The sequence below is a fragment of the Phyllostomus discolor genome, chromosome 9, assembly GCF_004126475.2.
Source record: "Phyllostomus discolor isolate MPI-MPIP mPhyDis1 chromosome 9, mPhyDis1.pri.v3, whole genome shotgun sequence".
NCBI lineage: Eukaryota > Metazoa > Chordata > Mammalia > Chiroptera > Phyllostomidae > Phyllostomus > Phyllostomus discolor.
Window position 1 is genome coordinate 27,539,491 of NC_040911.2, and position 66,697 is coordinate 27,606,187.

The 66,697-nt window shown below is 46.4% G+C and overlaps 1 protein-coding gene across 1 annotated transcript; it reads right to left on the reverse strand.

Moving 5' to 3' along the window:
• Window positions 1–3,457: 3,457 nt before the first annotated feature.
• On the reverse strand, window positions 3,458–56,739 carry MOCOS (molybdenum cofactor sulfurase). The gene is made up of 15 exons (XM_028524258.2): window positions 56,530–56,739; window positions 52,188–52,277; window positions 49,402–49,468; window positions 47,575–48,219; window positions 44,279–44,355; window positions 41,888–42,087; window positions 37,314–37,430; window positions 35,569–36,030; window positions 29,974–30,136; window positions 21,826–21,904; window positions 19,132–19,256; window positions 10,178–10,283; window positions 7,579–7,717; window positions 5,104–5,208; window positions 3,458–3,652 (listed from the first exon to the last, which is right to left on the reverse strand). The coding sequence occupies exons 1-15, from the start codon at window positions 56,669–56,671 to the stop codon at window positions 3,500–3,502; spliced, it is 2,670 nt and encodes an 889-aa protein (XP_028380059.1). The 5' UTR covers window positions 56,672–56,739; the 3' UTR covers window positions 3,458–3,499.
• Window positions 56,740–66,697: the final 9,958 nt, after the last annotated feature.

The following is a 66,697-nucleotide window of genomic DNA, read 5'->3' on the forward strand; positions in this document are numbered from 1 at the left end:
CTGTGCTTTCACCCCTGCTAAAAGCGCAGGGAGTCCACAGGACCAAGAGATCATGCTCACCTTGGACCCAAGCTGCTCTTTCTTGATTGTTCTCCCAACACCTGGACCACAGACTCCATTGCCCAAATGACCTGTATCTCCAAGGCCTGTGTGTGTGTTTTCCCCAGATGATCCTTTAAGAGTGGATCCCACTGCACCCTAGGCCTGAGGAGAAGCTAAGGAGTGGCTGTTTGCAGTGGAGTATAGATGGAGTAGGGAAAATTAGTTTCTAGCTGCAGGTAGAAGATAAAAGACCAGGTCAGGTCTTTGTGTGGCTGTTTATTTTAGAAAATGGAAAATAAACATGGTTTATTCTGAAAACTGCAAAAAGCAGGAACACGAAAGGAGAACAGCAAGTAAACCAGGCAAAAGTGGATTTCTGGCAAAAATAGCAAGGCTTAGGGTCAGAGCCTCTCACTTGCACAGACTTCCTCCAAAGCCCTTTCTTTCCTCATGCAAGTAAATGTTCATTTTTGTACCGAATTTTTATTTTATATTATTTTTCTTAAAGATGGTTTTAAAATTGCATAAGCTTCACAGCCACAAAACCTGGATGTGCAGCTGAGACCAGGGGCTATATATTAAAACGAGAGGGGGAGGGGGGAGAGAGACAGGGACAAAGATACATACCTGGCAAAACAGCTGACTCAAAGCAGCATACTTAAAAAAAAAAATATATATATATATATATATATATATATATATATATATATATATATATATCCTACGGGACTCCAAAAGAATGGTTCAAGCAATGTAGTGTGAAAATTAATCTGACCAAGAAATAATTCAGGAACTAACATTCACAGGGCTCCAACATCAATAACGAAAATTCCCCAACATCGGTCTATCAAGGAAGCAGGCAGAGAGATGTGGCCCGGTGTCCGCCATTCTTCAGGATGTGCCAACCCAGCCTGAACTCGTTTTCAGCCTCTTGGAGTGACAAAATCTGCACTTACCCAATGCTGCCACCAGGTGGTAGACGTGGCTTGCTCAAAAAATGATTTTGCCACACGGCCAAAACAAAAAATGTCTCATTTGGTTCTCAATTTTATGAGTTAGGTACTGTGGTTCTCATCACTTTTTAGATGAGCCTAAACGATGTTCAATAATTTGCTCAGATAGAATGATATTTGCCATGATTTCAACTTGGAGATTTGCGAGATACATTAAATTTTGTCAGCACAAGACAGGGGCATTGGAAAAGGCACACTAGAAAGTGTTTGTCTGTCTGCTTTCCTTCTCTTTCCAGCTGTGCCCTGAACTCCCCCAACTGCACATGGCATGGAGCATGCTTGGAACAGTCTGTTCACACCTATTTATTACTCTGTCTTTCCCCTCCTAGTGTCATCCCCAAGGTGAGATCTTGAAATGCAGGTGCTGTCTCTTTCACTTCTATAGCTCTGGAACCTGTTCGGCATGTACTGAAAGGAAAGGGAATGAATGGACATCTGAAAGTAGGAGGAAGGAATCAGCACCCGCCCTTCCCTATCCCCCACAGTGGAGCAGGGGCGATGTTGAGTCTCAGTGGGAAGAAGCACCACCACCCTCCCCAAAGGGGTCTTGGCACTCACCCTAAGGCATGCAAAAGAGACCCTCTCCCCCAGCTCCCAGGACCTGAGGGGAACACCCAGAAAGACATGGTGAGGTTGCCTATACTCGGGACTTGTGAAACACTACAATGTCATTCTCAGTGACTCTGTGGTTTGGCGTTAGAAGTAGTTCCAAGGGATGTGACAGTACCCTTGATTTTCCTATCCATTTAGAAGCACATGGGGCCGATCTTCAGGAGGTGGGAGCCCCTTGAAGGGACACAAACCCAAACGCACAGGAAGTCTGAATATGCAACCACCTACAGAATATAGAAAACACATTTTTAGCTGAAGCCTCTATGAGAAATAGTATTCTTCGGAAAGCTACTGGATGAGGACAGACACATATACAGGATGCAGTAGTGCTAGGTCTTGGAAGAGGCCAAATTTTTAATAAATAGTGTGAAACAATAAGACACCCACTGGCCCTCACTTGCCTCCTCCTTCACTGACCTCAAAAACCACCCTCCGAGTCCAGGGCCACCCCTCCCTCTAATTCTGCACGCCAGGTGACGGTGCAAGCACAGGTCTCCTCCTCGACCACCCTCCAGAACAGAGCCACCCCTCCTCTTGCAAACTGCACCAAGAGCTGGAAGCAATGCAACATCCTACAAATAAGATAACAAATCGACTCCTAATTCCCGGGGACTCTGATCAGATCGGACACAGATGCCTGGGCAAGATGCACTCAGCAGTCAAGCAGCAGAGAAATGCGAGCACACTGGCTTTAGGAAGAGGCTGCGGGCAGTGGTGGGCAGGGGTTGGAGGAAGGGAAGTGATGGACACGTGAACAATCCAGGTGGAAGGGGCTGAAGGCCTGGCCCGTGGCCTGGGGTTCTCACGTGGGCCCCGGGCTCCCGAGGGACTCGGGCAGAGAGGAGGTGGGAGTGCACAGGCTCGTTCCACGTTGCTCCAAGCGACAGGTTAAGTCCATGCTTGAAGGCACAGGGAGGCAGATACCAGCTCAGTCTAGGAGGAAGTTCTGAACAACTCAGTGGGACAGTAACTTCATCAGAGAGTGAGCTTCCTGTCACTGGACCTATACAACTGGAGACTGAAGAAACACTGGTCATAGATGGCACAGATGCCCTCAACCTCCATCGTTCCTCCTGATGGTGATTTGAAGGCGCTGGGGTGGATGGACCAACACAGGCCAGCAGACTCTGGAGGGGAACACAGTGATTCCAATACCACCACCTGCACTGAGCGTGACTGCAGGCCCACAAGGGGTCCTCGTGCATCACCTCCAAGGGGAGAGGAGTGGTGGGCAGGGACAGGAAGCAAGAGGAAGGGGGCTGATGGCCTGAGCCTTTGATCAACACATAAATGCCCTGGTCAAAGCCCTCCTAGGGAACTCAGCCACAGGTCACACCCTGGACCCACCTCCTCTATGTACATACACGGAAGGGAGCGGGCACATTCTCGTTCCTGCAAGATTAGACTCTCTTTCTCCATACGAGGGGGCTAAAGAGCACCTGACGTTCCTTTCTAAAGACAAAGTAACAGCGTGGGGAAGTAGCAAAACAGAGGAGGTTAAGTATTCCTGGTGAGCTTCAGCTTAAAGCTCATCTAATTTAAACTACCCTACGTCCAGTACACATGGAAGCCTTGCTGGTGTGGGTGCACCATTCATGCTGAATCTGCCTCGCAGAAAGCACCAGGGCCTCGGAACTGCCCTCCCAAGCGGCCAGTGCACAGGAGGAGAGGGAGGAGTCAGGGGAAGGAGGAGACCAACAGCACTCTCCACCTCCAAGAGGAAAAGAGCTCTCCTAGCTCAAAAGACCAAGCTCTGCTGAACTACATGCCAGTCTTAATAAGAGCAGAGATAGTTGTAAAAGACAAATTTTAATTTAAGCTGAAAAATAATTTTAGGAGGTGACATTCGGATGTTTCTCGGAGGCAGGCAAATTGGGGCATTCAATATTTTCTTTCGACACAGGGATCACCTGAGATCCCACAGACAGGAAACGCGGAGAAGATAAATCCAGAGACACATGCATCAGGTACACTCCGAAGTTCACCTGCGAACAAAACAGCAACAACGGCAGCAACCAGCCGGATTAGTCGGCAGCTGAAATCATTTTGCAAGCAGTAATGTTCAACTAAAACTAAGTCAGATCCTGTCCCGTAGTAAAGTGGAGTGGAAAGCAAGGAGGCCCTCTCATTCTAGGGTGTGCTTTCCCAGCAGTCGCCCCATCCCTGGTCACTGCTGGGCCCATTCTTTTTCCTCCTTTCCTGTCTACCTTGAGAAATGTGCTGCCAGTTAGGTTCCCCAAATCCTCCAGAATGAAGACAAAGCGTCCGAAATGAAGTCAACTCCAGGTCTGCCATCAGTGCAGTGAGCCAGTGAGAACGCCCTGGAGCCTGTGACATGTCCCAGACCTGTTCGTTCCTGTGATGACATCAGTTTCCATCCTCCCTCCCCATGTTCCAGGCACCAGGCCCGGGGCTGGGACCAAGGGAATGCCTAAAGATCTGCACACGTGTGCGTGAAGAGTACACGGGAACTCTCTGTGCTGTCTTTGTAATTCTTCTGTAAACCTAAAAATACTCAAAAAAAGTTTGAACATAATAAAGATGTGCACACATGAGAATCATAGTGATGCTCTAATGCATGACAGTGGGTGCACCCACCCCCGCCCTCTCCGGCATGGTGCAGGCTCCAGGTCCCCATGCCGCTGGGTGACACAGCCCACCTCAGCGAGCAGACAGACGTGTTGGCCCTTGAAGGCCGTGTCTATCCCATATGTGCAGGGAGACGATGTCAATCAAATTCTGTGAACCAAAGCTCTGGTTTGGGAGAAACATAGAAAACGGTGCAGAACATTTTACCCTGATTTAACCTGCCAATTTATTATTGGAGAGAAATTAAGTATTTGCACTAAATCAGTTAATTTTCAAGAACTGCTCCATGCAGCCTAACTGCTTACTTAACTGCCTAGAATTCTTTGCAAACAAAAACTCTTCCTAGACAGTGATCCCGAAAATAAATCTCCCTCAAGAATCGGTCTGTTAGAAGTTCAGCTTTTCTAATCTGGATGCCACATCGACAGCATCTCGTCATTTTAAACCTCAAGAAGATGACTTACAAGCTTACTAGAGTGACATTCATTGTGTTTCTATGCAGCCACTCTATTCACCATACGGTATTTCACCCTGCCTGAGAACTCTGCTGAGAAGAAAACAATGACTCAAAAACAGAGTTGCCTTACTTATCGATGCCTTATTTATATGCTCCCTGTGTCTTCAACAAGATTAGGGGGCATCAGAAGCACACATAATAAGAACCCCCAAAAAGTGAAAGTACGGATGAAAACCAAAGATAAGGTTGTACCACAGATGAAACTTAATGGTGCCCATCAGCCTGTCTCCCCGCTTCTAAAAATTACTCAGCACTATTAGGGATATTGTTCTGGGTAGATAACATGCCAGGATCTTAAAATGGGGTGTTGTACTCTGTATTCATGCTTACCTTTCGCTCTCGATACTCAGAAAGCTTCTGGAAAACATCTTGGTTTCGTTGCCCAGTTTGCTGGTCGATGCAAATCATCTGGCACCTGTGACAGGGCCCCAGAACCTGGGAGGTGAGGACGGAAAAGACAGCGTTGAATGAAAACGACCAGGCCCTCTGCCTCTGCAGGGAGGACTCCATGTCCAGCAGGGTTTGTGTTGTCCTAGGCTGTCCCCCTGCCAGTTTCAAACTTACACACAAATGCTCAATAATAGACCCTTAACTCTAAGGAGCCAGAAGGTGGCACCTCTTCACAGTGCCACTAGGGAATCATCCCTATTCGTTTATCAGCTGGAAAGGTTGTGCTTCAGGGCTTTGTAGAGAGACAGGAGTGGTTGTGAATCTCTGACAGTTACCGGGAGACAGTGAGGAGCCTCCAGGAAGACAAGAACTGACTGACGGAGGACAGACTGGGTGGGAGAAGATGAACAGCCACAGCCCCGGCATGGAGTCTCTGGGAGGAAGTCACCAGAAAGCCCCCAAGCGTGTCCCTGTCCTCTGACCCAGCAATTTCACTACCAGGATTCAACCCAAGAAAGGAATCAGAAGGGCAAACACAGACTCGAGTACAAGGGCATTTCTCACATTATTTATAGTAGGGAAAATCTGGTAGTATCTTAAATACCAAATAGCAGAGAACGGTTAAACCAACCTCGTTACATCCATATGGCATGTCATGCAGGTTTTAAAATTAATCTATAAAGGGCTTTAAGTAAAATGGAAAGTGTTTATTTTTACAACCAAAATAAGCAGGAAAAAAAATTACACGTGCATTATTGTATATGTGTGTACATATACATACACTTGTACACACAAGCACAGGACACAATACACAGCTTCTTACCAGGGGTCCTACTCGCACTTCTATTCTGGACGGTCCACCATGAGCATGACTTGCTTTTATAGAAAGAAAAGTCCCCCATAAATGTTAACATAAAAAAAGAAAGAATGCTGTTCAGCAGTGACAAGATTTTTTTTTATTGCACACAGAAAAGATGCAAAGGCACTTGACTTTCCCATGACCATTTTCTCCTCTGCTCACACACAGGCAGGCACAAAGCAAGTGCTGGAAGAGAAACACTCAACTAAATCTGGATAGCTCAGCCTCTATCACCAGTGTTCTGGCTGTGGGGCATCAAACCACAGGAAACACAACCTCACTGTGCCACCCAAGTTCAGATTCCAGACTTTTCACAAGCATCTGGCGTGCCGTACAGGAGCTCTGCCCGGTATTCACCGCGGGGCGCTCGGCAGACCTGTGACCTCTGCCGGCTTTGTTTTCCCGTCCAGCTCCTCGGCTGGACTTGATAAGGAATCCAGATACTATTTCTGAGAAGCCTGGCTCAGGCCTGGCCCTCAGTTGTGCTCACACATGGAAACTGTCATTTGGGGAGCATGAGATGGTTTATACAACTGGCGAATAACACAACTATTATTAGAGTGATTTCATGCCCCACTGAAGAACCAAGCACATTCTGTGCAGACGAGCATCCCTCTGCCTCTAGCTACTCCTTAGCTTTCCTGCCCACTCATTCCCACCACAGTGACTGAGCACGGACTCTGGGCCAGACTGTTCGAGGCCCCAGAGGTATGGAAGGGACACAACAGGCCTGGTCCCCGTCCTTGAGTGCCCTGAAGAAGCAAGCAGGTGCTGTGCAGACCCTGACCATGTGCTGGGTCAGGGACATCTTTTCTGAGGCATTAACACCCGAGCTGAGGCCATGAAGTAGCTGCCGAAAGGATGTGCCAGGCAGAAGGGGCAGCAAGGGCAAAGGCCCTGGGGCAGGAAGCCTGGCTCGATTAGGGAATGGAGAGAAGAAGGCTATGACAGGTGGAGGGGGCAGGGTGATGAGCCTGGAGATGCTGGTGAGTTAGGAGAGGATGCAGGCTTAGGTCTGGAGGATGCCTGAGGGGAGCCTTACGCTCCCAAGCCTGGGGAGAGGGGGCATCCAGTGGCTTTGCCTCTGACTGCAAGCTCCTCCCCAGCAAGGCAAGAAGCTGGAGCGTGGGGAGAAGGCGCAGCAGCCATTGCAGGCAAGGGCCACTAGGCATCTGAGGTCCTTCTCCATGAGCTTCAGACAGCCAGAAAGTCCAGCAACTCCAGCAGGACAAAATTCTTATAGACACAAGCACTCCCAGAAAACAGAATTAAGCCTAGACATAAGGACAAGGTGGAGGATGCACTGAGCCCTCCATCACCTGTATGGGCGCATTCTCTCTTCCTCATGTGAAACTCATGCTGCCACCCTTGTGGGGATCAGGGACGGGTCATTGCTAGGGGCGCTGCAGGATGCAGATGTCACACACCCTCCTGCTGAGGCTTCCTAGGTAAGAGTCAAAGACTAGGAGAGATTCCCACCTGCCACCATCCTGGGCTAGGCTTCCGTCTCCATTAGCAGCCCTTAAGGAAGGATAACAGAACGTCCCAGGACTCACCTGAAAATGCAAGGAACCAACTGAAATCTCATCCCATTTCTCTTCTTCAAAAGCTTTTGTTCCATTGGTGATAATATTGGCACGGAAACGCGAGATGAGATCTTTCATCGGGAATAATTCCTTCTTTCCATTCTCATCACTGTTTAAGACATATCAAAAAGGGAAAGGGGGAGAATAAGATAAGTATACTGTTGTAATAATTCAATGTTTCTGCTACTTAAAACCTGACGTCATGAACTGCACTCTGCCCTGAGGCCTGGGTGATCAGAACCAGGTTTTACCATGAGGCCAAGCAGCACCACGTGCTAGGCAGACCTCAGTGGTCTCCTTCGGGACGTGGGGCCAGGTCTGGGGAGAGGCCCTCAAGGAGCAGTGTAAAGGGTGAGTAGATCTTAGTTTAAGACATGAAGGATTTTGGAAACCAGGAGAAAAGAAGTCAAGTGAATAAACTGAGAAAATACCAGTTCTACGTGGTAAGTCAGAATAAGGCATTTAAAGAGTTTCTAGCTTAATTACCAAGACATCACATTCTTTGGGGGATACCAAAACATCATAAAACAATACAGAGTACATTTGGGAGGTGATCTTTTTCCTAACTCCCATTCTATTTGCAATTTGTGAGTGCATATGCTATTTTTATAGTTGTTTAAAGTTTGTGTTGACTGCCACAAGGTCCCGTGAGGTGGCTCTCTGCACCTCCACACACCTCTCCCCCAAGGGAAAGGGCATTAAAAAGCATCTGAAAACTTAGCAGAAGGGCACAGTGCTGTATCTCATTATATTGAGTGTAAGAACGGGTGAAACTCCCGTGGTGAAAGGAGGGGGAACAGTGGTGACCTGCTGCAGTGGGGTTCACAAGCGGGGTAGGGGGAGGCTTCTGAGGTGCCAGACATGTGCTCTACTTGAACTGGGTGGTGGTCACGTGGGTACATACATCTGTCAGGTTCGCTGAGCTGTGGACTTAATGACTTTTGGGCTTTGTTGTACTTCAACAAAAATACTTTAAAAATCGTCTAAGTTGGGAGAAAGCCTTGAGTGTGACAGGAGTTTTCCCTGCAGACAGAACTGAAGGGCTCTGGGGAGGAAGGGGCCCATCTGTGGCTGTGTCCGGTCCCCTTCCCAACAGTGAGCGGAGTGAGGGGCCCGGAGCAGGACGGCTGAGTCTAGCTTTGCCTCCGACTGCGCGACTCCCGTGACTTTGAGAACTATAGCTTCCTCGTCTAAAATGAGAGGGTTAGCACCTTCCAGGCCTAAAATCCTTTGATGATAGGTTTACCCTCCAGGTTATAACCCTTCCTTTTATGATTCATTTTTTAATGAAAAGTTTTGTGTCCAAAAGCTGTCATGGCCAAATGTATAGGACTGCGAGTCTGAATTTCAGATTCACTTGGTGAATCTGAAAACAACACAGATACACCAACTAGGGCCCCCAGGGACTGTCGCTATGTGCTAGCCGTGAGACTGTTCCTCCTACCTTTGAGCACCTGTCCCACCCATCCCGGGGTTGTGAGCCTTGCACCAACCGGTTGGAAATGCGCCACCTGCTGGTGGGAACCAGGCTTGCAGCAAGCCCGTGTGCACCTCCTACTTCGCAACACCACACCCAGAAAACCGCAGACCCGCTCTCCAGCGCTCTGGGTACCTGAGGAGGGGATCGCGCGTTGCGGCTCAAACTTAGTGACCACCCAGGGACCCAGCAGCCATGTCCACTTTGCTCCCAAGAAGACTGAGCTGGGCCAGGGCCAGGGAGCAATAGCGTATGTTCTTGCTAGTGACATAAACAGGAATCACTGCGAACAGTCTTTGTCACATTTATTAAGCTGTACTTGTGTATCTTTTCGAGTGTGCACACAAACACGCAGGACTCCGCGGCCGGTGGGAGTCACAGGATGCCCGCCCGGCTCACGGAGCTGACGGTGGAGACACACACCTCTCTCCATCCCCTGGACTAGGATCGAGCAGCCCAGCTCTTGCATACAGTGATTTTTTTTCCCTAACTGTCTGATGACCGTGAGGCAGCAACCTCCTCTAAAGAGCCATGAGGGAGACTGGACCAGCCACGGCCCTTTCCGAGCTGACCGCATCACTGTCCAGGCCCTTGGGAGAGCACTGGGTGGGAGCGAGCAGGCAGGGGTGCTGGTTCTGAAAAAGGATACAGACAAGTGATATCTGCAACTTTAAAACCGTTCATGACCCCTCTTCTTTCCCCTCAAGAGGACTGTGAAGTAGAGCAAGGCTCCTAGGGGACAGGAGACAGTGGGAGGGTGGGCAATGTGATTAGATCACATTGGTGGCAATTCCACTAAAGCAGATGTTCAGAAATGGAATAATTAAAAAATGAGAATCGGGGTTCTCTATGAGGCACCTCGAGGGCATCAGGAAGGTTGTTGGAAGATAAAAGAGAACCCTCAGAAAGATAAGTGGGAACTAACCTATGGGCTCTGTAATTTCTCTCGGTCTCTGTCTCTTCACACAGTCTGGACCCCATGACTCAGGAACTCTCCCCCCAGGTTGGTGCCAGGCTCACTTGCGGGGCAAGTGGATACACCTGCATGTCATCTGCGAGGTAAACAGCAAGTAGGAAAAGGATCTCTCTTACCTGGCGGTTAGTTGCTGCTGAAGTTCCAAAACACTGGATCTATTCACCAGCAGATACTGGGCCTCATTAACCAGGGAAAGGGTGGCTGTCACACCAGCACACTGACCTAAAAGTGATGGCGTATTTAAAGAGAGATGGAAACAACCTTACAGTCCATCGATGGATAACTAAATAAAGATGTGGCGCATACACACACACACACACACACACACATCTCTCGCTCTCTGAGGTCTGTCTGGAAGAAGTCCAGCCATTATTAATATAGCATTGGTTTTTGCAACATCAATGTAACCTGGAAGCCAAGGAGAATTGACTGGAATGCACATGCATGAACAATGACAACTTCACTGTACTAGTTGGTGAGGTGGGGGGTGGGCAGCAGTAGACACTATTGAGTGAGCAGCACATGTACTGTGTGGCTGTTGCATTCAAAATGACTGAGCAAGTAGAACAACAAATCTGCATAAAATTTTGCATTAAGCTTGAACATTCCTCTGTGGAAACCATTCAGATGATTCAGAAGCCACAGCTGTGGACAACTGGTGATTCTCAACTTTGTCATGACAATGCACCCACTCATGCATCATGTCTCATGCAGATTTTTTTGGCAAAACATTAAATCACCCAGGTGATTCAGCCCCCTTACAGCCCAGATTTGGTGCCCTAAGACTTCTGGCTTTTCCCAAAACTAAAATCACCTTTGAAAAGGAAGAGATTTCAAACCATCGATGAGATTCAGGAAAGTACAACAGGGCAGCTGATGGCGATTGGGAGAACTGTGTGAGCTCCCAAAGTGACTACTTTGAAGGGGACGGACATGTCACTGTCCTATGTACAATGTTTCTTGTAGCTTGTATCTTCTTCATTAAGTGTCTCTATTTTTCATATTATATGGCTGGATACCTTCTGAACAGACTATAATACTTTTCAGCCATAAAAAGAAGGAAATCTTGCCACTGGGACAGCACAGATGGATCTGGAGACTTTTATACTAAGTGAAATAACTCAGACAGAAAAAGACAAATACCGTATGATCTCACTTATATGTGGAATCCAAAGAACAAAAACTAAAGCAATCTCACAGATACAGAGAACAAACTGGTGGTTGCCAGAGGCAAAGGGGGTGGTGGGTAAGCAAAATGGGTGAAGGAGGTCAAAACTGACTATAATTAATAATACTGTATTTCATATTTGAAGTTGCTAGAAGAGTAAATCTTAAAACTACTCATTGTAAGAAAAAAATGTTATAACTGTGGTGATGGGTATAAACTAGATTTATTATGGTGGTAATTTCATAATATATACATATATCAAATCCATTATGTTGTACACCTGAAACTAACATAATGTTTTATGTCAATTACCCCTCCATAAAAAAATTTAATATACTTTATTTTTAAATTTTAAAAATAAAATAGAAGTTGCTTTCTTGGAAGGCAAATGAATCATGCTCCATTGACTTGCATGCTTTAAAAACAGAGACTATTTCTACAAGGGAAAAAATGGTGCCCTGGAAATAATAAGAATGTCTCAGGCATGGCTCAAACCTCTCAAAAACTAAAAAAAAAAATGCATGTCAGGAGCCGACCAATAGCCTACCCTTGACACAGTCGGGTCGGGTGAGACGCATCTGCACAGCATAGGTGACTGGTCGGATCTCCTGTCTATCTCCTCCTGTATGCCTGTCCCTACTAGCAATAGGTGGTGGGATTTTTGGATACCTGTGTGTTATAACAAAAAATCTGCACGATGCCTCTGATTCTGTGCGAAATGACTTGCTGACCACAGAACAGAAATCCCTAACAACCCTAATGCTGCCTACTTCCCCCACCTGGGAAGTTGGGGACAAAATTAAACTATGGGCAGACCAACTGCCAGAACGCTGAAGGAAGCTGTTGCTAGGAATGTTTCTTAAGGAGTCACCACTTAAAAGCTTAAGATTTATTAGAGCCACTACCCCTCCCATACCCTGGACAGGAATGTAAAGATACAAGGAGTTCTAGTTGAATATTATAACCTCAATACATGGAAACGAATACAAAACATGCCCCCCCCCCCAAGATGTATAAATCAAAAGACCTAGGTAGGAAACCAGTTACCTAACCTAGACAAATCTAACCTCAATGGACAATAGCTAATTTCTATATAACCTATAAATCACCCCTTGCACCCTTTTAATTTAGACCAATCCCTAGAATCTTAATAGACACCTAGTTACTAATTGGCACCTGAAAGTTTGTGCCCGTATAGCTTCATTGACTATCTGGTTAATAACCCTCTTGGTCAAAATAACCTTTGTTTAATATGGTTGATCTATGGGACCTCCTATACTTTTCGGTTATTTCTTTGTTTAACATGATTGATTCTTGTAAAACCTTCTGTACTTTTCAAAGTTATTTCTACAGTAACCATTTCTGTTTTAATAATCACACTATGCATTGAATGTTGTACAACCTCCCCTATAAAAATAAAGATTGATTTTTCTCAGTGAGTCAGGCCCAAAAAGCCTGGCTGTCCTTCGGCACCCTACTTGGTGTCTTGCTCCAGTCTCTTCACCTGTGCTGTGCATCCTTCGTGGACCCTGAGACCCCGCCGAGGCTGGACCCCGGCAAATGAGCTCCTAGAATACTCTGTTAGTGATCTGAAAATAATAGTACTAAAATGCTGAAGTGCAGCTGTTCCGGCAGAGAGGACTTGGAGGTGACTTTGATGAGAGGAGAAAGGGGTAGAGGTGTAGACTGGGGGTCCTTCCCCGGACAGCAGGGGAGAGGGGCCGGATGGGGGCCTCAGGCCCAGGAAGGCCTTCCGAATAGTTGGAAAGAAGCTGGATTTTGTCCTTGGGCAAGTGTGAAATACTGACTTTAAAAATAAATAATACACATTTTAAAACTACTGAAAGGGACCGAACAGTGAAAGAAAATATCAGATGTGTCCAGTACTGCTGGCAGCCTGTGGCCTGGCTTCCATCTCCCCTGTGTGGGGCCAGCCAGCATCGCTGTCTTTAACCACAACGTTGATGAAAAGGACTGGCTGGACCGGAACCTAGTGAGCCATCCCCAAACCAGGTTTGAGGACCCCAGGACACACGTGAATGGATACTTCTCAGAGAATCACTTCCCAGATCCTCCCCTTCCAAATGCCCTCTTTGCTGAAATGGCTCTGTCAGAGAAAGGGGTTGACATGGCTGTCAGGAAGCGGGCGCCATCCCAGCCCCTTCCACGAAGGGACTTTCTCCGGCGTCACAGAGGGAAGGCTGCACCTCTCCTCGGGCACATCATGCCCCTGTGGGCTAAAACTCTCCAGGGCAGAAAACAAAGGCCCCATTCAAAGCTGGGGTCTGTGCTGAGATAACAAAAGTCTCTACAGCTTGGTGAATGACCCCCCTGTAGGTCAGAGGGGTTCCAATTCTTCGCTCTCCACAAAACTGCCACACCTAATTAAGTTGTCAAGTGACATGATTAAAGTCATCTTAATGTTAGATCCCTGGGACTCAGAAGAAAGCTTTGAGTGACAGTAGGTTAACCATACTCCTTTCATCCCAAGCTTTTTATTGACTGAAATAAGATTTTTCAGAAGAGAACCAAGACTGAGCACCAGCTACTCTGATCATAAGTGACAGTTATTGGTGAATATGGGAATTAATGAAGGAAAGCCCAGCCATCTCACTAAGAGATTCATTTTCAAAAATGTTTTCACTGTCTTTTGAAATTTATAATAGACTTTTGTTGCTTTGATCAACCGTATATTATTAAAAATTATGATAACTCAACCTAGAAGACATTTCCTAACACTTAGGCTCTTAACGATGACAGTTAATTCTAAAAATGTTTATACTTTCCAACTTACATAGAATTTTAGTCTCAGATAAATATAATACAGTGCTCAAAGAAAGATTGTCAAGCATAAAATATAGAACACTAAGATAAAATCCCATTAAAGAAGTAGAATGGAAATGTAAGTTAAAGAAGGAAAAGGAAAAATATCTGATGATTAAAAGGCAGCTTGTGTATATATTTAATACATATTCATGGGAACCAAATCACTGAAATATTGAGATTCCACTGGCTAATGTTTAAAAGGATGATCTACAAGTTTTAATTTTAAATGACTATATTTATAATATGCTATACTATGGTGACATTGGTTAATAAAATCATATAGGTTTCAAGTGTACAGTTCTATAGTACATCATTTGTATATTGTATTGTGTGTTCGTCACCCAAAGTCAAGTCTCTTTCTGTCACTGTTTATCCCCCCTTTACCTTCTTCTACCTCCCTCCAACCCCTCTTTCCCTCTGGAAATCATCTTACTGTTCTCTGCATCTACGAGATTTTTCTTTGCTTAATCCCTTCACCTTTTTCACCCAGCCCCCAAACTCACATCCCCCATGGCAGCTGTCAGTCTGTTCTCCATATCTATGAGTCTGTTTCTCTTTGCTTGCTAGTTTATTTTGTTCATTAGATTCCACATATAACTGAAATCATATGGTACTTGTCTTTCTCTGACTGGCTTATTTCACTTAGCATAATACTTTCTAGGTCCAGCCATGCTGTCACAAAAAGTTAGATTTCCTTCATTTTTATGGACAAGTAGCAGTCCATTGTGTAGATGTACCACAATTTCTTTATCCACTCATCTATGGATGGGCACTTGGGCTGCTTCCATATTTTGGCCACTATAAATAACAGTGCAATGAACATAGGGGTACATATATTCTTTCAAATCAGTCTTTTGGGTTTCTTTGGGTATATTCCCAGAAGTAGAATCACTGGGTCACAAGATAGTTCCATGTTTAATTTCTTGAGGAAACTCCATACTGTTTTCCACAATGACTGCCTTAATCTGCATTCCCACCAACAGTGCACTGAGGGTCCCCCTTTCTCCACATCCTTGCCAGCACTTGTTTGTTGATTTATTGATGATAGCCATTCTGACAGGTATGAGATTTTAATTTGCATTTCTCTGATGATTACTGACATTGAGCATCTTTTCCTGTGTCTATTGGCCATCTATATGTCCTCTTTGCATAAGTGTTTTATTCATGTTCTTTGCCCATTTTTTAATTGGGTTGTTTGGCTTTTGGGTGTTGAATTGTATAAGTTCTTTAAAATTTTGATATTACCCCTATCAGATGTACCACTGGTGAATATGTCCTCCCATTCATTTTGTTGATGGTTTCCTTTGCTGTGCAGAAACTTTAGTTTGAGGTTGTCCCATTTGTTTATTTTTTGTTTGTTTCCCTTGCCTGAGGAGATTTGTCAGAAAATACATTGCTATGAGAAATTTTTGAGATTTTACTGACAATGTTGTCTTCTAGGATTTTCATGGTTTCAAGTATAACATTTAAGCCTTTAATCCATTTTGAGTTTATTCTTATGTATGGTATAAGAAGGTGGTCTTATACCTTCAATTTTTTGTGTATATGTGTCCAATTTTTTGTACATATGAGTCCAATTTTCCCAACACCAAATATTGAATAGACTGTCTTTACCCTATTGTATGATCTTGCCTCCTCTGTCAAATATTAACTGACCATAAAGGTATAGGTTTATTTCCAGGTTCTCTATTCTGTTCCATTGATCTATATGTCTGTCTTTATGCCAGTACCATGCTGTTTTTATTACTATGGCTTTGTAATACATTTTGATATCAGGTCACATGACTTCTCCAACTTTGTTCTTCTTTCTCAAGATTGCTGTGGCTATTATTTATTTTTTGTGTGTGGTTCCACATAAATTTTCGGAATATTTGTTCTAGTGACGTGAAATGTGCCATTGCTATCTTTATAGTAATTGTGTTTAATCTATAGATTGCTTTGGGTAGTATGGACATTTTAATATGAATTCTTCCTCTCCATGAACATGGTATATGCTTCCACTTATTTGTATATTCTTCAGTATCTTTCTTCAATGTCTTATAATTTTCTGAGTACAAGTGCTTTACCTCATTTGTTATATTTACCCCTAAGTATTTTTGATGCAATTGTTTTTTTTAAGCAACAGGATTATTTTCTTAGTCCATTTCTGATAGTTCATTATTGGTGTATAAAAATGCAAACAATTTGCCTTTATTGGTGTGACTCAGTTGGTTGGGCATCATTCTGCAAAGGAAAGGTCACTGGTTCGATTCCCAATCAGGGCACATGCCTGGGTTGTGGGTTCAGTCCCTGGGTCGGGGCATGTCCCAGGCAACCAATCAATGTTTCTCTCTCATGTCAATGCTTCCCTCCTTCTTTTTCTCCCTCTCTTCCCCTCCCTTTAAATAAAATATTTTTAATACAACTAATGTATGGATATTTATCTTGTATTCTGCTACTTTACTGAATTCATTTATTCTAGTAGTTTTTGGGTGGAATCATTAGGGTTCTCTATATATAGTATAATGTCATCTGCAAATAATGACAGCATCCATGTCTGTGTGTGTTTTCAGTTTTGTTCTCATGATTGATTTCTGGTTTCATACCATTGTCGTTAGTGATGCATGATATGATTTCAATCTTCTTAAAATTATTGAGATTTGTTTTCTCTCTAACATGTAGTCTATCCTAGACTATGTTCCAAGTGCAGTTGAAAAGAATGTATATTCTGTTGCTTTGGGGTGAAATGCTCTAAAGATATCAGTTAAATCCATCTGATCTAGTGTGTCATTTAAGGCTGCTATTTCCTTGTTGATTTTGTCTCAAATATTTATTCACTGATGTCAACATGGTGCTAAAACCCCACACTGTCACTGTATTACCACTGACCTCTCCCCTTATGCCCATCAAGATTTGCATTATATATTTAGGTGCTACTATGTCAGGCACATAAATGTTACAAGGGATATATTGTCTTGTTGGATTGCTCCCTTTATCATTACGTAGTGTCTTCTTTGTCTCTTCCTATACCCTTTGTTTTAAAGTCTTACTTGACCCTTTGTTTTAAGGCTACCCCAGTTTTTTTTTCATGTCCATTTGCATGAAATGTCTTTTTCCACCTTTTTATTTTTAGTCTGTGTGCACCTTTAATTCAGAGGTGGTTCTCTCATAGACAGCATATATATGGGTCTTGTTTTCTTTCCATTCCGCTACGCTATGTCTTTTGAATGGGGCATTTAAGCCATTTACATTTAAAGTGATTACTGATAAGTACATATTTGTTGCCACTTTATTCTTTATAACTATGTTCTTCTGGTTTTCTTCTTCTTCTTCTTCTTTTTATATAAGACCCTTAAAATTTCCTTAATACTGGCTTGGTGGCAATGAACTCCTGTTAAGATGCAGCTCCAAACTCACCTCTTCTCTAAAGCCCTTCATAACTCTGCAGGTGTAAAGGATGCTTGCCCCATGCTCATGCTCTTTGCACAGACCTTTACTATAGAGCTACTGTCTGCTGGTGAGTCGTGGCCTCTAACCTGAGATGCAGATGGAAGATGGTTCGACTTTAGGTGGTGGGTATACAGTGCGGTATACAGATCTAGTGTCATAGAGATGTACACGTGACACCTATGTGGTCCTGTTAACCAATGTCACCCAATAAACTTAATGAAAAGTATCTCAAAAATAAAGATAAAATTTGTTTCCAAAAAATAAACTACACTGAGATCCTGAAGGACCATGACTATTGCTTAACTACCTCAGCCGGCCTCCAGAGGACCCAGCTAAGCCCCAGGTAAGCAGAAGGCATTGTGAATAATTGGAACATATTCAATAAGATCATTTAAAGGGTGTCACTAGTCCTCAAGAATCCCACTCCTTGTCTGTCTCTACTCATGAAAATGTTCATTTCTCTCTCCCATCTAGTCATGTCGCTAAGCTAACCCACAGCCAAACACCACCAGCTTACCTCCTCACTAAAATGAGCAGAAATTTTTTACCCTTCCCCATCACATAGCAACTCAAGTTTTTAAACAGCTCATGACATGGAAAATTGTCAGAACTTGTAAAAGTCTAAGTAGATTACATCCTTTGATTCCTCCCTCTGTCACACATTTTCAGGGAGTCACAGGTTCACCTGTGCAGGTCCAAGACCCCATTCCTAGTCCCCATGTGATCAAAATGCTATTTGGATTCACAAACCAGTCTCTCTGAGAGCTGATCATGAGGACAGGTCATCCCTGCACCAACCTGTAATGGAGCAATGATCCATGCCCTCATTCATCTAGCATTTACTGAGCAACTACTATTTGCCAGTGCTGTTCTAAGCATGGGGCATACAGCACTGAACAAAGCAGACAAAAATCCCTGCCCTCCCAGAGCTCACGCTCTAGTAGAGGGAAGGCAGGGCATATGCAGGATAACAGTGACATGTGTGGCCCATAGGACATGAACAGTGCCATAGAGAAAGATGACACAGGACAGGGAGCTGGGGAAGCTCTGGTGAGGGCTTCGGTTCTGCAGAGAGAAGTCAGCCAAGGCTTCCCTGAGAAGACAACACTTGAACAGACACCTGAAAACAGTCTGTTCTTTCTCCATGGTACTGTTAACTTTCAAGTACTTCCTTCTCTGCTGCCTCACTTCATCCTACAAACAGCTCACAGCAGGAAAGTTGTCAAAATGTGTTAAAGTCTAAGTACCTGAGGTCTACACAAGCTGAGGCAGCAAGGACTTGCCAAGGTCTCACGCCATTTGGAGACAGAGCCAAGACAAGAAGACCAGATTTTCTTAGGACTTAGCAAACTATCAATGTTCTTATCTAACAAAACAAAATGGTGCTTCTAAGTATGCATGGCTGAGGCCGAGGGCTTGAGCAGAGGTGAGGCAGCTGTCTGGGAGCCCACCCCGCCTCTCACAGTTCTGCTGGAGGCCACGCATGGGTCCTGCTGACCTGGGCCACCAGGTGCCTTTTCACGGAAGGCAGACCACCACTCTCTGGACACGCGCACGTTGCCCTGGAACCCCACGCCACAGGCTCACTCTGGTGCGCCATGGTGAGCCCGAGCGCCTGTGCCTGAGAACCAGTCTGAAGTGGGATACCTTGGTGCTGTTTCTTCTTGGCGTTCCTTTGGAAGTTCGAACTTTGTTTGATCAAATGGCATGGACGGCCCAAAAACTTTGACAACCAGATTGAAATTTTTTCTCCACAATCATAAGTATTTACCCTGACAAAAGAAGAAAAAGGAGGGATGGTGAGCATTATACAGTATTTAAGTAACAATCTAAATGGCAGAAAGGAATTATAATATAATTAACATAATATAATAATATAATATAATATAATATAATATAATACAATTTAAATCATTGAGCCTCCAGCCAGAAGGAAGCCTAAAGTGACAGGTGTCTTAGGAAGCTGCAGGGAGATTTCCAAGGTGCAGCAAGACCTGAGATAAGGGGCTGTGCAAAGCTTTAAGAGCAGATAAAAGGATTTAAAAGTCCCTCTTGAAAGACCTTGTTTATATAAATTATAGCCACTGAGAAAACAAACCTTGGAATTTTAGACTTTCCAGGCCATTATTGTGCTTTAAGAGGCCCTTGTGCCCAGACGCGTGTCTTGGTTCTGTTACTGTGGGCCTGACTGCAATGTTTCCTCTCACAGCCACACCACGTGGACTGACAGGTTTGGTTCGTTAAACATCAAACAAACAACAAGAACAAAAAAAAAACAAAAAAAAACCTCTACACCTATATATTCCCAAGGGAAGAACATTTATTGATCTGCAGGTTTTAAAACTCTGCAATCTTCTAGAATTTTTAAATAGAATTTAAAATTTAAAATTTTTTAAAAGCTGTACATCACCAGAATTTATACGAAAAATTTCTAATATCTTGCACTGGAATTGTAAGACAGATATCATTGCACATCTATTTTGTCCTTAATTTATACTGGAAAAACAAAGTTGCCTTTCTTTTCTAGAAAGGGAAGAGAAGAACGAAACCTCACTTCCTGGCCCATTCTCTCCAGTGCTTTGAGAGATTGCACCAAATTCCGTTTTCACTGTATTCAGTACGCATGGCTCCGACCATGAGAAGCCTACCTACCCTCTAGCTATCTGAAAAGCTTTATTAACCAGAAAAATGGCAACCCTCTCAGGTGCACCCAAATGAGAAGTACAACCAGGAGGAGTCTGGTAGGTAACCACAGGAATTCCTAAATGGCTCTACTTCTCCCAGTGAGAAGATTTACAATGGTGACAAGCAAAAATGTTTACCCGAGATCCCTGCCCTGGTTTGGTGCACCACAGTGAGTGTGTACTGGCACATGTACCGGTGAAAAGGTGCACACCGTGCTCAGCTCCCGCCCAGCATGGCCCAGTGTCTGCGAGGCTCAGGCAGACCCAGCAGGACCTATCCCTTCACACCTTTCCTGAGGGGTAACCCTTCATCACCCCACTGAGACCCGGGGACCCCCAACATCTGAGCCCAGTTTAGATACAGCTTTAGCATCTAACATGTCATCTCACAACATGTATGACATCAGACAGAGCAGAAGTAATTGCACTCAGAACCCACACTGTGCAGAATCCCTTCTCCTGGGCACACACACACCTCCTAACGAGTTCACTGTGGTAACTAACAAGCAGTTAGTGTTTTAAAGCCTTCCATGTAGAAATCTGTAGTGAACTGTTACAGTGAACTGTTTCAGTTTTGGGGAGTAAATTGGTTAGGGTGCTAGATGGGCTGGTTCCCACAGTCAGAAAAGTGGCTGTTCCACATGTTTTGGGGTCCAGATTAGATTTAGATAAAAAGGGATGCAGGTGTTCAATATATTCAATAAATAGTTTTACATACATTCACGATCAGGAAATAAAATAGAAATGCTGTTATTATATTCAACCTCACTTTTTACAGTTCCTAGAATTTAGTAAATGTTCTATTATTAATAACTTAAATTAGGCAATAATCTACTTTATGAAATATAACTTATAGGTTGTTACCTGAAAACCATACAACCCAAGGGACGTGGCACCCCCTCACCCTCGGCCTCCACATCCATCCGTCAGCTGGTTCAGGAGAGTCTACCTCCAGAACACATACCTGACTCCCACCTGATTTTCTCCCTGACCCTGGCCCAAGCCTCCATCTTGTCTCAGCTGGCCTTCCCACTGCCACCCTGACCCCTCCCGCTATGTACACCCACAAGCCAGTCCTTTCAGCCAGGTCCCTACCCTCACCACTCTATGGCAGCCACCCACTGAGCCCCAGCAGGCCTCCTCCGAACTGCTCCTCTCTCACCCCACTGCCCCCACCACCCCCACCCCACATTGTTCCAGGCTCCGCAGGAGGCACATAGATGGAGTCCTGCTCTCCCGGCTGGCATTGTAGCAGGCATTCCAGTGGGAGGGACTAAAGATAAAGGTTGGGGAAACGTAAATGCACAGGAGAAGAATGTAGCAGAAAGGGAAGGGCTGACTCTGTGGGACATCAGGGGGCCTTCTGGGAAAGTGGCTTTTCAGCAGAGACCTGATGGAAGTGAGACTGATGGCGGTGAGGAAGCGAGCCCCGTGGAGGTATAAATGGGGAAGAGCAAGTGCAAAGTCCTGAGAAGGGAGCATGATGGCAGGTTGGAGAACAGCAAGGAGCCAGCGTGCTGAGAGCAGAGTGTGCAGGCGGGGGTGGAGAGAAGGAAAGGAGTGGCCACAGATGGGATGCAGGATTCGGGCAGAGGACTCTTCCCGCTCCTGCACCCCGCAGATGGGCCTGAGATTTTCACCAGCTGCAGACTCTCACCTGTCCGCACAGACCTTGCTTTGGCAAATCTGAGCTTGTTCACCATTCTCCTCAAGAGGCACTTCTATAGGCTCCATTCCTGATGGACAAAGGTCAGAGACAAACTTGTCATCACGCAAAAAGAACAACTGTGGAAGTCAAAGTCCATTGTTGTAAAATATACAAGAATCTTAACAACCCTGGAAATTGGTTGCATCAAGTAAGTGTCTGGGTCTTGGGAGTCTCTTCATAACACAGAGATTCTGTTCAGCGTGCCTGGTACCACCAACAGTGTGCACACCCAGACGCTTTGTCAGGGGACACCCTGCACTGGCCAGTCACATCCACAGTCCCTGGAGCACTACGAATCCCTTTGGAAGCTTTCTCCACCTCTGGATGGGTCCCATCCCGAGGTCATTGCTCTCTACGCTGCCTCCAATTCTTTAGAAATAGGCAGGCAGGTGTGAAGACTCACTCTGTAAAGATTATCAGCGTACAGTGTCAATTTTCAGTAGCCTCTAGGAGTCGGCATCGAAGTGGATTCCTGCACCAGTCATCATTATCTCCAATAATAGGGTTGGGAAGCTGTTTTTAAATTGTTATATAGATATAGATAGATAGATAGATAGATATCATATATCATACTCATAAGTATGACTATATCATACTCATACGTAATAGGTTAAAAAAATAATAATAACATTCACATACCCACTACTCAGCTAAAGTGGGATTCATTCTTTAAACAAAATTAGAGTGAAATATGTGGATAAAACTATAAGAAACTGAGCTGATGCCATTAAGGAGTGGAAGACCTCAGATAAAGGCTGGAACTGCTGAGTCCCTCTGCCACTCAACTCTCCCCCTCTGTGAGTCATTGACAGTACAGGGGAAAGGCATGCGGCCAAGACACCTGAGTAGAATTTGTGGAGGCCACTTACTCTGTGGACAAAGGAAGTGGGACCTGCCACCTGTGTCCCCCAGACCTCTCTGCGTGGCTGCCAGTCACACAGCTCAGCAGCATGACTCAAACCGTCCCTCAGGTAGGCTCATGGTAGGCACACCTGCATCCCTGCTTATCTTGGTCCTATTTCACCACACAGAGCACAGCCACTCCTACACCCTTGCACGCACACTTAAGGTCACACCTGCTGCCCATCAAAACAGGCTTCTCACCACCCCAAAGACAGTGAAGCGAAATCTGTGTAGCAGATACTCCATGAACTGTGTCCCCTGCTTACCTGCATCTTACACATGCACAGCCAGCTCCACACTCCTGTCCCTGCGTGGGGAAGGCCAGAGGTGGGACTAACCCGGAATTCTGAAGAAGCTTTGAGAAGGAAGAGCTGTGCTGAGTGATTATAGAGGCTGCCTGTGGAAAGGGTGTGCATGGAGGAATGATACCGTGCCAGGCATGCACCCACTGGGGGAGCAGCGAGGTGAGCCTGGAACAGCGGTCATGAGGAAGTAACCGCAGCAGAAGGGACAGCATGTGGACGAGTGCCATGACACAAACGCACCCTTGGGCAGCCAGCAGGAGGCCTCTGCTCAGTCTCTTTCTACCCTTACCCAGAACTCTGCATAATACATCACATAAGATCATAAATATGGCCCTCAGATGCCATATAAAGGTCATCACAGACATCTCCCTAAGGTGACAAAATCTGGGGTTCCTACATGCATTGAACTCAAGGAGCCCCCAAGAAGGTTCCAAGGCACCAAGTTCATTCCATACATACTAAGCCCTCAGAGATGCAGCTATGAAAGAGCCTGACCTCTGGTCTCAAGACACCTAAAATCTTTGAGGGAAGCAAATCCCACACATAGAACCATTATAACACCCGTTTTACTGTTTATTGTTTAGTTTGTCCTACATACATTGCCAAAGGATGCTGTTACCCCACCCACAGTGCCGGAAGCCCCTACACGTGAGCAGAACATCTGATGCGTGTGGGGGACACCACGCCACCTCACAAAGTGCTGCTGCTTGGGGTAGAAAACATTGGAGCGTTTGGGGTTTTCTTTCTCTCTTCCTTTTCTTACATTCCGGGAAAACCTCTACTTAGTTATGATGTCCATTTTTATGCTTTAGAGAATAGAAATGATCCACTCAACTGTTTTGTATGTTATTACCCTGGACACCTGAACTTGAACAAGAAAAATACAATAAAAGGTGACAAAAATAGTAACAAAATTAGCAAATATCAGCAAACCATATGTATCAACAACTCACAACCAAGTAGTGTTTTCTCTCCCCCAAGAGTGCAGGGATGGTTCAGTACTAGACAATCTGCTAATGTAAGACCTCACACTAATAGAAATAGGACAAAATATGATAACCAACAGATACAGAAAAAGCATTCAGTAAGAATTGACTGTTATTTCCAAGTGTTCATCAGTAAAGGAGTGGATCAAAAGACTATGATACATTTATACAATAGAATACTACACAGCAGAAAGAATGAAGGACTCGTACCTTTTCCCAACAGCATGGATGGAACTGGAGAGCACTATGCTAAGTGAAATAAGCCAGGCGGTAAAAGACAAATACCATATGATCTCACCTACAAGTGGAACCTAATCAACAAAACAAACAAACAAGCAAAATAGAACCAGAAGCATGGAAATGAGGAGCAGACTGACAGAAACCAGAGGGGAGGGGGAAGGGAATAAGGGAGGGAAAGAAGGGGAAAGGTCTGGTCAAGGAACAGGTGTACATGACCCATGGACACGCACGACAGGGTGGGAACTGACTGTGGGAGTGAAGGGGGGGAAAATAGGGGGGGATTGGGACAACTGTAATAGAACAATTAAAAAAAAAACTATTATTCATGGTAAAAATTTTCAGCTAAATAAGAAAAAGACTATTTAGCCTGGTAAATCAAATCCATCAAATACCTACAGTAAACATCATCCTCATTTTTGAGACTTTAGAACCATTCTAGTCAAATCAGTAATAAGGAAGGATATCTTCCATTACTGTTCCAACATTACACAAAAAAAGCCTAGCAAATGAAGTATGATTTTAAAAAGAGAGAGAGAAATAAAATTAGAGAGGAAGGTATGAAGCTATGATTATTAGATGATATGCCTATTTTACACAGAACATACAAGAAAATCTTTAGATCAACTAGTAAAACTAAGAGGACTTAAAAGAATTACTGGGTAAAACACCAATATACAAAAATCAAGTGTTTCTATATGGCATTAATAACCAACTAAAACATTTAATAGAAAAAAATAGTATTTGAAATACTCAAACTATTCTATAACCAAAAAATGTAAAAAAATTGTAGGGGACCAGTGTGTTTCATGTGGCAAATTTGACTCAGCTCTGCATGGAAAACCTACAGAAGCGAGGTGGTGGGTAGAAGCCAGACCTTCAAACCAAGTTTTCCCGTGGGAATCAGGCCTAGAAAATGCACACAGGTTGTTATGGCTTACTCTTGCTAAAACTCCATCATCCTGGTCTAAAACAACAAATATGTATCGTCTATCTTCAAGGTAATTTCCAAAGCCTTTGTGAATTCACTCAAGGACAGAGCTAATTAGCTCGCTGCCATTCCCCTCTACATGTTATTTTCATTTCCTTGATTGTACCTAAAATGTAGACAGCAATATTCTGTGTAATAGATAATAAATCTTTCTCTGATGTAAGCCCCGAGAAAAACAATAAAAGTCTGTCTAGGCGAGGGTCGGGATGCCCTCCTTTTGAGAGAGTGGCTGAGGCACTCATAGGCTCTCTCTCCCCTTGAGAGAGTAGCTGTGCCATCCCCTTTTTCTCCACAGATTGCTGTCACCTGTGCATTTATTTTCTCTTTCAGCCACAACAAGGCAGAACTCTGTTGGCTGGAGTCTGCCACAAAAATGTTCTGGAAACTATTATTAAAATTGAAGTAATTAAAGAAGTTTTAAATGAAGAGAAATACTATTTACATGTAAAAGATTTAATATTATACAACATTAATTCTCCTGAAATGAATATCTGGCATTACAATCAAAGTATAACTACAAATATATAATTTAAAAATACATGATTTTGCAATCAAAATCCCAACAGGACACACCAATGAAAACACAGAGACTGTCAGAATGGATAAAGGGTGCGAGCCAGCTATACACTGGATACAGCCACACACTTCAAATTTAACGGTACAGGCAGATTAAAAATAAAATGGAGCCATCAAGAAGAGGAAAAGACAACCTACAGAATAAGAGAAAATATTTGAAAATCTTAGATCTGAAAAGGGACTCATATTGGAATGTATAAAGAACTCTTACAAAAATTCAATAATTCAAAAGTAAATAAGCAAAGCATTTGAGCAGATATTTTTCTGAGAACTATGTATACAAGTGGCCAACGAACACATGAAAACATGGCCAACATCCTTATCATCAGGGAGATGCACATCGAAGATGCACATCGATGGGCCACCACACACCCACCAGGGTGGCTGCTCAAAACCAGCAACAGAAAATAACAAGTGTTGGGGAAAACATGGACAAATTAGAACCTTTACGCATTGCTAGTGGGAATGTAAAATGGTGATGCAGCCACTTTGGAAATACTAAAAATATTTACCATATGGCCCATCAGTTTCATGCCTAGGTATAGACCCCAAGATAATTTGTACACAGACATCCGTAACAGTATTATTCTTAATGGCCAAGAGTGTAAACTGTTTAAAATATCCACAAACTGATGAGTAGATTAAAATATGGCACACCCATACCATGGAATATCATTCAACAATATGAATGACCCTCGAAAACACATTGCTGAACAAAAGAATCCAGTTACACACTATATGATTCCATTTATGTGAAACATCCAGAATAGGCAGGTCCATAGAAACAGAAAGTTTCTATGCTAGTGGTTGCCAAGGGCTGGGCATAAGGTTGGAAGTGGGGAGTGACTATTAATGGGATGGGGCTTCCCTTTTAGGGTGACACAAATGTTCTAAGACTCATTGTGGTGATGGTTGAACAACCTTGTGAATACACAAAAAAAACCATTGAACTGTATACTCTAAATGGAAACATTTTATAATATGTTCAATAAATATCAATGATACTAAAAGAAACACAGGAAAGAGTGGAAAATAATACACCTTGCAAACACTAACAATAAAAAGAGAGCTGAATGGCTATATTAGTATTAAACAAAGAATTTCATACTTCTCAAAAAATAAGTACCATGTATAAAAAGGGACATTACTTAAAGAAAGAGCAATTCACCAAAAAGACATACTATTACTACTACTAATAATAATAATTGAAGCAAAAACTAACAGCACTAAAAGGGAAATTTAGACAAATCCACAATTACAGCTGAGAACTTCAACACTCTTCTCTCAGTAATAAACAGAACTAGTAGTCAGAAAAAATCAGCAAGTATATAGGAAAACAGCAAAATGGTCATCCTAGAAAATGGTTTGGCAGTTTCTTTTAAAGGTAAACATACACTTACCATAGGAGTCAGCAATCCACTCCTAAGTAATTATTCTAGAGAAATGAAAACTTCTATTTACCCAAAACCTTGCACGTGAATGCTTATAGCAGCTCTATTCATAATTACTCAAAACTGGAAACAATCCAAATGTCCATCGACAGATGAGTGGGTAAACACACTCTAATATACCCATATAGTGGAACACTACTCAGCCATGAACAATGAACTACTGATACATGCAGTAACTTAGATGGACCACAAAGTCATCGTGCTAAGTGAAAGAAGCCAATCTCAAACATCATATACTGCATGATTTTATTTATATAATATTCTCAAAAATAATAAAGACAGAGAACAGATATCTGACTTCCAGGTGTTAAGGGTGAAGAGAAGAGAGACCACTAATGGATGGCAGGACAGAATTTTCTGGGGTCATGGAACAGTTCTGTATCTTGATTGCGGGAGTGGCTACACAAGTCTATGCATGCATTAAAATTCACGCAGGAAAACAAAAGGCCAAGGAAGAGCCAAGACACTTTGGAAGGATGAAGTAGAAGACCATGCCCTACCAGATATCAAGTCTCCTTTTATAGCCCTAGTAATAACACTGACCTAGTGGTTCAAGGAAAAATAAACCACTGGAACAGAATACCTACAGCCAAGAAACACAATTGTGAATCTATGGAAATGTAATACATACAAAAGTTCAGGAGAGACATTGGAAGAGTCTACAAAGGGTAGGTGGGCTGTGGAAGGAGGAAGAGTAAGACCAGGGAGAACTACACAGGGAATTTCTGCTATATCTGTAATGTTTTAAAAAGATTTTATTTATTTATTTTTAGAGAGAAGGAAAGGGAAGAAGAAAGAGGGAGAGAAACATCAATGTGTGGTCACCTCCCGCATGCCCCCTAATGAGGACCTGGACTGCACCCCAGGCATGTACCCCAACTGGGTATCAAACCGGTGACCCTTTGGCCAATCCACTGAGCTACGCCAGCCAGGGCTGTAATGTTTTTTATTTCTTAAAAGAAAGAAGAAAGCCCTGGCTGGCGTAGCTCAGTGGATTGAGTGCAGGCCGCGAACCAAAGCATTACAGTTTCGACTCCCAGTCAGGGCACATTCTTGGGTTGCAGGCCATGGCCCCCAGCAACCGCACATTGATGTTTCTCTCTCTCTTTCTCTCTCCCTTCCCTCTCTAAAAATAAATAAGTAAAATCTTTAAAAAAAGAAAGAAAGAAGATGAAGAGGAGGAGAAGGAGAAAGTTGGATAGGAAGAGAGGGGAAGGAGGAATCTGAAGCAAATGTGGCCAAATATAAAGTTGTGTTAAAACTGAATGCTCTTCTATGTCCCCAGGACAGGAAGTTACTGGAAAGCGAGAACAGAACGAACTGTTCCCTACAGCCACAGGCAGGAGATAACACTGGAACTAACTGCAGCCTCCCGTTACAATGCGCCAACAGCCCAGGGGCCACACAATAGCACCCCCTCCACCCTTTCTTAATCATTATAATCCAATAAAAGTTCAAAGCCCTCACCCTTCAACACTGGTGTATCTCTCCACACCATGCCCTCTCCTTCTTGGAGAGTGAACAAAAACTTCATTCTCTACAAAAAAAAAAAAAATGGATGCTCTAATTGTATATCATGTTCTTCTCTATATCTGTACTGTCCAACACTATAGCCACTGGCTACATGTAATAATTTAAATTAATCAAAATTAAATAAAATTCAAAATTCAGTTCCGGAGTGCCACTAGCCACATTTCAAGTGCTCAGTAGCACCAAGTGACTGGTGGCTACCAAACTGGGCAAATAGATAGTGAGCATTTCCACCATCACAGAAAGTTCCATTGGACAAGGTTGGCCTGTACCCTCACATATGTTAGATTGTTTACAATAAAAGTCAGCATGGAAGAATTAAAGTTTGCAGTACATACAGGGGTGAACAAAAGTATGTTTGGACTCAACCACGTCAGGAGGCAGTGGGACTAACCCAAGCAGGTCACTAAAATTCAGGTTTGCTTACTGATGTTCAAAGACTACGAGGAATGTGTAAACAACAAAGGCCAGAAATTTAAGCACTTACGAGATTATACCTAAATGTACTGTGCCATTGTGACATTATTTTGAGTTAATAAAGGTATTGTAATAATTATAACCTGTCCCCAGACGGGTAGCTCAGCTGGCTGGAGTGTTATCTGGATACACCAAGGTTGCAGGTTTGATCCCCAGTCAGAGCACACACAGTCCCCCTGGTTCACAGAGCACCTGGTTCAGTCCCCATCAGGGCACATACAATGAATATGTGGAACAACAAAGTCACGTTTACTCTCTCCCATCTTCTCTCTCTTTCTAAAATCGATAAAATTTTAAAAAATCATAACCTGTACGTCTTTCCATATGAACAACTGTAAACCTACTTTTGCTCACCCCTGTATTATGATGACTGAAGGAAATAAAAGGAATGTAAGTGGAAAGCACATCATATAATCTCAAAAGTTATGCCTCTCTACTTTCTGATTGAATCATTAGATCTTTACCTTTCCCCAGAAAACTCCCATAACAAAACAGGAACAAGTTTTTTGTTGTCTCTTCTAGATATCATTTTACTTTTGGAATATTTTAATATTTGGTAGAGGAAAAGCATTATTACTTTCATGTGAGTATAAAAGCCGCTCTTGACAGGTGTGTTGTGAAAATGAGCCCAGTTTTCATACCTTTGGCTTTAATAACCATGATCCTTTGCTGCAGGTCAATGAAGGGCTGGATCAGGCAGAGCCGGGGCTCCTGCTTCTGACTCAGGCAAATGCCATTGTGATTTGCAACCATCCAGCTCCGGTCGTACAGCAGCCCTTGATTTCCTACGGGCCACTTGGTCACCTAAACAAAAAGGTAAGCACATTTTAGATCAGCGTGCCTCAGAAATGACCTTCACATTATTGCACAGTGGCTGCACAAACAGACTGACTTCAGGAATACAGCACATACTCCTGAAGGAAGAAAGGGTGGAAGAGAAGAAAGTAAAACAAAGAGGACACTGCAAAGGAGACAGTGCTGGACCTAGATACCTTTCATTCACCCTACAGATCCACTTTCCACTTCAACCTGTTTTTTAAGTAGAGAATGCATGTGCGTGGTACAACATTCAGAAGGAGCAAGGGGGAGCCCTGACTGGTGTAACTCAGTTGGTTGGGTGTCATCCCACAAAGCAAAAGGTCACCAGTTCAATTCCTGGGCACATGCCTGGGTTGTGGGTTCAGTCCCTGGTCAGGGTGCATACAAGAAGCAAGAATCTCTCACATTGATGCTTGTCTCCCTCTTTTTCTCCCTCCCTTCCCCTCTCTGTAAAAATAAATAAGAGGAAGGGAGGGAGGGAGGGAGGAAAGAGAAGGAAGGGAGGGAGGGAGGGAGGGAAGGAGGAAGGAAGGAAGGAAGGAAGGAAGGAAGGAAGGAAGGAAGGAAGGAAGGGAGGAAGGGAGGGAGGAAGGGAGAACACAGAGAAAGAGAGAGAGAGAAAGAGAAAGAGAGAAAGAGAAAGAGAGAACACATGAAAAGTTAAGTCTCCGCCCACCCAGCTTCCCAGGTCGCCTCCCCAGGGTCTCTGGTCTCTGTCACTCCTGCTTCCTGTATTCCTGCCACAGCAGTGGATGCCTGGGCAGGCAGATCCTGACTAGACACATATTTCTTGCACAACTTGTAGCTAAACCGGAATGGTCACTGATTTGATCCATGTAAGTGTGAAAGTGTGGGGGCATCCTTCAAATTTCTACAAAATTAAAATATAAATTATACCCAGTGCCCAGATCCTGCATTCTAATACCATTCTTCAATAAAAAGAACCAGAGTTCAAGCCAGAATAAAGTAGGAATAATAAAAATATATGCAACATTTTAAAATTGGAAAAAAATGAATAAGTAAAAATAATTAGGACTGCTGAGAAAAACAGGTGATTCTACGGGTGTGTCAGGGAATATACAAGATGAGTCAGGAGCATCTTGTAGTGCTGGAAAAGTAAGGTAGTGCTAAAAAAAAATGTCAAAGGGATAGAACAGTCAACCCAAAACACGCCCAATAATCAAAATGGAACAACCTAAAAAATAATAACAATGTAGTGTTGAATTATAACCCAAAGCATAAATATCCATGAGTCCACACTGTAAATAAATAATTGACTAAATAAATAAATGAAGGAGAAAAGTCTCATACCAAGACTCATATAGAAGAATCCCAAAATAATCGAGTAGATACTTCCCCCTCAAGAAGGTGAGGCATAACTCCCTACCCCTTAAGGGCGGGCTACACTTAGTGACTTGGTTCCACAGACTACAGTATGGAAGTGGGCGGAGGGGAAACTTTACAGCGAAGAAACCTGGCAAACACTCTCTCAACCATGTGATCCAGGTTGGCATCAGTAGTGAAAAGTCACATTGATAGTGTGCACCCTGATTTGATATGATGAGAATAGCAATTTATCTCTGCGGTCCTTCCCCCCAAAAACCCATAACCCCAGTCTAATCATGAGAAAGATACCAGACAAACCCAAATGGAGGAACATTCCAAAAATGCCTGATCAGTACTCCTTGAAACTACCAAGTACCGTGGATCTTTAGAGGGCCACCCCTGTACCACACAGGGGTGCCTGCTGCCTCGAGTGGGATGAGGGCCATGATACCCACAATTCTCCTCTCCTGGCCTGAGGGACACAGCTAGGACAAGTATTCATAGCTCCCTCTCTGATGTCTGTGAGTTAGCCAAAATCACGGGCCTCAGACCAAGATTCAGGCCCAGTCCAGGTCAACTCAGGCTGGCACCCACGTCTCAGCTCCTCTTCATCGATAGCACCCTGGTCCAGCTGTCAGGTGAAGCCAGAGACAATGGCCTCTTTTCATTCCTCCTCCTACTCAGCAGCATTTAGACAAGTAACCCTCTCCCTCACTTCCTGACGCCCTGACTCCTCTCCCTCCCAGGGCAGCACCTCACGGCTGCTCCTCTGTCTCTTCTGCCTGCTGCTCCTCTCCCCCGACCTGCAAATGTTAGGACGCCTCAGGGCTCAGTCGAGGCCCTTTCTGCTCTGCCTTCTTGTTTGTGTCAGATCATCCATTCCCCAGACCAGCCGCCCCAAATGCTGACGACTGCCCCGTTTCTAGCTCCAGCGCAGCCCTCCCTTCTGAGCATCAGACTCACACATCCACAGGCGCCATGGACGTTCCCTGTGCAGCACCAACTCCAGACTACCCCCAGGGGTACCCTGCCCTCCCCCAACCTTCCCCACTTCATCAGCAACATCACTGTGGACCCAGCAGCCCCAGCGCTCCTGCACCCCTTCTTCACCCTCACACCCCACATCCAACCCATCAACTCTGCTCTCAAGACACTTCTTAATGTTTTTCATTTCTTTTCACCTCTGCTGCCACCAAGTCATTCCAGGGATCAGCAAACTATGGCCCACAGACCACATTCAACCCGCTGCCTGTTTTATAAAGCTTTGTGAACCACAGATGTTCTCACTCATTAATGGATAGTCTACAACTGCTCTCATGCTACAACGGCAGAGCTCAGTAGTTACAGTAGAGACTGCATGGCCTGCAAAGTCTAGAATGGTCTCTGTGCCCCTTGCCCCTGTATAGTATCGGCTTTAATATGACCCACTATCATCTCTTGCCCGAGCTACCGGTAAGATCTTTCTGAAACAAAATGAGATCAAGTAACTCCCTTGCTAAAACCCCTTCAATAGCTTCCTATTCCACTTAGAATAAAATTACCAAATTACACAGGTCCGTGTAATCTAATCTCTGTCTACCACATATCACGATGTCCACCCTCCTCATCACTCCCCACTCTTTGGCCACATGTCTTTCTTTCAGTTCCTCCAACAGACCAGGCTCTTTCTCCCCTCAGGTCTCCTCACATGCTGTTCCCTCTGCCTGAAGCACCCTTCCCCCTCTCTGTACACCCGACTCCCAGGTCTCAAATTAAATGTCCCCACCTTGAGAAGCCTTTCCTGCCTCCTCCAAATACAATGCAAGTACCCCCAAGCAATGGACTACATGTTCGTGTCCCTAAATTTCATTTGTTAAAATCCTAACCCGCCATGTGAAATGATTAGAAGGAGATTAGGTCCTGAGGGTGGAGCCCTCGTGAATGGGATTAGTGCTCTTATATAAGAGACTCGGAGAGATCCCTTACACCTTCCACCACGTGAGGCCACAGCAAGAGACAGGCATCTGTGAACCAGGCAGTGAGCCCTCCCCGGACACCATATCTGCCAGTGCCTTGACGTAAGATTTGCAGCCTCCAGACTGTGAGAAATAATTTCTGTTGTCTATTAGTCGTCCAGTTGACAGGACTTTGCTACAGCAGCCTGAATGGACTAAGACACCACCCATCGGGGTTGTCTCTGGCATAGCCCACCTGTGCCCTCTTGACCTTTATCTGCAGTGTGGTTCCATTCCTTTGGGGGTGTTCGGTCTTGTGCCCGTTTCCCTTCTGGGACATCGCCCTCCCCAAGGAAAGAGCCATTTCCATTTTGCTCAGCATCGTACACCAGGCTCTGGCCCACAGCCTGGCAGGTAGCAGGTGTTTAGTACATAGTTTTTAAGTGGGCGGATGGATGGAATACCTTCAGTAATCAATGTATGAAACCCTGCTGAGACTCAGTGTCCTCATCCGTAAAACAGAACACTAGTTCCTGCCCGTGCTACCCGTGCAGTGTAGCTGTCCTATGGAACACGACCCGGCTGTGGAAATAGTCCTGATACACAAGGGAAACATGGATGCTTCGCCTGCCTGTCTTTGGAAGTAGAAGTGAACTTGCTTGTTTATGGCCTCAGACTGGAGGACAGGCTTCTGGGGAACCACTCTGAAATGCAGGTTACAAACAGCCCTGACCATGGTATGTCTGACCAAGAGCCAGAGAGCTTGTCATCCAAGAGGCTCAGGAGTCTAGGACCTTTGCCTGGGACACACATAGATTATAAAGACAGCCTCGCTTTGACCACAGCAGGGTGATGCCAAGACCGGCATTCCCGTCTCCCAGCTTGGGCGACCTCCAGGGCAGCACGTTTTAAAACATAACATAGTTCACCCTCACTGGTGTGGCTCAGTGGGTTAGATGTTGTCCCACAAACCAAAAGGTTGTGGGTTCAATTCCCAGTCAGAGCACATGCCCGGGTTGTGGGCCAGGTCCCCAGATGGGAGCATGCAAGAGGCAACTGATTGATATTGCTCACACATTAATGTTCCTCTCCTTTGTCTCCCTCCCTTCCTCTCTCTGATATCCTCTCCTCAGGCTGGCTATCTAAAGATAAATAAATAAAATCTTTTTTAAAAAATTAGAACAGCCCTGGCTGGTGTGGCTCAATGGATTGAGTGCCAGCTTGAGAACCAGAGTCATCAGTTTGATTCCCAGTCAGGGCACATGCCTGGGTTGTGGGCCAGGTCTCTAGTAGGGGGCGTAGGAGAGGCAACCACACATTGATATTTCTCTTTCACCCTCCTCCTCTCTAAAAATAAATAAGTTAAAGCTTTTTAAATGCTTTAAAACATAGTTCATTTCCACATGGAGGGCTGAGCAGAACAAATCACATAAGAGCATGGACCCAATGAGTCAGCAGACCTGGGTTCAAATCCCTACTCTGTCATTTATTAGCAGGTGATCTACATAAAGTGCTTAATCTCAGTAGCCCTCAGGCTCCGTATTTATAAAATGGGGATGTTATCACCATGCACCTCATATTATTGTTTCAAGAATCAAATAAAACGAAGCATATAAAATGCTTCAGTAGGGAGCCAGCCCATGCATTCAGTGAAAGTGATATCCATGATTACGAACAATAACCAGATGTTCGCCACGCAGGGACAGGGTTCTCTCAGGGGTCCCCATAAGCAGAGCCCTGTTCCTAAGTCAGCCCAAACCCGAAAAGGCAGCATATGAATGGCTCTAGAGTTGTCAAAAAACTCTGAACTTGAGTGGGACTTCCTGCATTTTTTTCTTTTCTTTCTGTACTTTACTTTTTTCTTCAATTTGTCAAAAAAATAAAAAGCACTTTCTGTTCTGCTGTTAAACCCCTTATCTCACCCTGGTCATGTGGCTCAGTTGGTTTTGGTCCCATGACCCAAAATGTGGGGGTTCAATTGCCAGTCAGGGTATGTGCCTGTGTTGAGGATTTGATCCTTGGTTGGGGTGCATATGAGAGGCAACTAATTGATGTTTCTCTCTCACAGTGATGTTTCTCTCCCCCTTTCTCTCTCCCTCCTTTCCCCTCCCTCTAAAGTCAACAACATGTCCTCGTGAGAGGAGAAAAAAGCCCTACCTCAAATGCCGCACAGGATTTGATTGGGTAGAGGAAAAGGTTGGTGACGACATGTGGCCCGAGGTCTCCATCCAGGACTCCTGCAGCTCTCTCTGAAGGGGTCTCCCAGGTCCTGGTGGCCTCTGGCAGAGGTGGGTGCAAACCCACAGCCTCCGCAGCAGTAGGCAAGTCATCCTGCAGCCTGGAGTCTGTGGGCGTGTCTTCCTGAGGTGGGGGAGGGCATCTGCCCACAGTGGCTGGCACGGTGCTCCAAGGCTCACTCTCTGCTGGGGGGGCTCCGGCCTCCCCAGGGACGGGCTGAGGGACAGGCTGGCTACTTGGTGGGCGCAGTCGGGTTGTGATGATGAATTTGAGAAAGGCTTGGGCATCCTCAAGAGTAGACATGTATCCAAATGAAACCCTCACTGACCCTGTAGGTTGCCCATCTATGAGGTCCACATCGTCCCCACACACATGACCTGCCTGGAAGAAAAGGCAAACGGGTCAGTCGCTCCTCACAGGTAAATTGGAAACAGTTTTGTAAAACAAATTTTGTTCATTTTATAAAATTGAATTGCCCCAGAAAACAGAATCGCAACTCTAACGTGCTAGGAGCCTGAGACAGTTTCACAAGAGCAGGGGCTCAATTTCTAGACCGCGCTTTGCTCAAGTGTAAAATGGGGTCAACACCAATCCCAAGGGGTCACTAAAAGTTAACAGAAACACTTTATGGAGAGCATTTGCCCAGAGCTGCACACAGAGAGAGGAACTGAAAGACAGACCAAAGCTTCAAGGCACTGAGGGATCAACCTCATGGTCTGCACAGGACTGAGGTGAGAGATGCGCCCACTGACCACTCCCTTTAGCCTCATCAGAACCAAAGTGAGAGCTGCCCTTTGAATACAGGGCAAGACAGAGATGCTGTCCCTGCGAACCGCCATCCTGAGGCCACTGTGAAAGCCAAAGGAAATTTGAGTGTCCCTGCTGGGTGGTGGGGAACAAAAGGCAGGAGGGTCCAAGCTCAGCTACCCGGTGTTGGTCACTGCCTGGGACGCCTTCCTCCCCCAGCACTGAATCCAGGTCAGTCGTCCGAAGAAATGGGGCCATGGCATTCCACGGGGTCACAAAAACAGGAATTTCAGTTGTTTGTGTTCTGAGCTATGCTCTCTCTCTCTTTTTAAATAAAGCCCAGTACATGGTTGGTTGAGATCGAGTATATACAACATTTAGTGGCAACCAAAAGAAATGCAAGTTAGAAACTATTTTAAAATAAATAAGGGCTCTTTGCCACTCAAACTGTTTTTATGACATGGTTTGAAACAGACTGTATGTACATTGAAGGGAAACACCTCAGCCCAAGGGAGGCAGGGAAGGAAGGGACTCTGTAAGAGGCAGAACCCCCCCTGCCCACCCCAGGAGGGCCGGGAGAGGAGCTAACCAGCGTGGAGACTTTACCCTTGTAGGACTGAAGTAGTTAAGGGTGCTCTGGGTGTATGAGCACATTCCCATGCGTGTTTGCCCCGTGTTAAAACCTCTCTTCAGCCTTTAAATTTCTGCCTTCAAAGTAAAAATTGACTTTCATGGAGATACTCTCTTGAAGCATTTTCTCTATTTTTGTTAACCCCTCTCCCTTTGCATATCCACAGGGTGGGCTAAGAAAAAGGAACCAGCCCCCACCCCAGACAAGTGGCCAGCCTCCAGTGTTGTTGCAGGCACCCCACTGGGTGTCGCTGACCAGCGTTTGGGCCACAGGGCCTGATACCAACCTGGAGATGCTTCTTGACCATCTCATCACTTATCCCCAGGTGCCTCTGGCAGGCCCCAGTGTTACAGAAGCAGCCCGTTCGCACCTGGATGTTGTAAAGGCTAGCCATTTTCTCCACCTGCGGGTTTAACGTGACATGGAACCACTGTTAGGAACGTCAAATTTTACTCTGATTGCCTGGGAGACAGTATCAGATCAATATTTGGACCTTTCTTACCTAACAATAAAATGAAAGTATGAGCCTGCAATTTGGCTTCAAAGTGCCATACTCCGTCACAAGTTTACTAAACATGTTTTACAGGATGTTGTTGATAATTTAAAGTGTATCCCATTGGGTTGTAGATGTAGTCCAAGTTGGGGCCCACACCCTGCAAGTGAGATTAATAAGTGCAAAACCGGAGTGCGGCTGGGGTGGGGGGTGGGGCAGCCACGTGGCGTGTTCTGCCGCAGGTGGATCACAGAGCAGGCCCCCGCTGAGCCACCTCTGTAGGGTAAATGGAGTCAGTCCGGCTTCCTCACCCAGGTGTCTGGGGAACTAAGATAAGCAGTGTTCTCATAGCCTGGAGCGGGCTCGCATGCACGGAATCTTGCTGTGTTATACAATGTATCCTGACACCGTGCCAGCTTTGTGTGCATGTAGTTCCCACTGAATGCCACACAGGGACATGCAGTGTGACATACAGGCTGACACACAATGACACACAGGGGCATGTGGCTTGTGGCATGCATGGTTTGCCCGCCTGTGAATAAAGGCCTGTCAGGCATCCCCGAGGCTCCACGCACTTTCTTCCATCTCCCCCAATACTGTGAACCTGTCCCACGAACCGGTCCCTTGAACGGCCCTGACACAACCATCCAGAGCAGCCCCTCGTGGGCTCACAGTCTGGACTATAAGCACTACATGTGGACACTGTGCATTACCAATTTGCTTTTCATAATGTCACTAACTCTGGGGCTGAATCTCAGAACTGCTGTTCAGTCCAGAAGTTCTAAGGCTCTTTCTGGTCCCCTGGAAGCTCTGGGAGGTGATTCCTGTTTACTCAAGGTGCAAAGGCAGGGTTAGCCTGGGAAATATGTGTCCCAGCTCGTCTGGCTATGGACCCAGAGCTCCATTCCCCCAAGGGCCTGGAGGCCATGAGGGTCCTCAGCCCCAGTGGCTCAGGTTAAATTCCGGGGAGTCACCTCACTGCATGCAGAGAAACAAAGGCGCCCAGCTGGGTAAGGCTTTGAAACTTTTCTCCCTGCAAAGTCACATCTAGGTGGCCAGAAAGAGCCCAGAAGATACAGCACCCTCTGCAGACCACAGGTCCAGGTCCCCACAAGGTCAGCCTGGGCCCTCACTGGGCCATGCATGGGAATGGTGTCTCCGCAGTCAAGACCACGGCTGTCTGCCCTGGACTGTCAGAATGAGAAGCTATTCTCTGGGCTGAACTGAGAGGCCCCTGGAGAAGAGCTCTGCTCCTGTATCCTTGGCAAACTGCTCAGTGATAAGGAGATCTGATAATGAAATCTCAGGAGTCCTGGGCTCTCTGAGATGAGACCTGGCAGCACCACTGGGTCTGGCCAACTCCATGTCCAAAGTCAAGTGGTCTCCATTCAGAGGGCAGCACCCGGGGAAGTCTCTCACTCCCCCGCCCTAACTCCTGCCAAGCTGAATTAGAAGACTCCTAAGACACCCTTCTCCCCACCCACTCCTAGTTATCAGTGCTGTGAAACAAGCCACCCACATTTGGTGGAATAAAACAACAACCATTTTATTGTGCTCCCCCCACCCCCCGCCCAGTTATGGTGAGTCAGTGACTGAGAAAGGGCACCAAGGAGACGACTTGACTCTGATCCATGAATTCTCAGTCTTGGCTGGGAAGACTCAGACTGGGCGTGGTGTGGCGTCTGGGGTTGGAATCATCTGGAGGCTGGCTTACTCATGTGTGTGTCTGGCCTACCCTGCCAGGCTGGCCCAAAACAGTCCTGCCACCATAGTGCCCTGCACTTGGCTTCTCCTCGTGGCTTGGCCTCCGACACCATGACAGCCTCGGGGTAGAACATCTTACATGGTAACTCAAGGCTCTAAAAGTGAGTGACCCAGGCAACAATGCCAACTAGCCTCCAAAGCCATGCAGTGTCACCTGTGGCATTTTATTGATCACGAGGAAGTCACAAACCCACCAAGATTCAAGGAGAAGAGACAGGGCCCCACCTAGAAGAGAATGTGGGTAGAAGGTGCTGTTTTGGTCCCCCTTTCCTTCATCCTAATTTTTCATCGTAACTGAGTTTCCCCTCACTCTGAACCCTGCTGAATCCCACATAGGCCTGGCCTGTGCCCAGCCAGGTGAAGAAGTCGGTTGCTGTGGCTGGAAGAACCCTGTGTCCAGGGAAGGTGAGAACCCAGCCCAACCACAGGGCAGCACCAGAGACTTCTCTCGCCCAGGAGCATTTGTGCTCCATGTTTATTGAGCACATGCTTTGTCCCAGGCCCTGGGCTAAGGGGTTGTAATGTTGTATCTCATTTAGTCCTCATAACAACACAATCAGCAAGATGCATTGTTATTCTTACTTCATATAGACTTGGAAGTTTAAATTAACTTGCTCAAGCTCACAGAGGCAGTCAGAATCAGAATGCATACTCTTAACCACTGGTTAGAGTGATTTCACCAAAGGGACAAAGAAATTAGGAGGCCTGAGTATCAAAAGCAAGAACCCAAAGGCTTCTCATAGAAGGCTAAATTCTTTTACATATTGCCTGAAAGAGACAGCCAGACCCAGCCAGGACACCATCTGGTCCCCACTCTGTGAAGCTCCCTTAGCCCAGGAGAACACAGCTGGACTTGCCCGAACTAGCACGTCTGGCCAAGCCTTGGCCCTGGGATCCACACATGTGACTGGCTTCCTCTACAAATGCACAAAGGGAGACATGTGTCCTGTGGAAATAACTTTCCTGGGGACGTGAGTGAGGCACCTAGAGAGGCAGCTCTTTGTCCCTGGTGGTTCCGCTTATTTGTAGCTTCTCTGAGCAAAGGAGAAATTCTTTCCCCACGCTGCCTGCCACAGCACACTGCATAGCCTATCTTCCTCTATCCCCCAGGAAGCACAAATTTATTTTAGGTTTAAGAATAAAATTTATGTTGCTCTGGCTAGTGTGGCTTGGTGGATTGAGTGCCGGCCTACAAACCAAAAGGTTGCTGGTTCAATTCCCAGTCAGGGCACATGCCTGGGTTGTGAGCTAGGTCCCCAGTAGGGGGCTCTTGAGAGGCAACCATGCATTGTGTTTCTCTCCCTCTCTTTCTCCCTCCCTTCCTTTCTGGTTAAAAAGAAATAAATAAAAATATTTAAAAGAAAAACAAAAAAGAATAAAACTTATTTTACCACTGACCTAGAATAATGTATTTAAGAAGGCAAACCTTTTGTCTTGATGCATTTTCCACACACACACATCCCCCACCAAAAACCCAAATGCGTGCTTCTGGGTGTGCTGGGGCTGCTTCTGCGGGTACACAACTAAGAGGCTCCAGGGGTCTGCAGTCAAACTGCCCAGCACCAGTGTCGGTGAAAACTGGCATTGCCCCCAGAAGAATATTTCTCAAGACTATTCCTGAGAAAGCTTAGGACTGTTCAGAAGAGAGGGAAATGATTCCTTGAGAAATGGATTCTGTTTGAGAAATTCAGAGTTTAACAAAGGTGCTAACCATCTTCCAAACTTATTTGGCGATCAGATCTGCTCCTCCTGGGGCAGCTGGAGGAACGCAGGCTCTGGGGGGGACCGTGGGGTCCCGCACCCAGTCTGTGCCACTCCATCAGACGACCACCTACCGCCATGTCTAAGTGCTCGGTGTCCCTGTGGACTTTTTAAAGGACTGGACAGAGACCAGCTTACTCACCTGTGGCAAGAATGCAAGCAGTTACCAACCTACAAACCCCTATCAGCACTATTTTCCTGAGAAAATAGATACAAAAAATATATCTACAGAAACTATCTTATAACCAACCTACCAAATCCTTTGAACTCATAATATGCATGAACTGTGGCAGAAATAGAGCTTTTGTAGTACTAAGAACATCACTTCTACTTGCCATTTTTAAAAAAAAGTTCTGGTTTCCAAGCAACATGCAAATGGTGGAAACAGGCCCACAATTCTGGGTGACGCTGTGACACAGCCTCATGTATCACCGGGCCTACCAAGCTGTCTGTACACAAAATGACCTCAGACATGGTGTTCAGTCTACACGGCTTTTCTGTCTACACAACTTCAGGGTGTTTTTCCCGTGCTAGCAGACCTCAGCTGTCCCTCTCCACCACTATCAGAGACTCGGCCTCTCCCCACTTGAAACTGACTATTTCTGCCTGAATAAAGAGGGCTGGAGAACTGAGAAGTCGTGCTTGTTCGAACTGTGTATAGATGACAGTCAAGAGCCTCTTAGGAAGGGCCAGTGGCCTCTGCCACTACACGTAGCCTTTGCCACAGCTACCGCAAAGGTCCACAGGCCCTGACCACACACTTCAGGGTTGGAAAGGCTGCAGAGTTCCAGACAAGAGCAATTCAGTTGTGAACAGGTGAGCACGATGCAAAGGAAACCCACCTGGGAGTAGCCAATGATGATCCCCTTGTCGTCGAGCACATTAAAGTTGATGATGGGACCTTGCGCCTCTGGGCTGCTGAACTCAGAGTCACTGTAGATCCGCACCACGGGGGCTCCATTGGGGTACCGGAGAGACGACAGGGCCGTGTAGGTGTACTGGGCCAGGGTAAAGGTGTGCCACTTTATATTCTCCATCCCACCTCAAAACCAATTGTGAAATGTGGTTACTAAGGACATTGTTGCTACTCATTGTAAGAAAAGAGATCTGAGTTCCAAGCATTAACTTTACACAGAATCATTAACTTTACATAGAATTATTAACTTTCTATATAACTTTGTATAGGAGCATTAACTTTATATAAAATTCACTGACTCATTTTTAAGTAAACAAAATCATTATAACTGGCAAACTTGGACCTGATAGTAATGATTTTAAGTACTTGTAAATATTTGGGACTGTCCCACCCTAGCTGGTGTGGCTCAGTGGATTGAGTGCTGGGCCTGAGAACTGAAAGGTCACAGGTTCAATTCCCAGTCAGAGCACATTCCTGGGTTGCGGGCCAGGCCCCCTGTTGGGGCATGTGAAAATCTGGTGTTTCTCTCCCTTTCTTTCTCCCTCCCCACCTTTCTCCAAAAATAAGTAAATAAAATCTTTAAAAATATATATTTGGTACTGCCCCTATGATAAATGTTTAGGTCTCTGGTACTAAATAAGAGTTTACCATTGCTAAATTGTTCCACAGGAATTCATGTCATTCTCTTTTTTTAAATATATAATGTTACTTAGGTATTCAGATAATTTAGACCATTTAGCAACAGATAGTAAAAATGTACAATTTTGTTTTAAATGTATCATTCTTTTGCTGTTTATTTTTGTTAATGTTTAAATCATTTTAGTATAATATGGAGCAACTAAGGATATATGCTACATGATTAATCATTTAAAACTTTGTGCTAAGTGAAATAAGAGGGGGGAAAAGGACCAAGACTGTATTATTCCCCTTATGCAGGGAGCCTGGGGCAGGCGCATGCACAGAGACAGGAAGGAGAACAGGGGTCCCGGGGCAGAAGGAGGGGAGTGGGGGGCCGTTGTTCAATGGGCAGAGTTTCGGCGAGGAGACGAGGAAGCCCTGGCGATGGAGAGGGGGGCGGCCGCACAGCGACAGGAGTGTGCTTAGTGCCACTGAACTGTGCACTTCAAAGTGGCTAAACTGGTGATCATATATGTATCTATCTCACCAGTTAACAAAAGAACAATTAAGTTGGAAAAACCAGGGTCTGCCTTTTATCGGAAAACCGACATTGTCGATCTGCTTTCAAGTGTGCCCTGGCCCTGTCAGACCCTGCCACTTGCGTTTTGGGTCCCATGTTAATATCTTCCCTTGGAAAGCGCTCATTTCTCAATGTTTGTCTTGATTATCTCCTCTTTGCCCTGGATGATGCCCATTCACTTCCCTGAAGGGCAACCCTGTCTCCCCAGGAACCCCGTCTGCCCCCCGTGTTGGGCTAAGGCTGTGGACCTGCAGGGTCCCATTACTGTAACTAAAGAGAAAAAGAAAGGACTGCCTAACCACTGAACCGTGCCCCTGGTTCACCGCAGCACCACCCCCGTAAGGATGGTAGGAGCAGCGCCACCCAGTTCCAAAAGTTCAGCCTCTACCTAGAAGGAGCACCCAGGAACACAGCAGGATGGTGGGTGTCTGGTTCATGAGACACAGGTTCTTGGTACACAGGTCATGTACCTGTGTCAAGCCCCATAAATGGAAGTGGCATCTCTCTGTGTGTCAGCCTACAGTGAGTGCCCCCATCTGCCCAGACACCTAAGCGCTTGACAGGAAGGAAAATGTGCATCGTTGCCAAGGCCAGCATCAGACACAGTGGCTGGAGGCTCGGGGTTAGATGTTAGCGTGTCCTGGGTTTACATCCCAGCCCTCACAATTATGAGCTCCCTGTCCCTGGGCATCAACCTCTCTGAGCATAAGCTCCTTCGTGGATAAAGTAGGCTCAGCATCTAGCTCCCCAGTGTGGCTGCAGCAAGGATCCCACAAGGTAAGAGCTGAAAAAGGCCTCAGGATCTATAACCAAGCCCAGGCCAGGAACCCAGGCTGTCTCCTCTGCTTCTGGGAAGCTATCACTTCCCTGATTTGGGATGTTTCTTACCTGTTAAAACCTTCTCTTAACAGACAACAAAAACAAAAACCCCGGTCTCCTTCTTTTGTCTCAGTAGTCATGGTGAAGTTCTTTGGAATCAGCCTGAACTGCACTGATTGTCCAGCTGCGTGTGCCAGTCCCTGGCACAGACTCTTCTTCCTCTGAATCACACCCCCGCTGGGGCCCCCTGGAGAACATGGGCTACAGGAACAAAGTCCACAGGGAAAAGTGTCTCCCTACCTGTGAGGCGCTCTAGGGCATCAAATCCATGTTTCAGCGCTATCACGTCAAGGAACGAGATGGTGCCATCTTCAAACCTGTAACCAGGGTGCGGGGAACAGGGTCAAGCCGTGGTCCATGTCTCCACGTGCATTTTGTGGTACACAATGAGGTTTCCATTCTAGGCTTAGCCATAATCTATGAGAACCTTCCCTCTGCTGCCTCGGAAACCATTGCTCTCTCCCCCTCAGGACTGCGGGCTTTGCACAACGAGTGCCATGGGGCTGCCTCTGTCCCAGACCCTCTCTGCAGCTTTCTCAGGATGCCTGGAAGCAGTGACAAAAGACCCTAAAAGACAATCACTATCTTCAGGCATTAACAAGCAGAGAGAGGCTTTGCTGCCCCAGGAAGACTTTGGACTTGACAAAACCTCAGGTACTCTGGGCTCTTGAAATGCTGCACTTGACCTCGAGAGAGCACAACTGACAGGGCCTCAGTTCAGGGTGATCAACTGTGCAGCTCTGGGGGTCTTAACCAGAGTCCGTGATTCCAAAGTCTACAGAACCACAGGCCTTGGTAAATAAAATAAAATAAAAAATAAAAATAAAAAATAAATTTTGAGGCTCTCAATACAGCAGATGTACCTCCTCTTGACTATCAAGGTGTTCATATGTTGGCATTTTATAATTATTCATTCAGTCAAAATATTCACCAAGTCTTTATTGTGCTGGACACTGTTCTAGGTGCAACGGATGCGGCAGTGAACGCGACGGGTGAAGCCCCTGCCCTCACAGAGCTTCTATTCTCCTGAGGGCACAGAAACAGGGAACACACATGCAGAGAGATGCCAAATAAGCAACAAGCCAGGTAGTGATGAGTGCACCAAAGATGAGTAATCCAAGAGCTGGAGGCTACTTCAGAGGAGATGGTCAGGGGAGGTCCTCTCTGAGGGAGATCATTTGAGCAGAAACAGAAGGGAAGTAAGGGAGTGGGGGAAACCACCCACTCTGAAGCAGCGAAGTTCCCAGGTTCAGAGTGAACAGCATTCCAGGGAGAGGGTACGGCAAACACCCTGAGCAAGCAGAGCCCGACTCAGTCACAGAACAGCAAGGAGGTCCATGGGGCCGGGAGGAGTGGACAAGGTAGAGAGTGGTGGGACACACAGTCAGAGAACTTCCACCGTGCATGGGATCATAGAGGCTCCAGGGCTCTAAGCAGGGAGGAGTGACAAGATGGAACCTAGACTTTGACAAGACACCTCTGGCTGCTGCAGAAGTGAAGGGGAAACGGAGACATGAGGCGGTTTCAGCAAGGACAAAGGATGGCGGCAAACAGCTGCCTGGTACAAGGTGAAGCTTGTAATGGGAATATTGTGTGTTGTATTCTAACAGTCTAGGGATAAGATTTGCTCAAAATATTGTTACTGCAATATTAATTTCCTTATAAAACTAATGGCAATGAATAGACATATAGAATAAATAATGCATCTATAATGAATAAACTAATTGATCACTAATGAATTAGTATATAATCTTTAATACATTAAACATTATTAGCTAATAATAACTTGTTATTAATTGGTCGATAATTATTTTCTAATCAATAATTAATAGGCTCTTAGGGGGAAAGGAAGGTCATTTGTCTCCATCAAAGGTTATCAAATAGAAGAGATTAACACATGTTCCAGGTAACATGCTCAAAAAATGTTTAGGTTGCATGTTAAATTTCTTGAGTTCTAGTCTTAAGTTCACAAGAAAAGAGTTAGGCTTCTAACTGTAAACAAAGACCTTCAGGTTCCTGGGAACCTTGGTGGGCACCTGCTGTACGTGAGGCAGCCCGCCCAAATCGAAGGAAAATGGTCTGGTCCAGCCCAGCCGGCCAACACTCTTCCTGAAGGAACTGTCCCACTTCTCTCTGCCTTCACCCAACCTATCGGCTCAGCAAAGTTGGGCTGTCACCCTGGCCAGTGTGGCTCACTTGGTTGGGGTGTCATCCCAAAGCCAAAAGGTTGTGGGTTTGATCCCTGGTCTGGGCCTGGGCGCGTGCGACCCCTGGCGGTCAAACGATCCCTGGTCCAGGTGGGTATGGGAGGAACCAATCGATGTTTCTCTCTTGCGTTGATGTTTCCCTCTCTCCCTTTCTCTCTCTCTAAACACAATAAAAAAAAATGCCCTCAGGTGAGGATTACAAAAAAAAATTGGGGTTGTCATTCTGTTCTGCCTTTAATTTATATATTGTGCCTATCTTTCTATTCTCACTCAGTCATATTACATGCTCTATTATCACACTTGAATTCAAAGCAGTTTATATTAGTGTTCCTGTTTTAGAATCCCCCACCTATGGAGAAGGTCTGAATAAAAACAGACATTAAATAGCCTCACCATGTGTAGATGCCAACTCCATCTTGGTGCTTCACCTATATTAACTCTAAAAAAATTATACCCTTTTAGAGGCCCACTTTATGGGAAAAACAAGAGGGGCAGAGGTCAAGTCACTTGCCCCTGTTCCCGCAGCTGGCGTGTGCTGAGGCCAGGATTCACTCTCCAGCAGCCAACCAGCTCTGGGGCCTCCACACTTAGCCAATAACTGCACTGTCAAAGCCACACCCCTCTCTGCAGGACCCTAGAGCCTGCACCTGGGCCTGTGGGGGATCTGGCCCCCTTTCCCATCTAGCCTTCTCAGACACCAGCAGGCGACCCCACCTGTCCCAACCCCATGGAATCCCCTCCTGGTGGAAGCAGCAGAACCCTGATTCAGCTTCCATTTTCACCCTCTCCCATACTCAGCCTCATAGGTACCAGCCATTGCTTTCTGGGAAATTCCCAAACATAGCCCACATCACGGGCCCCCGGCCTAAGGAAGACATATACGCCATCAGAGGCCTGTGCCATTTGATGACAAGTAGCTGCTGGCCATCCAGTGTCCTCTGTAACTCACAGCAGGGCTCACGGAGGCTGCTGTCAGCAGCACCCCACAGCCCTGGTGGCCTCTAGTTTAACTGATTCCTCTTATTAACTAGGGCCAAGATGCACTGATTCTAACAGCTGTAAACCAGCTAAAGGATCTTCGGATGCTTTCACCTCTTCTGCTTGCAGCCTTTTGCTGCAGGCCCTTGTCCTCCCACAGCTGGGAAGCAGAGGACAGAAGCAGAGCCAGCCACGGACCTCCGCCTCCCACCTCTGAGCCCAGCTGCCAGTAAAGGACACCTCCCCTGACCCCAGTGGCCCAGCCTGGTCCCCTGTACAACCCTGCAGGGGGCCCAGGCCAGACGCCAGACTTGCTGAACTCTGCCCAAGCCACACCTACAGTGAGGTTACCTTTCTGCCACCGACTGCCTCGGGATATAGAAGTCTTCTCCTGCAAGGTACGCCGCCGCAGTGCCTCCTCCAAAGTAGGTTTTCCTCAGCAGGGGAGCCACCCGGTTATGCACCAGCAGAGCGCCCAGGCCGGTGGGGAAGCCAAAGATCTTATAGAAGGAGAGGGGGACGAAATCAGCCTGGTGAACCGCCAGGTCCAAAGGGGAGGTACTCACGTAGGAGGCTGCGTCCAGCAGCACGTACCACTTCCCAGGCACGCCCACAGGGTACGTCTGTCCGGACTTGACCTCTCCTATCCAGGACAGAGGGTATCTGGTCCCGGAAAAGTTACTCTGAGCCGGATAACAGAAGAGATGCACAAGCTGGCAGTCGGGATTGCTGCCGGTGGCGGCACCCCGCTTCTCCGCCGAGCACATATCCTCTGGCCTGATCGGCAGGCAAGTGACGTTCTTGGCTCTGGCAACCGTCCTCATGCCCACCACGGAGGTGTGGTTGTCGGTGAGGTAACAGAACAAACTCCTGCGGCTCTCCGGGCCCGGGGACGCCCAGGGGAAGGCCTCTGCCACCAGTTTCAGGGCGGCCGTGCTCCCGGCCGTGAAGACCACACTGTAGTCGTCCGGGGAGGTGTGGAAGTGCGCCAAGATCCTGGAAGAAGCACAGCGCAGAGACAACGGCTTGGTCTCGCTCCAGTGTCCAATGTTTGGAATTAGTTGCATTTCTACTAAATATGACATCTCTCTACCTCAATAGCCAAAAAACAAACACACTAACAAACACACACCCAGATGGGCTCTGCCATCTCTGTGAAATTAGGGCAGGTACAGAGGCGGTTGTGGGCAGAGGTGACAAATGCACTCAAACTGGCAAAATCACCTTGCTTCCCAACTCCCTACCATCCCCACCCCCCCAGGAGAAGACAGAATTCCAAAACTACCTTCACCTTAGCTGAAAACAGCCCCCCCCCCCCGCAGACACACACACACACACACACACACCAGCCTACTTTGTGGCTCTGTCATAACAAGTTTTAAGTCATCAACTTGTTTCACGCTGCTTTTAATATTGGCAGCCCAGTATCCGTTTCAGATTGGAAACAATTAAATATTGTATCAATTCAAGTAGCATTAGGTACCACCTGAAAATTATTTACCAAAAACTAATTATTACATATGGAAAAATATAAAGAACTTTTTTTTAAAGATTTTATTTTTTTTATTTTTAGACAGAGGGGGAGGGAGGGAGAAAGAGAGGGAGAGAAACATCAATGTGTGGTTGCCTCTCACATGTACCCTACCGGGGACCTGGCCCACAACCTCGGCATGGGCCCTGACTGGGAATTGAACCGGTAATCCTTTGGTTTGCAGGCCAGCGCTGAATCCACTGAGCCACACCAGCCAGGCTAAAGAGCTATTCAATGTGTGACTATTATTTTTAAAAAGAGGGGATGAATAAAAAAAGAGGCCTAAGGAAACATGAAAAGAAAAACCAGAGAAACTGTTTTTCTTTTCTCTAAAAACAAGGCTTACAACCTGGGTCACTCCTCATCACCCCGTTCCCCAGGAGCCACGGCACCAGCCTGGGGCCGCACACACAGCGCTGCACGTTTCAGAGCTGCCTACCTGTGCCTCTAGTCTTTCCCTCTCGGCACCTACTCACTCTCACCTTCCTGTCCTCTGACCCTGATCTTTATATCATTGTGTGTGGCCATTTAGCTGAAAGTTATGTTTCTAAAACCAATTCAGAACCTCTGTGGGATGCAGGCAAGCAGTAGGAAGGAAGTCCATACACCTGGGAGTGCCCGCTCAGGCTGGCGTCCCTGCCACTCACCTGTAGCGCACCTGCTCCACGGTGTCGTGGGTGAGCTTACTGCTGATGTTCTGGCTGTGAGGATTACCTGGCAGGTTACAAAGACAAAGCCATCAAGTCACTCACTACTTGTGTTCCTCCAAAACCCTGTCCCTCAGTTTCCGAAAAAGGTAAGCATAAAACTATCATACGCCCCAGAGACTTGGTTCCTATGTATTCAAGAGACATAAAAACAGGTTCACACACAGAGCCATGCACGTGAGTGTTCGCAGCAGCTCTATTTGTCAAGAACATAAGTGTCCGTCCGCTGGAGAATAGAGAGCTAGAATGTAACATGTCCATACAATGGAAAACGATCTGTCAGTAAAAAGGAACAAACTACTGGCTGTGTCGTGCATGCACCTCCAAAGCACACTAAGTGAAAGATGCCAGACACAGAGATCACGTGTTGTATGATTCTATTTACAATCTCCAGCAAAGGCGACTGTGTAGAGATGCAGAAAATAGTAGCTTAGTGGTGGCCTGGGCTGACGGTGAAGGGATGGAGGGTGGGGGCCGAAGGGGCAGCAGAGATCAACGTGAATGGGCATCAGCGACCTTACTGTGGGAATGAAAATATTCTAAACGATTTCTAGTGCTGCTTGCACCACTCGGTAAAGTTACTAAAAATCATTAAATTGTATTCTTGAAATAGGTGAATTTTATGAATATAAAATATAACTCAAGAAAGCTGTTCAGCAAACAAACAAACAAAACAAACCCTCTCCTCACTAGGAAAACAAGACAGGATCTAGGAAGGGCACTTTGGACCTGGGAGTCAGCTCAGAGGCAGGCAGGCCAATGCAAGATGCTTTTCTGCAGATTTCCCCGCAGGCACCCAGCACCTTCTGTTCATTAATTCCAGGGAGCCAAGTCGACACACTCCAGGGGCTGCCCTTTCCCCTAACCATGGGACAGGGCCATGACACCCCACAACCTCAGTCCCCATCTGTCACCTGCACCTACTCATGCCCCTGCTACTGGCACTGTGTCTGCAAAAACACATACGTCTCCTCCTCCAAATGTTTGGAGGGGGCCATTACCACTCCCCAGGGCCACCCCTTCCCAAAGCAAAAGGCTCTCCCAATTTCACCTTTCCCTTGTCGATTTCTAGATTTTCTCCCCCGACCTGGTACAGCCCCTGTGTCTGTCCCAGAGTGCCTCCCTCAAAACAGGGCCGCCAGATGGGAACACAGACCTCCCTGAGGCCCTGTCCTGCCAGGCCTGGTCATCAGCATTCCCAGGAGCAAGACCACATGTTCATGTTAAGGCAAATCTTGTGATTTTCTGTTTTGGGTTTTTTGTTTCAGTTTCCTCAAAGTACACTGGGTGTTTGGCCATTGAAGCTACCAATATTCCTTTTCCATGTCAGCCCATAACCTGCGACTTGCCCAGGTTGCCTTTCATCACCTTGGTTTGTGGCCCCGTGTCATTAGGACCACCGGCACCGTCTCTCTGGTCAGCCCCTTTCCCACCACTGTGACTCTCACACAGGTCAAGAAAAGAGAACTGCAGGTCTCTTTGAGGACCATGGATTAAAGTCAAGATAAAGTGCCTCATGGGCATCTTCCCTGGAGACTGTTCCCCAGATGTATCTGCTGGCTACCAGAGCCTTAGTGTGGCAGGACACAGTGTCGCAGCCTGGGGCATCTGGCGCAGGCTAAGGGCTTGCACTCTGGAGCCAAACTGCCTAGAGACTTACCCCCTCTCCCCCCAGCTGAGGGTAATACCTGCTCTCTTGGGGGCCCGTTTCCTCACTTGTACAACAGGGGTGATAACAGAACCTAGCTTGTCAGGAGAGATAACAGGGATGAAGCATTGGAACAGGACCTGAAGAGCCAGGAGTGCTCAGTACAGTTATTATTCACTGCTACTAACATTGCCGCTGTTGCAGCTGCTACTACTGGTATTTCAAACTCCTTTCCAAAGTTACCTCCTGATCCCATTATGCTGCTGATTAACGCCCTCAGTGACTGGCTATTGTTTCCAGAATAAAGATCAGACTCTACAGGGCACCTATCTGGTACCACCCAACCTCTCCATTCACACTTCCACTGCTCCCTTCTCCTCCGAGTTCCTGGGCTGGTTCCTGAAACCACAGCAGGGGCTTGGCTCCTGCCTCTGTCTGGAATGCCCCTCTCCCAACTCTTTTCCCAGTGAGTACTGGCATCAACCCCCCTCCTAGGGAAACTTCCCTGACACTCACCCTGCCACCCCACTGCCACTGTGTAGATCCAGACCCCCATGGCACGAGAGGCCTTCGCAGAGTTGGTAATCTACATTTATTTGGAGATCACTTCATTAAGGTCTTGCCTTGACTCAACCAGAGTCCAGAGTCCATGAAGGCAGGGACTTGGTTGCCATTTGTGCCATGCCCCAACACCAGAGGGGCTGAACAAATATTTATGGAGTGAATGAACATATGACTGTTCCTTCTGCTGTCCCACTCTCTGCAGAGTGCCAGTCGTACAGAGTTGTCACACCACCAGATACAGCACCTTGTGCCTCTGTGCCCTTCTTGACACTGACCCCTTCTTCCAGAAGTCACCCGTGGGTCCCTGAGCCAGTGCTCCCACCCCGGCAGCACGCGTGTTATGGGGGGAATGACATGTGTTTGCCTGGTCCCCTCTTCATCGTGCTTATTCAGCTTTGAGTGTCGGGTTCAGCCCCATTCTATTAACCTAGCATGTATTAAGCAGAGATATATTAGCTGAATGTAGCTGGCTGATGTTCAATTTAAAAATCAGTGATGGTGTGTTTTTCTTTACCATAAACATTTTCCGTGAGATCCTGAGTGAAGTTAGCGAGCTGGCTCTGGGCGAACAATGTGGCTCCTGCGTGGTCAAGGTAGACAGTTCCTGAAAGAAAGCACAAAAAAAAGCTGTGGTTCATTTTCAAAGGTTTTCCATTCATTTTACCTAGCGCTAATTTGTGTGAGCTTGGGCAGTGCCCATTTGATGCTTTTAGACATAACACCATGCCAATCATACCTCCCAGTCTCTCAGTATGTGCTGCTTAATCCAAACGTAGACGTGAGCAACGGAAGAACTACCTATTTAATGACCTTTAGAGCCCTGAGAGAGCCTTCCTGCTGAACCAGCTCTCTTATGAACCTGGAAGAGCATCTCACGTGGAGGAGGAGCCCGACAGATGTCTGCGATCGATGACAGAGAAGCTAACTCACCAGTGACTCACTCCCACTTCCGGCGTCTGGGTGCACCTCCCCTGGTGGGCAAGCCCCGATTTTGCTTTCCCAGGTGTATTCTGCACCTCCTGGAGGCTTTCAAAGCTTCAGAAAATACTAGTGCGTAACTTCAATGATCCTTTCAGCCTCTCTCATAAATCAAGAAACTCAAATTTAGATGAGAGTAAGATAGCGAGGTTTACCCACCAGGTGGCCAAGATCAAAAGGGTGATAAGTCACTGCGTGGGTGAGGGTGTGGGGAAACAGGCCCAACGGTATACGGCTGGGAGGAGGGCAAATCGGAACAACTTATTCACGGACAGCAATTGGGCAATATTGGTACCACTTTAAAATGCAAACTCTCTTTGACCCAGCAATTCTTCTTCTAGGAATCGATCCTATAAACAACTGTGCTTTTGTGAAATGGCCTTTCTATGAGGATATTCAATGCAGCATTGTCAGCCATAGCAAAAAATCAGGAATGAATTGAATGATCATCACCATGCATTTAGAATGAAGAATTACTGTACACCCGTCTGGCACTGTCAAAGTACTGACATGGAACAAACTCGGAGGTGCATTTTCAAGAGCATACAAGGTAAATAGATTTACTCATTCTTTCCTTCACTTAACAAATATTTTTTTCTCTGCAGGATGGGTTTTGTTTTATGACAGCTTCATTGAGATATTATTCCCATAGCATACAATTCACCCTTTTAAAGTATACAGTTTAATGGTTTTAGTATATTCATAAACTTGTGCAACCATGAAAACTAATTTTAGGAATTTTCTTTCATCCCAAAAAGAGACCCTATACCCACTACCAATTACTCCCCGGTCCAGCCCTAGCAACCACTAATCTACTCTGTGTCTTTGTATTTGCCTATTTGCATATTTGAATAAAATCATACAAAATATTGTCTTTTGTGTCTGCTCTCTTTCCCTTAGCATAATATTTTCCAGGTGCATCCATATTCAAGCCTGTATCAGAACTTCATTCCTTTTTATGACTGAATAGGATGCCATTGTATGAACACAGTATTTTTGTTCATCCATTCATTGGCTGATGAACACTTGGGTTGTTCCCACTTTTTTCTCTGTTGTAAATAATGCTGCTATGACTGTTTGTGCACAACTTTTCTCCCAATCACTGGGGTGTCATTTCACTTTTTTTAATGTATCCATTGAAGCACTGAAGTTTTAATATTGATGCAGTACAATTTGTCTGTTTTTGTTATTGTTGCTTGTACTTTTGGTGTCATAAGAAACCACTGCCTCATCCAAGGTCCTGACTATTTAATTATCCAGAGCTACCACGTACCCAGACAAATTCACAGACCTGCAGAAAATCTATGAGGGGAGGGAGAAGGAAGAGGAATTCAAAGTTATGTTGTTTTGTTTTTCCCTGCCCTATGGGGGGAAAAAAGGTGGATATATTCCAAGACTCCTGGTGGTAGGAAGGGTGAAGTTAGTCCACAAATGCCTACTTCAACCATAATGTAGAGAAAATGCTGGGAACATACATGAAATAGATAAATAAGGATGCATGCAACACTACCACAGGGACAGACAATCCTCAACTGTTGATGGCTTGACTTACAATTTTTTGAGTTTACGATGGTATGAAAGCAATACATATTCAGCAGAAACTGTCCCTTGAATTTTGATTTTTTCATGGTCTAACAACATGCAGTAGGATCTTCTCTTGTGATACTCAGCAGTGGCAGCAAGCCACGGCTCCCAGACAGCCATGCCTTCACAAGGGTAAACAACCGATGCTCCAGTGTGTTCATAGTGTTAGGTGATTTTGCCCAACTGTAGGTTATGCAAGTGTTCTGAGCACAGTTAAGGTAGGCCAGGCTAAGCTATGGTGTGTGGTAGGGGCATTAAATGTCTTTTCGGCTTAGGATATTTTCAGTTTATGATGTGTTTATCCAGAGGTAACACCACGGTAGGAGGAGGAGAATCTGTAGTGGAAGATGTTAAAGAGAACCTGAAGCCCAGCCCGAAATCCTGGCGATCACACCTACATTATACATTGCAGGGGAAAGGTGCTGCTCATTAAAGGATAAGAGTGAAACAAGGAGGTGCCCAGAGAACACAGCTGTACTTTCCCAGGGGGGTGTTCGGGGTTCAGCCAATGATGGTGTGAGGGATCAGAGCTGGAGGAGATTAGGGGACTAAGGTGCTAAAATAATTATGGACTGGATGATTATAGCTTCTGGGACTTGCTTCAAAAGAATGGGAAACCTCCCTCCCTCCTTCTGCACCTGTGGGTGTTCGTCGTATCTGTTTCTGTGGGTAGGAAGTCTCTACAGTAAAAATGTTCAGAGAGAGAACCTGGAGGCTGAGGGACAAGGGCTGTCCCTGCGGGTGCATGTGCCAGTGTGAAGAATGGGGTAGAGCATGCCAGCCAGAAGGTCCCAACCTCCTGAGCCTCCCCACTTAACCACAGTCAGGGGACACACAAAGAGGAGGCCACAGCCCTCAAAGCCGTTCAAAAAGAGTCACTAACTGAAACATAGGGAAATGGCCCAAAGAGCTGGAATCAGCTACCTGATTAATGAAATGTAAATCATGGCTGCTGTTCTGCCACCAGCAGGGAGCAGTCACCAATTACCATATTTTCCCCGTGTATAATGCATACACTTATTTTTCCCTCAAAATTTTGGGCAAAAAAAGCATGCACTCTACATGGGTAGTACTAATTCCATATCTATATACATGTTTTTCATTCTTCTATTTATGCTTATGTGTTAAAAGTATAACTCTAGAAAGTAATAATGATATCTATATGCAAACTAATATCCTGGAATACGATCATCAGTTTTGTTTCTAAATATAAATAAATAATAAAATTTAAAAATTAAAATAAAAGATATTTTTCCTGAAAGTTTGGGCCCAAAATGTGTGTGTGCATTATACCAGGGAGCTCATTATACACGGAGAAGTACAGTAATTGTTCATCAAGACAATAAATGCACTTCAAACCCAGGTGCCTACACCGTGACCTGCCACTTAAATAGGACTGTCCCCTCTCTTGGCACGCTGTTCTTAAGGCTCATGGAAGCCTCTCTCATAAGTTTTCTGGCTAAAGGGTCAGTCCTACTCTGTGCGGGCGCAGCGGGGTTCCCCCCTTGCATTAATGGGCTGGGAACCGCCACAAGGCCAGATCCAGCTTGGTTTCAACGTTAACCGAACTGTTCCACTTTTCGGGACTCAGAGGCACACCGTGATCAATCCCCATCCTCCTGTCCAATGGACAGGCTCGCCTTGTACTCAAAGCTCAAATTTTACAATTTGCTAATTCTTCAAGTGCCCAGCAAGCTCGAGTTCAGAGGCATTGTTTTAAAGTGAGAAAAAATGAAATTTCGAAAATAAAAGCTGCTGGTCAGCCCTCTCAGCAGCCTGGAACGCAGTCTTGGGGGAGGGGCGGAGCCGGGCAAGGGGGCGGGTGCTGGGCCCTGTCTGGCGGCGTTAGCCGGGTCCCGCCCGCCGCACTGGTCGCCTACACACCACTGCTGTGTCCAGACGAGCAACAAAACAGCCTGGGCCACTGGACATTCTTGCATTTTACAACCACAGTCCCAGTTGGACCTTTAGAGCTGGCACTCTGGAAGGCAGCCCTGTTCGCGGAGGACGAGGACAGGTGAAAAAAGTCTAGGTTGGTCCTATACCACTGGAAACTCTAAGGAGCAAGACAGCAAAAAGTCTCGCGGCTGCAGGTGGGGGACCCCAGGGAGACATATCTACGAATCGGACGCGTGAACACGTCCCTCCAGGTCTTCCCATTCAAAATAAGCCCCAAATGAGGTAATGTCATTCCCATCTGGTGCTGAAAGCTCCTTAGGAACCGCATGCCCCCCATGCTGCCGGGTCAGCCCGGCGCAGGTCCCCCCCCCCCCCCCAACCCCAGTCGCTCTCACCTGCCAGGCGGCCGAATTCTTGCGCCCGCAGTTCGCTCAGGCTGTGCGGGCCATAGCTGTAGGTGAGTGGCTGCGTGCTAGCGTGTGGGAACGGAGCGAAAGGCAGCAGTTCGGCCCCTGGCTGCTCCTCCCCGCCAGCCATGACCTAGGCCTGCCTGCCGCGCTGTCCGGGCCACCCTGGCCGGAGTAAAAGCCGGCCCACAGGCACTCTGCCTCGCCACGCCCGGGCCGCGCCTCCCCCGCCCAGCAATGACACCAGTCCACGGTCCAGGGGCCCAGGGGCGGCGCATCTGGAAACCTGCTGGGTTGGCCTGGGCTGCGCACTTGCGCGCGCGATATTACACGGAGTTTCACTTCTTCTCCTTTTTTTTTTTAAAGATTTTGAGAGGGGAGGGAGAAAGAGAGGGGAAAAACGCCAGTGTGCGAGAGATACATCAACCCTTGCCTCTCACACGCCCCCTATTGGGGACCTTGAGTTGCTACTCAAGCATGTGCCCCGACTTGGAATCGAACCAGCCACCTTTCACTTTTTCCCTGCCCCTTTCCACCTGGGGTCGGGGGCGAGAATGTCTGTTTGTGTTGTCGTTGTCGCTTGGAACAGCTTCTGCCCAGAGCCCACGTAGATGTCCCAGAACACTTGGAATGCTAAGTCCTCCTTTATCTATGGTCCCATGGCGAGACTGGTTGAAGAAGCAACAAATTGCATTTTCCTGCTCGGCATCCTCTGGCAATCCTCACTGCCCGACTCTCCCGGGCAGAGCTCTTCACAGCTCCTGGGACCACCACTCTCCATGGTGGGACCCTAGTGTGCGGGGCAAGGCAGGGCGTTTGCAAGGAAGACTTCCCCAGTTGATGCTCCCCAGAGGAGCGTGTGCTCTGCGTTTCTGAGAATGCAGCTGAGCAAAAGGTGAAGGAAGAAAAAGACTGGGGATTCAAGAGGTTAGTTGATAAAGTTTCGGCAGCTGCGCACCCTGCACCGTCCGACCCTGATAGCTGGGAGGCGACCAGACTTGAGTGCCGGTTCTGCTCCGCCCTTGCGCCTACATCCGGGATGCAGGGGAAGGGGAGGGTGAGGAACAGAGCGTCTCCGTCCCTGGACACCACTGCGTCAAGTAGGGAGGGGCAGGCCAAACCCATCTTCGGGAAGTGCTGTGCTGGGCCCTGGGGCTGGGGGGCAGGTGTAAGAAATGGGGCCCCTCAGGCGCTAATCCTAGGTACCGGACTCGCCTAGGGGAGCAGAGTGAAAGGGGACCAGGTACTGGGGGTCCTGACGAAGTGCACGGCGTGGAACCAAGTGAGGGAAGAGTGTCCTAAGGGATTCAGATGTGGGCCACGTGGGGGAACCCAAGTTTCTCGAAGCATACCGCGGTGGTACGAGGTGGAAAGAGCGCCCACCTCAAAAAAAAAAAAAAAAAAAAAAAAAGAAAGAAAGAAAAAAAACTCATTGCACACGCTGCAGCCAGGCCCGCGGTGGTCCTGTGCCTGGGCAGCACGCTCAGTGGAATGAGTGACGCGGGAATGCATGCGGCAGAGTCCTCTGCTAGTATGAAGAGCGCCCAGAAGATTCTCCCATTCGGTGGCCTATCAGGAGAGCCCTGGAGGACTGTGAACAGCCCTACGGCCCCTGACCCAGACCCCCCACCTCTCATACCAAGTCTGAAAAAGGGTACTTCGGAGGCTACCCTACTAGAGCTGGTATCTGCGCGCCCCTGGGCCTCTGTAGCCCCTGCCCACAGACTGTTCCAGCTTCTCTGGCTCACCGCCTAATCACCAGGCCCTTCCTCCCCAAACGTCACCGCCCATCCCACCCCTTTCTGAATACCTTCTGACCACATCTGCAGCAGGAACCTTGGCCCCCATCCACTGCACTTCCTCCTGTAAACATGACTTCAGGTAACAATAAAAACTAGTGTTAAGGAGTCGTTCCTGTGTACCAGACACTGCACTGGTCACATGTACATAATGATGCAACAATTAAATAAGCAGATATATGAGGTGGCTATGACAGATGGGGGAGCTAAGGCAAAGAATGACAGTTACTTTCTCAATGGCACATAGAATAGACAAGCAATAGCTCGTACCTGGGCAGTCAGTCCATAGATCCCAAACAGGTGTGTCCAGCAACCTCTGCTGCCACTGTGTTCTCAGGGCCTATTTCCCCATCCCTAAATCAGGAGAGGAGCAGGGCTAGCTCCTCCCAGGATCCCAGTTACTGTGTGTGCCCCAACCCCTCATTTTAATGCCCGACTTCCCAGAGAGGCTTTCTTCTGGGTCAGGCTTTTCCAGTATTAACTTGCACAAACCACCTGGAAGTCTACTAAACTGCAGATTCTGATTCTGTAAGTTTGGGGTGGGGCCTGAGGTTCCCTGTTTCTAACCAGCCTGGGTGATGTGGACCTCGGGTCCGTGAAGTGCGCTCTGAGTGAGGGCCTAGGTCATTTTCCTGGGCGTGTGAGGTACTTCTCCTGGAGGCAGTCTGTGGCCAAGAAACGAACCCCAAATCCACAGGGTGCCACTTTAGGACAAGCTCACCTGGTGAACAATCTGAATGAGCCAAGTCAGAACTCTTTAATTTTAAATGTTCAATTGTGGTAAAATACACATATCATAAAATTTACCTTAGCCATTTTTAAGTGCACAGAGCTCAGTGGTGTTAGGCATATTCACACTGTTGTGAACCCTTTCCATCTTGCGACTCTTCCTCTTCCCCTCCCCGGCCTTTGGCAACCACCCTTGTTTTCTGCCTCTATGAATTTGGCTGCTCTAGGTACCTCTTACAAGTAGAACCATGCCGTATTTACCTTTTTGTAACTGCTTTAGTTCACTTAGCATAATGTCTTCTAGGTTCATCCATATTGTAGCATGTCACAGGATTTCTCTCCTTTCCTGACTAATACCCCATTGTTGACCCACTCACCCACTGATGAACACTTGGGGGGTTACTTCTGCCTCTTGGCTCCTGTGACTAATGCTGCCATGAATGTGGGTGTACAGATATCTTAGTTCTTTTGGGCACATGCCAGAAATGGGGTTGCTGGATTATATAACAATTCTATTTTTAATTTTTGTGGGACTGCCATACTGTTTGCCATAGCTGTACCATCTTCCAGTCCCACCAACAATGTACAAGGAAATCGATTTCTCCAAACTCTTATTCTGTTTTTGTTTGATAGGAGCTACCTTACTGGGTGTGAGGTGGCATCTTACTTTGTTTGACTTTCCTTTCCCTAATGTTAGTGATGTTGAGCATCTTTTCCTGCACTTAATGGCCATTTGCACATCTTTCAGAAATGTCTGTTCTACTTCTTTGCCCATTTTTCCAGTTGGTTTTTATTTTTTTAATTGAGTTGTATGAGTTCTTAAGGTATTCTGGATAATAACCTCTCATCAGATGTATGATTTGCAATATTCTCCCATTCTGTAGGTTGCCTTTTCAATGTTGTATCCTTTGATGACAGTGCAAAACTCTTGAAGGTCATTTAAAAATAATCACCGAACTATAATTCAGTCAAGAAATATCTAAGCCCTTGGTTTTACCCTATGCTCAAAAGGGTGTAAAGATACTGGCCAACAGCCATGTAGGGAAATAAATGACTGAACAGCCAGCCATGAGGCCATATGGGCTGAGTGCCCTACCAGTGCTTCAGGATGTGGGTGAGTATTGCACAAGAGAGGGAGTTACTTCTGACCAAAGTCCAAGGAAGTACCCCAAAGGAGGAAGCCTTCGACTGGGGCCACAGCCGTGAGCCTGTAAAAAAGGGGAGAGTACTGGGGTATGCGGGGAGACCAACAGTCTCAGCCTGTAATTGGCACCAAGATTCCCTGGGCCTCTTCTGCCAGAAAGAGCCTGTCAGGAGTCGGATTGCTTGCTCTCACCCTGCCTGAAGTGGAACCTCCAGCCCCCATCAATGAATGTCTTACATGTGTTCATCACTCAATGAGCTCCGGTGTCCTGTCTAAAGAACAGCCACTGTCTCATCTCACCTGGTCCAGCTGCTGGGCCTGGGGCTCAGAGGGCCCTAATCTGGTCCATGCTGAGGTCCCAGGCGACTAGTTTCTGCATCCAAAGTTTACAGCTTTGTAAGGGAACAGCTCTTCAGCTCCTACTTACAGCCCCGTCTTACCTGAGTTTTCATAGGACCATGAAAACTATGTGCCCAGGGGCCAGACAGAAGAGTCAGTCCTTATTTTCTACTTCAAATTACTCCTCCATGGTGAGGCTTCATCCCTGTTCCAGTCCACTGAGCCTGGTTTCATAGTTAGGATGGTGTGTCTCCTAGCAACAGGGTCCGTTTGTGAGAATCTCCCTATACATAAGCCATTCATTCATGTATTCTTTCATTCATTCACTCACTCTCTTGGCAAAAGTTCAATGAGTGCTCTGAGTTAGGGTGTGCTGGTCAAGGAAGAAAGTGGGGCAGGTTTGGGGGCAGGCTTTGAAAGGCTTTAAGCCAGGCTAAGGGACTGGATTTTTATTCTGAAAAATGTTAAGCAAGTAGATGACTCGGGCAGAACTGTCTAACAGGCCTGAGCAGGCTGGGTGAGGTTGGGAGAAGGGGCACAGAAACCAGCTACAACTTCTGACAACTGTCCAGCCCTAAATCACTGATGATGAAAACCAGCCTTGTCAGGGGTATTCATTCAACGTTCACTGGGCAGCTGCTCCCTGCCAGGAACATGGGAGGTGCTGGGAACACAACAGTTCATACGGCAGCCTCTGGGCCTGAGAAGCACCCAGGACATGAAGGAGATGGGTCTGTAGTCAGATTACTCCTCTACAGTGCAGAGTGCTACAGGAGGGGCCATTCAGTAAAAGTTGAGTTGAAAGCCTCCCCTACCTGGGCTTCCAGAGAGTCCTGGAAGAGAAGGTGGGGCAGTAGAGAGGGCAGCACCCATGTACAAAGGCCTGGAGGTGCAAAAGTCTCAGAAAATCCCAGAGGCAGCACTTCGAAGAGGCGGGAGCATAGGCTGCGGTTGTGTGGGGATGAGGAGTGGGCACGCCGAGTGAGGGAAGGGATGAGGCAGACTGTAGTGCAGGAGGATCCCAGTGGCTGTGTCAGCCTCGTGTCTGATGCCCCTGGCGGCACTGAGGGGAGGCATGGGTGTGGGGAGGCTGCCGGCAGTGCTGATCACCAGAGGCCAGGCAGGAGGCCTGGTGAAGAGCAATGAGGACAGAGCCCCAGACAGTGCAGAAGTGATAGAACTCAGCAACCAAGGGTGACTGATGGGAACTGGCTCAGGGTGACTTGGCGCTGTCAGACTAGGTGACAGGGTGGATGCAGGGAGGCAGGAGGCTCAGGCATAGGGAGACAGTGTGAAGCTCCAATCAGGACATCTAAGTGCAGATTCAGCCCCAGGGCCCGGGAAGGGTATCATTCAGGGTTGGAGATACAACTTATGGGAGGGGTCACCCCAGGAGTCCTGGAGTGTTCAAAGACAGGGCAGAGCCTGGGGGTGCAGTGACATTTAAGGGGCACATGCCTCCATGCCTTGCCAATGGGAGAGAAGGTCCAGAGGTGGGAGGAGAACCAGAAAAAAGTGCCTTGGCAGTACCTAAGGCTAAAAGACATTAAGATTATTGAACTCACCAATTAGGTAGTATCTCAGTGGAGTAACAGTCCATTGTAATGGCCAAGTCTTAAAAAGTAAGGAACGGTAGAGGTGTTCCCACCGACTTAAGCCCCCAGGCCTCATGATCATGGAGGTAGCTGGGGGCTGCAATTATGCTGCAGCCCCCACCCAGTAGTTTCCCACCCAGTAGTTGGGATGGGGGGTGGGTGTTTCCATGGAGGCTACATTTGGCTTGGATAACAAAATTAACTTAGTACTTCCTGCTAGGGTGAAATGGTTACCTCCCTAACTGAGAATCTGCTGGCCAAGATATTCTGGTAGCTGAGAAATCAGAAGAGGGCCTGCCCAGCAGGAAGTAATGAGAGACAGCAACAGGGCCAGGTTTTTCTCTGAAGCCTAGCAGAGTACAACCTCTGGCAGCAACAACACGAGGGCAGTGGAAAGAAAGATGAGAAACCCCAGGACACTCCCTCCCCCAGAGTGGCAGGAGACCTTTTCTGTGAATAGAAGCTCAAAGGGCAGCTCGGAATCACGACATGGTTGGGAACAAGGCTCCATTATATCTAAACTCATAATGTTCAAAACAACAAAACCCCACCAGTACTAGGCAGACCACGGGAGAGGTGGGTGGGCCCAGAGCAGGACCTTCCTGAGTTTTCCTAGGGGATCGGCGTCTCCCTGTGTTCATTCAGGAGAAGCTCCTCTGGGCCAGGCCACCCTCTTCTGGGTCCCTTCTGGTTGACTCCTTCCTTCTGCTCTTTGCCCCCTGCCCCTTTATGCCACCAAGATGGGGAAAGGATCTGACCATCATTCTATTTACTGACTGGTGGATTACACTGGAGAATGCTTTCTCCGCCAGCCAGCCATCTATCTATATTGTCAAACTTATCCTTGAATTCACTAAACATTTGACAACACACTGAGCTAGATGCTGTGGAGAACAAATCTGATGCCCAGATATTTAGGGTTTAGTAGGCTTGTATAGTGGGCTTTTGTGTGTTGCCTGCTCTTGATTTTGCTTTGGAAAAACACGGCATGCAGAGCAGCAATGTGGGGGTAGTGGGAAGGACCCTGCCTCCAGCTCCATAATAGTTCATGGCTGTTGCTATTGCTACATCAATGGGCACTCGACGTGTGGTTTCCTCCTGCCCACCACGACTAGTTCAGGACATGCAGGTCAGAGTAATGCTAGGGACTTTAATGGTATGAGAGAGGAAATTGGTCACCTCAGGGGCTGCTTTCATCCATGAAGGAGGGCAGCCTTAGAGGAAAGCTGACCCACGGAGAGGGCAAAGCTGAGAGAATCAGAGAAAGGGCAACAGTGCCCTAATCAAACGATACCTGAACTCTGACCTACCACTGGATTTGTTTCAGTTATGTGAGTCAATAATTCCTTGTATCACTTTGAGACACTTTCTTACCACAACAGGCATCTAATCAACACAGCTTAAAAGATGCATAAATAAAAGATAGTAATAAGAAATGCCATAAAAGAAAATGAGAATCAAACACTATGGAATTCAGAGAAAGGAAAGAATACTTGAAAAGGGGATTAAGAAAGGCCCTAGGGAGGCAACATGGGCTGAGCTTTCATTGTAAAATAACAATCACCAATTGATAGCATCTATATATATCCACGCCCTGGGCTAGTGTTTTTCATGTACTGGCTCATTTATTCCTCAAAAAACCCCTACGAAGTGGTTATTTTTTACAAAATGAGACTAACATTTGTTCTGTCTTACAGAATAAAGCACCTCACTTCTTAGCCGAGCACATAATGATCCGCAATTATATTTCCCTGCTTCCCCTGAGATAGCACCACACGATTACATTTTGGCCGCAGAGATTAAGCAGAACTATGTGGACTTCCAAGTTTTCTTGAAGTTGGGGGCAAGCCTTTTCCTATATCTTCCTTCTTTCTGCTGGCTTGGCTACAGACATCACGGCAAGAGGTCAAGCTGCCCCTCTGGACAGTGAGGAAGACACACACCAACGATGGCAGGCAGCAAGGAAAAAAGCCTGAGTCCCCTGGTCACACTGACAAGTCTCCCTACCTTGATTCCTTCTGAGAGAGAAAACACCAAACACATCTTGCATACACCAAAAAGAACATTTTGTACCTTCGTCAGACTGAACCACTACTTTTATCTCCATTTACAGAGATGAGGGGTAAAGCTTACCCTCAGGTATAGCCATTGCAAGCCAGGATTCAAACACATTTCTGGTTCCTTAAGGCCAGGTTCCAACCCTCACCTAGCCTGCCTTGAGAAATACATAAAATTGGTACCAAAGTTGGTGTAGAAGCCCTTGCACTCCTGTTACAGACAGCTCAGGATTTTCTATGAGTTTTCTACAGACAACCCAGGATTTCTAATTTAAAAGAGTAATTCTGTCCTTTTATTTCATTCCTGAATTTGCAGTCTCCCTGTAATTCCCACACTCACCCCTTGGCATCAATAACCAACTCTGCTTCCCCTGAGGCTATTGGGAAGATAGTGATTTGGCTCCTTGCTGTCCAAGATAAACATGTACCTGGAAGAGCAGCCCAACCACCTTTCCTACATGTAGGGAAGTTGTACAGGGCAGAAGACAGCAACTGCTCAGGCTGGCGCTTGGCATCAATCTGAACTTTGTGCTGTGAACCAAGCAGTGAAATGAGATAGCAGGGGCAATGGGGAAGGGCAGCTTGCAGATTCTAAAATATTCCTCAGCTCCTCTGGAGCAAAGGTCTAAGACTGCTTTTTTGTTTTAGACATTACAAATGACTTACACTATGGTTCAAAGGGTGCTCCTTCAGCAGATTAAGACTTGTGTGTGTAAAATTACAACGTGCACAAATAAATTGCTATGCAGACTGCCCAAGACCTCTGAACACTTACTGAAGTGAACTACCCAGGTGACTAAGGAAGATGCTTTAGGACAAACTGGGACAGCTGTCTGTCTACAAACTCAACTAACAATAACCAACCACAAACTAGTCGCTCCAAGACTAGGCCTGCTTTCATGGAAACTTCAGGGTTGAGTTCTGTGCTGGAGGGGCTCTACAGGACTAAGCCCACTGAATCTGCTCTGGAATCCAGCATACATGGGATGAAGAAATCCCCGTGTGCCAGGGGGGTTAAAGACTCAGCCCCTTTAGCTGATAAGCAAGGAAATAGTAGTTCGGGGCACCCTGACGTCTGAGGTTGGGCAGCTCAGATGCTCACTGCCTTGGTGCATGCACACACACACACGCCTGAGAAACAAGTTTATATAGACTCAATCATCTAGAACTGCAAATAGGACGGCCACTAGCCACATGTGTCTACAGAGCACCTGAAATATGGCCAGTAGGAATTAAGATGGGCTGTAAGTGTATAATACAAAGGGGCACCCCCCAAAATCCTGGAATTATCTTCTGGAGGGTGGACTCCTTGTAGTATAGGCTTCCCCTGCTAGGTGAGTGTTCTAGGAGCCTGTCTGTACCAGTTCACCTGCTAGCATTGTTGTGAGAGGCTGCAATCATCTTCAGTTAATTTTTTTTAAGACTCACTGTGTTTACCCATTTCATGCTGGGTGATTCAGGAGCACATCTGCCAACACCACACTGAGTGTTCAGCAGTTTTTGACCTAAAACTGCATGACCCCATGCCCCACCCTCCCCATTCACCTGATCTCATCCCAAATGACCTTTTTTGGAGTTTCCCCAGGTGAAAAATGTCCTCAAAGAGAAAAATTTTGTCAATGTGAAAGATGTGAAACAAAAAACGGCAGAAGCACTAAAAGGCACCAACATCGACGAGTTCAAAAACTGTTTTGAGCAGTGGGAAAAACATCTCGATAGGTGTATTGCATCAAATGTAGAATACTTTGAAGGTGACTGAAGTTTAAACATGTAAGAATACACAGTTTTTTATAAATAAATTCTGAGGTTTTTTTGCCCCCCACCCCCATAAATGCAGTGTACATTGTACAAAATATAATCAAAAATCTTTCATGGTGGCATGTTGAAATGATACTCCTTTGGATATACTGGGTCAAAAATATGTCATTAAAATAAATTTTACCTGGGAGGTATAGGTAGACACACTGTGCCTCTTCGCACAACCAAAAGAAGGACAACAGCAAATTTAAAAACATAAAACCACTAGAAATGACAGAAAATCGAACTGTATGGAATTCGAACAACTAAAGAGTTAAAGAAGACACATTTATCCAGACCAGTAGGAGGGGCAGAGAGGACTCACAGCAAGGTGGCAACTGGAGGACCAGTTAAGGTGGTGGCTGGTGGAGCAGATGGTCCCACATTCGAGTGTGGGTAAACCAGGAGGAACAATTGGGGAGCAACCCAGGGTCCCAGGGCAGGGAAATAAAGTCTCAAAGCCTCTGACTGAAAACACCTGTGGGGGTTGAGGCGGCAGCGGGAGAAACTCCCAGCCTCACAGGAGAGTTCATTGGAAAGATCCACAGGGTCCTGGAATGCACACAAACTCACCCACCAAGAAATCAGCACCAGAAGGGCCCAATTTGATTGTGGGTAGTGGGTAGTGGATTGTGGGAAGTGACTGAAAATCGGCAGACAGTGGAACAAGCGGCATTGTTCCCTCTCAGACCCCTC

Bases quoted from the DNA above. Each gene is read 5' to 3' on its own strand.
- MOCOS (XM_028524258.2), bottom strand. From the start codon at position 56,671: ATGGCTGGCGGGGAGGAGCAGCCAGGGGCCGAACTGCTGCCTTTCGCT. The intron at 52,278-56,529 runs GTGAGAGCGACT...GCTTTCTTTCAG, and splicing joins AGAATTCGGCCGCCTGGCAG to GAACTGTCTACCTTGACCAC. The intron at 3,653-5,103 runs GTAAGCATGAAT...TTTTGTTCGCAG, and splicing joins CTGAGTATCGAGAGCGAAAG to GTGAACTTCGGAGTGTACCT.